This window comes from Adiantum capillus-veneris, chromosome 13 (genome assembly GCF_014529385.1).
Source record: "Adiantum capillus-veneris isolate H3 chromosome 13, ASM1452938v2, whole genome shotgun sequence".
NCBI classification, from domain to species: Eukaryota; Viridiplantae; Streptophyta; class Polypodiopsida; order Polypodiales; family Pteridaceae; genus Adiantum; species Adiantum capillus-veneris.
This window is the reverse complement of record NC_140943.1, coordinates 37,675,946-37,748,034: the sequence shown is the minus strand read 5'-3', so window position 1 is coordinate 37,748,034 and position 72,089 is coordinate 37,675,946.

The window sequence follows — 72,089 nt, the reverse complement described above, 5'->3', positions numbered from 1 at the left end:
CAAGTGATAGCTTTACCTTTCCAATTCTAGCTCATCTTTCCCTTGATGACACCACGGCTACCATGCCTACCCCAATGATGGGCATTCCAAGAAACATGCCATGGACCTCATTTGTTAGTAAAGCACCGCTACATGGTAGCTCAATACCTGCAACAGTAGTTATAAGTGTGTACCAATCGTATACACCCATGGGCCTTCGTACTCATGTAGTTCCTACCCCTCCCATTGTTTCAACAACCTATGCTCCACAACCACAACACCCAAGTTCTTATTTCCATGGGACTATACCGGCTAGCATTAGCATGTCACATACAACGTCTGCTATGCCTAGGGCCACACATATGAACTTTGGGCCGCCACATGGCACAACACCGTACCAAACATGGAACCCAAGGGCTTCCTATGCAGCAAGCCCAATGCCAATACCTACTCCACATGTAGTCTCTGGAGCACCTTCACCCACGGTTCCTGCTCACTTAGGTGACTTGGCAACATTTGCTCAAGCTATTGGTTGATCTATTGCTGAGAACAGTGCGTAACACGCCTGATAGAGAGCCTAGAAGTAAGGCAATACAAATAGCCAAGCTCACATAAAAATTTAGTGGAGACGGGGATGTGAGAAAGCATATCGAAGTGTTTGAAAAAATATGCGATTCTCTAGGAGAACACAATGACCTGAATAAGAGTAATGCTTTAAGCCTCACCTTAAGTGGGAAGGTTGGGGATTGGTATAGAACCCTAAGGGTGGAAGAAAAAACGATTTACCCTACTCTTAGGAGACTATTCTTGAAAGAATACATACGAGATGGAGTGCTTTGGGGAGTAGCCTCTCAACTCCAGAAAGCCCAACGAGAGGAAGGAGAGTCAGTGAGAGACTTTATTACTCGCTTGAAGCATTTGAATTCTCGTTGTAATCCAAATGAGTGCTTCAATAATAATCAATTGCTTGATAGATTCATTAGGGGGTTACGACATGAGGATATCTACAATGGCTTAGTCATTAGAGGTATCACCACTTGGGAAGCAGTCACCACCAATGCAATCCAATTGGAGGATAATTTAATGATTCAAGGAGAAAGAGTGTCCAAATAATCCAAATGCACCGAAGATCATGCCATTAAACTTGATTGAAGTTACCGAGGAGCCATCACAAAGTACACCTATGGTACCAGTAAACGTACTCACACGATCAATGCTCCAAAAACAAAATTATATTCTTGAGGAAAGAGACACGGCATCAATTGTCCAATCTTAGAAAAAGAAGAAAACACGAAGGAAGAGATCGCAAAAGGCAGTGAAGTCAGACCCCAGTTCAAAGACCAACATAGGGACTAGTGACGACCCCGTATATATGAACGACCCTGAAGAGGATTCTGATTCAGGTGAAACCATGGAGACCAAAATGACCACTAAGATAGAAACCAACAAGAAAGATCTTAATGAGCCACAATGGCCAAGATCCAAGAAGAAGATAGGAACTTATCCAAACCCTATAGAGGAGATTGAGCAAGTCAAGCAATTAAGGAGTTTGGTAGAAGATACCCAAAGGGATCTAGAACCAACACCTAGGCAGACCCAGATTACAGACATCGTGTTCCCTACGCAACAACAACCTCACCAAGTCCATAGACCCTTAGCCATACCTAGTGTCGTCCAAGAAGAAAGTGACTTAAAGTCATGGGAAAGTGGGCGTACTCACTTATGGATGGAAAGTATGTTTACAAAGGGACTACCTGATCCTATCAAAGAAATGGAGATCCCATCTTCCCCACGTCAAGGGATTGAAGTCCCAAGAGGTGTCGTTAAACATTGCCAAATTGATGGATTTCATGTCTTTAGAAGTTAGAACCACCATCATGTCCAAACTATATAAAGACCCTGAGCTAGTCTCAGCTCTTCGAGCCTTCCTCAATGGAGAACTGAAGTTTGGGCTACCACAATTTGCACAGATGGATGGAGCTGGGGAGATGCCAATAGAGGAGGAACACTTAGATCCACAACCCAACCTAGATGAGAACCTTGTTATAGAAATACCTGTTAACAAGTTGGAACAATACTTTGAGGGTGATGAATCCAATGCGACCATAACAATCACTACTAAAAGATTAATTGTGAAGGGAATCCTCGATGGTGGCGTTGGGGTTAGCATTGTGACTAAAAATTGATGGGAAACTATGGGAAGACCTCACCTTGCGACCACAACCATAGTGGTGAAGATGGCCAATGGGTCTATTGTTAAACCTATTGGGATGCTAGAAGCCCGCTAGAAGATCTCAAGATCAAGGTCTTTGGACATAAAATAAGAGTTACCTTCATTGTTATGTATTTCTCCAAGCACACTATGGCATCGGAGATGATCTTAGGACGTCCTTTCATGAGGGAAGCAAAAATGGTGCATGACTGGTCTAAAAACCATGTCTCCTTATAGTTCCAACATTCTATCATTCGGGTGGATATTGTGACTGGTCGAGCACATCCTCTAGGAAACAAGTTTATAATTGATCATAGATCTGACACCACAGTTCACTCGGCCCCATTGCAGTTTTGTTACACGTGTAAAGCGGACACTGATGTTGGGGAAGATTCTCCTTGTATGGATGTACTACCTGGGATGACTGAGTTGGACAATGTGGATTGAGTCCACCTAGCAGCAATCATAGACACTTGGGGAGACAGGGGGACGACCTGGGTAACACCTGAGGGGGATGAAATGCCCGTACCCTTAAATATGCTACAAGCAATACATATAGCTTCTGACAAGACTCATCCTAATATAACGAAGAAAACATACAAATGGGTCCCTAAAGCCTCTTTAAAGACCATAGCTAATGCTAAAAAACAAAAGCCTTGTAAGAAACGTCCCACTCGCTCCAAGAAATGTAAGGAAACGTGGTGGTGGATTTCTAAACGACTATTGGAAGCCCAAGGCTACTATCAAGGAAATGATCAAATCTGGGTGCCAAAATGTAGATTGTGTTCTTACCTATCACCTGACCCATGTGAGTCCAATCCCGTAACTCCAAAACGAATCAACGATCGCGGAAAGAAAAAAATCACAGAATGCTACACACCCGCTCTAGAGCTAGTTTGGGTACCGAAGAAAGAACAATTTGTTCCACCTAGCTCAGGAAGGGGGGAGTCACGTGAAGCTTCTAGCTCCTCATGTAATGCATCCATAGAGATAAAATCTCTCCACAGCCTCCACCTACAATAGTGGACCTGCATAAAGATACAAAGGAATCCACACCTCCTAGTGTTCAAGAATCACCTGATGAACCACTTCAATTTTGATCCTGGGAGAGTACCTTACCACCCTTGCAACTCGACAAGGCACCTAAGGTAATAGAAAACTACTGGCAAAAATCCTCACCTATTACCACAACTGGTTTCAAAGGGTGACGAGCACATTTCAAACGGTATGATCTACCCAAGGAAGGGGGGAGTGTTTGCTAACATTCATCATTCACTCACTCCCCTCTCAACCTCTCAATCTCCCAATCTTAGGGAATGTATACATAAAGCCTTATACTCACAAAAGAAAAAAATAATAACGAGCAAGAGCAATTAGAAAACGAGTATGCACAATAAAAGTCAAAACATTGACCCAGACCTACACATTCACATCCGGTACACTGAAACATAAACCTATGTCATAAAACACCTTTGATCCTCATCACTCAAGTGATGGAGGGTAGGTAGGATTAGTACGATAGGAGTGTTTTTGTTTTAGAGTTTAGTGATTAGCAAAGTTCTTTCTTCCCACTGATGTGCCTCCTAGAGGTATTCTTTGTGTTTCTGCGTGTGTACAGGAACGTTTTGTTGTGGTTAGGATTTGGACCTTCATGAAATCTTTGTCTCGTTCACTCTTCAAACCAAGTGCGATCATCAACACAAATAGGTGTTTCTTGTCCATTAGCATTGCCCCTTATCTTTTTGCATCCATTTTTATCTGATTTAATTGTGATTGGTATCATAATATCCATGACATTTGCTTAGTATAAAACATTAAATTCAATGTAATGTTTTGTCATAATCACTTGTCTAGGTTTAAAAATCAAGCAGTCCGACTAAGCTAGTTTGACCAAGCTAGGTGTTAGAGATCTTCTCTTTATACCATGGGGAATGCCTTCCTAATTATCAATGGTTACTTAGGTTCTTAATCCGATTTAGGCAGCATTGTGTGAAATGTACTAGGACTTTCTAGTGGGCTTAGTTCCTATTGACCTTTAGCTTAATTATTATAAAGGGAGTTTACTAGTGTGATGAGCCTGGGGAGGGTAACAGTGTTATATGACCCCCCAAAGTTACAAAATTAAAATGATGAAAACGAACAAACAAAATTCAAAGTGCCACAATGTAAAATCTTAAGCTAGAAGAGAAACCTCAGCTTGATTTGGTACTACACTCACATGTATCGCCTATGGTACTAGAGCCCTAGAGGTTCCCAGTGTGGTGGCGCTTTTCCTTGAAAATCAAAAACCCAAGGCATACAAAATAAGCACACACATCAAAATTGAAACAATGTGAAAAGCCTTTCGGGGGTCAAAGAAAAGGTAATCAGTGAGGCGATGATTTCATGAGAAATTCCTTTTATCATAGCTTAACTACAAGGTCTTCTAGGTATAGCCTCTAGGCAGCCCTCGGACATGAAATACTTGGCTCTCGTGATTAAACAACTTAATTGACCAGAGAAAATTGAGAAGATTGCCCATGGTATTAATAGTCGATCTTTAGTGCCTTTCGATCGTTGAATTAGCGACCCCGAACTTGTTTAGTTTTTTACCTTCCCAGCTGTTTATGCGTTTGATTATATTGCAATTTAATGTTTATTGTTGACAAATGGTTTAGAATTATTCTACCAATCAATTTGTCTACCTAAAACTGCATATGCTTTTTAATTGTATATGAGAATGCATTTACTGTGCCCATGTTGTTTGATTTTGTAGTGACTGAAGAAGGCTAGGGAAATTCATCTCAAATGCCCTTCCACCTCAACGAATGAGCTTCAACTCAATAGCTTCCGAGGATGGAATCTAAATTAAGAAGGGGGGCATGTAAACCCTCACGCTATCACCTACAACGGACGCTGTATTATTTATTTGGTAGAGTCAGGTACCGGGCTTGTCGGTCCAATAGGAAAAGGATAAGAGTGATCGCCGATGAGAGGCGCACTCTAACTGGAACATTCAAGGGATTAGTTGGCTAAGCATGGGTGCCCAAGTGTGAATGGGTCGAGCTCATATAAAAGTCAACTAAACCTAAATTCACTGATTCTTTCATTTGTGCAATAGAAGAGTGCTCTTGCTCCATCTCCATCTTCTTCTTCTTCATCTCCTTGTGTGTGTGTGTGTGTGTGTGTGTGTGTGTGTGTGTGTGTGTGTGTGTGTGTGTGTGTGTGTGTGTGTGTGTGTGTGTGTGTGTGTGTGTGTGTGTGTGTGTGCGTGTGTGCGTGAGAGAGAGAGAGAGAGAGTGTGTGTGATCGAGCATTTCGACGGCACGAGGCGGCGAGGCGGTTGAGCACGGCGTAGCGGCGTCTCCCTCTTCTTCGCGGCATGGAATCCTCCACGACAGCAAGCGTAGAGCGGTGAGTGACATACCATCGTCTTCTTTGAGCTTACTAGTTTAGGCTAGTTGCATGCTTGGAGCCATCTGTGGCTCGCACACAGTGTATCGGCAAGTTCCTTGCATTGACACATGCGACATATGCGCACAGGCCAGAGACACATGCAAAACACTTGCAAGTTGAAATCCATCTTTAAACATCTCTAACTCATGAGGCTCTTGACCCTCATGCCCTTGAGACTCAATTATGAATCCTCATGAGAGCTCTAGGAGGAAGAACTTGCTTGCCTGATACCTATTGCGGAGGCGATTAAGAAGCTTCCATTCATGGAATATGTATGGTATGTGCCTGAATGCAGGTACATCATATGGAAAAGAGTTCCTCTTAGGAAGTAGGTGGCAAGGATACTGCATGGACAACAAAAGATAAATATTGAGCAAGAGCATGCATGCATTCCTGCAACTGTCATCCACACTTGCCACATCCCCCATGACCACTCTAGTAGAACAATTTTTTTCTAGAAACTATCCTAAAGGGTTTGCATCTCACAAGATTTGAATTGAGTCTTCATGCGGTCCAAACTTTTTTTTGAGTCTCATCATCTAAAGACTCAATTTATAAGAATCATGAACACTCTAGTAGGACTTTTCCAAGCTAGAATCCATCTACAAGAGTCCTATCTCATGAGGTTGGAACTGAGGTTTGAGTCTCATGGGCCAGAGACACGTGCAAAACTCTTTCAAGTTGAAATCCATTTTTAAGCATCTCTGACTTATGAGGCTCTTGACCCTCATGCCCTTGAGATGCAATTATTAATTGTCATGAGAACTCTAGGAGGACTCTTCCTATTTGCAAGACTATCTACAACACTAAGCATGAGAGTCTCACAAGCTAGATACTCTTGGAGAAGTCTTTCCAATTGAAATAAATCTTCAAAAGAGTGCCATATAAACTCTTTTTAACTAGAAGCCATCCCCAAGTGTCTCTATCACATGAGACTCAAACTTTAGTTTGAGCCTCATGATCCAAAAATTCTTGTAAAACAACAAAATTTTATTTACATCAACTATAGACCTCAAACTTCAACCTTGCACCTCATTATTCTTTAAATTTTTTTGATCGCTTGACTCGAGATTATGTACCTATTCAATATATTAACGCCAATTTCGGGGGATTATCCCTCGCTCATCCTTCAACAATCTTGTGAGATATATATTACTCTCATGAGAAGGATATGGACATGTGAAGACTCACTAATTACCCTAAAACCTCTTTGTATTAGTTTGGAAGACTGAGGAATGAAAATATTTGGAAATTTTGGTTTACCAATATGACTAGAATAGGTAGAATTGGTATTTTATTTTTGAGATATGGTTTGAATAGAGAGAGGGACATAAATAATTCTATTTGGTATAATTTTATGAAAAGAACTTATTAAGTGCATCAGTATGGTATTCTTACATCATAGCCTAGATTTAAATGAAGTCATAAATGTCTTTTTATGTGATGTTTGAGTTTTTTCTTAATAGCCAAGCATATCTTATAGATAGATGCTAACTTTGTGAAGATAAGCCACGGCTAAAAGCATGCTTTGGTAGTACAAAAAGGACTATCCTTGACAGCACCTTTGACAAATCTTTGAGCTACAATTTCTACATGTCACATGAAAAACTACCTATCATACTATATATCAGTGGATAGATCTTCAAAAGGAGAATCTAAAAACATAAGGTCCGAAAAGTTTTGACCTAAACTATAAAAATTTTACGAGTCCCCACTTTTTCATTGGTAGAAGTAAAATAGGTCCTTTTTTTGTACCACCAAACCACGCTTTCACCCCCACCTAAGTAGAAAACAAGATAAGGTTCATTGCGAACAATATAAGCAAATTATGTAGATGCATTCAAGTGTCACATTATCAAGATCTTATAAGGGACACATTAAGTAGCTTTATTTTTGGCTTTAGAGATTTCCTTATTGCAACTGTCCAATTAAAAAAACCTTGTTAACAAGAGGTACCTTGAAGGAAAAACACCTTATTCAAAAGAATAAACTTTGGATTTCTAATCCATGCTATGTCATCTTATCACTAAGGTATATTCCCAAGTATTCATGTACTCAAGTACAAAAATGAAATTTGCACAACTAAGTTATATCATCTTATCACTAAGGTATATGACCAAGGATTCATGTCCTCAAGTATGAATGAAATTTGCACAATTATGTCTACCACTAAAAAATGAGTCAAACATAAAAGGAGTATTAATGATGCTTTTAGAAGTTGCACTACTTGAATAAGTGCCAATATATCTATAGATAATATTTATGTATCTTCGAGTAAATTTTTTCATATTTTTATGATTTTTCATCATAACAAAGTCTGTTTTATTTTGGTTTTTGAGTATATGTTGTGTTTGTAAAGACCACATTTGAAGTTTCATCAATTTCTCAAAAATTGCTCTTATGTTATATTCAAGTGATCAATACAAACAAATAGAGGCCACTCCATGCTCGGGGGATGTACTATGTACTCATGTTACCTCGTGAGTTCAGCCTGAGGATTTTTAAAGGCAAACACTTTAGGCATTTAACAAAGATACATTAAAATAAGAGGGTTTTATATTCAAATTTGAAAAAAAATCAATCCTAAAATAAAGAGTCATTTTATTCATATAAACAGGTTAAAATATATAGGGATTTTTTAATTATCCCATGAATGCACATTATATAGGGGGTTACTAAATAGTGAACCCCTTGAGGCTCCATGGAACTATCTCATGAAATTAGATCCCATAATACATACTACTCTCTTCCAAAAGCAAGCATGCTTATACTCATCATTAAGAGACAATTCTAGCATCCGTGCTCAAGGAGATGTCCTCCTCCAGTCAAGCATGTGATATAAGGTTGTGCATTTGAATGATGAACCACACTCCTCTCCTCTTTGATGCTAGTTGATAAGGATGCTTTTGGTTTGTTTAGCTACTCTTAACCTATTGAAGATAAGAAAATGATATCATTTCCCTGTAATTGTCTCATGGACATATCCTTCATATATGTGTTATTTAGTTGCAAAAGCAGGCAGGCTTGTTCTCTTGATTAGAGAAACTTCCTCCCTTAGCTCTCAAAGAGATGCCCTCCACAATCTAGCATGTGACAGGTAGTGGTTTATTTGGACTCGAGAACTCGAGGGGTTCACCTCTTATGAATGTAAGTTACCACGTGAGTTCAAATGAATGGGTTTCTTTATTGCCAAAATTTCAAAATTTTAATAGGATTATATTAACAGAAGGGAATTTTTTAATTGATTTGAGAGAAAAACCCGTAAGTTTTTTAAGAAAAAGGGGTCATTTTATTACCTTAATCATGTAAGTAAAGGGGTTTTTTTAATACCCTTTGAACGCACATTATATGAATAGTTTCTTAACAATGCACCCCGTGAGCTCGAGAACTATACCCCTATCCTCTTTGATTTGCTAGATAGTGATGTGTTTAGATTTATCTATTAATATTTAAGATATACAATGTAATGAAAGGGTACCGAATTTATAAAAATAATCTCATGGAAGTAGCCTATATTTACATATTATTTAGTTGGAATAGTAAGCATGATCATGCTCTTCATAAGAGAGAGTCCCCACCTTTTTTATTAAAGAGACGCCCTCCCCCCTCATGTAAGTAGAATATGCACAAACATCTTGCAAAATTGTGGAACCTATCAAGTGAAGAGATTAAAATTTTTTGAGGGGAACAGCAATTGCATGGCTAACTAGAATGATATATGCAAAGACAAGCCGGGATATACTTGTAGCACTCTAGTAAATGAATTGACTTGCAATAGAGAAACACATTATGTACAAGAGGAAACACAATTTTTAAGGATATATATGCATTAGGTTAGCCGATTGATATTTCTTAGAAACTCACGTTTATCTTATTGTAAATATGAATTGCCTACATAACTAAGAGTACAAGTGTTAATATCTTTTTTTCCTTCATTTGTTATCTTGATGTTTGAGCCTCATGTCCACTTGCTAGTTTAAGTGAGGCATGTGATGCTTTAATTAGCTTCAAACCTCCTCCTAATATCCTATAGAGCAACAATAAGTGAGGACTGAATTTAGGTTTGAGTATTACATCCATCTGCTAGTGCCTTGAACGAAGTTTGAGTGTGTCCACTTGTTAGTTTAAGCGAGCCATATGAGGCTCAAAATCAAATAAAAAACTCTTCTTAATATCCCACATAGTCGCAACAAGTGAGGCTTGAACTTAAGTTTCAACCCCCGGTTCATGTTCTAGTGCTTCAATTTATATAGCACAAAGGGTCCCACAAACAACCATGAGGTCAAACTTAACAAAAAAATACTACAATTTCAAGACTCATTTTAAAAAATGCGACTTTAATAATTCCTAAATATGCCTTCTTTTAGGTATTTATTTTACTTATTTGTCAAAGTCTTGGGTAGGGAAATTTACTAGGCTTGCTATATAAGCAACCCCTAGCCTCCATTGTATACATTTTTAGTTAATTGCCAAGGTTGATTGGTTCAGGAGACTTTCTCTCTCTCCCTCTCTCTCTCTCTCTCTCTCTCTCTCTCTCTCTCTCTCTCTCTCTCTCTTGCTCACTCCCCTTGGTCTCTACGCTTTCGCATCGTCAACTTTGACAAAGTGATCTTTCAAAAAGCCTTTCTTGATACTGGTTCAAATTTGTATGCAAACTTGTCTAAGATCAAGAAATTATCTATAACTGTTGAAGCAGAAAAATATAGGATCTTGTCTTTCGTGTGACCGCCTCATATGCAATGGACTTACCGTTGTTGTTGTAAATGTTTATATCTTCTACTATGGATGTCCAATAGAGAGCTATGGATGTATTATCTGTCAAGGTTTGTTTTGTTTTCAAGGAAAGGATCTGCATGAGATGTTCTGAAGATGGCAATGGCCATGATTCAGGCACTGCATCTCTTTGGTTTTCAGGTACCACTCATCCTAGGTTGTCTACTAGGTCTAGACCTTCTACCACTTTATAAGTTACAGCAGTGCAATCCACATATCTATCATTTAGATACTTCCTTGATACCTCATAGCTGGATTTTCAATGAATTTTGTAACATTTAATGGCCTAGTAACTCGTGTGTAGCGGACAATAGCATGAACACAGTGAGCATTTCATTAGAATAGATTCCTACTGAGAAAAACAAGAGTGCTTGGGTGGAGAGAGAAACAAAAATCATAAAATCTAGTTAGATAGCATCAACAATACTTCAAAAGAGAGAGAAATTAAGCAATTGACAATAGTTGAGAACCGGATTTGCATGGAGCCGGTCCCCCCTCCAAAAGGCTTTGTATTATGGTTTCTCCCATCAAGAGAGACATTTTACAATACAATCCTTTCTGTTCCTTCAACACTAGCTAGTGCAATGAAGATGGAAACTTCAAGCACTAAGAAAAACACTTATCAAACCCAACATCAATTCCCTCATGGTCTCAGACCCAAGACCTCACACACCTTCGAAGATGGTGAGAGCTAGCGGGGTATGAGAGTAGATTGAGAGAAAGAAGGAGTATTCTTACGAGAAAGATGTACATCTCCTCACATAATCACTCATATTAGCATAGCTTAGCTTAGTAATTAGCATGGTAGAGGAGATGATAATGCACTGAAGCTTGGCTCTTGGTTGGATTTGCATCACAAAGCCAAGAGTTGTTGGTGTAGGCCTCCCTTCTCACAAGCTTGGAGTAGGTGATAAGCTTTCCATTAAAGCTTGAGCAAGAGAGAGAGATTCTTCTTGCTTCACACAAGTGTTTGTGTGAGTGTGTGTGGATAATGCCTTCAGAAAATCAGTTCCATCTCTCTCTTGGTCGACCCCTCTTTCTATTTGCTCATGTTTCAACCCTATTGGACCTCCCCAGGCCTAGCCAATGGAATTTCAAGAGCATAAGTGATATCCTTCTGACATGTGTCCCCCTTTCCCCTTTTGTCAGAGCATTAGGTAATTAATTAATGCAAATAAACTCTCATTGGACCCCTTTGTCTCCTGGCCAATAGGAATCAGGCAAGCCATTGGACTACTGAATGCTCATTGGACCCCTTGGGAGACTATCCAATAGTCTTCTAGAGAGCTTAAATCTTATTGATTCTTTTATTAAGTGTTTTTAAATTAATTAAACTAGATTTACTATGGCCTAATTCTCATTGGTCCACCTCCAAGGCCATCCAATAGGATTTGAGTACACCTTGTGGGCATCTAGGCTAGGGAGCTAACATGTGTCCCTCATTTCCTTTGTGTAAAGGTAGCTTGTGTGTGTGTGTGTGTGTGTGTGTGTGTGTGTGTGTGTGTGTGTGTGTGTGTGTGTGTGTGTGTGTGTGTGTGTGAGTTTCTCTCTCATCCCCTACTTCTTGGGCTCTCCCCCTCCTATGTAGGACTTGAGAAGACTTTTTGGGACACACACAAAGCATCCAATTTCCCTAGAGTGTGACCTTTGGACACAACCTTTGAATTTTGGAACCTTAGCATTTTGGAAGTCTTAATGGGTTGAACCTTAGGGTCTTTTAAGCCCGTTGTTGCACATTGCTCTTTTGCAGATGGCCCCCCCTTTCTCTTTTGGATCCCTATTTCCCCTACTTTGGATCCCTACTGTGGCCGGTCTGCCAGCTTAACCAATATTCTAGCTTTTCCTCCCCTGGTATATCCCCATATTAAATGATCACTTTAACATGAGAAAATCATTTAGGAGAATTAGATATTAGTTATTATGACAATTTTGTTGATGGACAATCATCAATTTGACAAACAAAGTGATTATAGGGATCTGCATAGATCCTTGCTCTAGATTGGTTGTCAAATTGGTACACTAAGTTCATGTTGTAATCCATTTTAGTGGCACTGAGCTAGAACTAGCTATCCCATGTCTTTTCTAGCGTAGATCAGAAGCCATTTTGTAGATGTGAGGTCCCCACCCCGCCGTATCAACCAGCGGATTTGATGGTGAACCTGGTGGCCACTAGATCTATTGCGGAAGCAAACAAAATGGTTCAGGGTTCGACTAGCGGACGATCTCTCATCACAAGGTGAGTCGAGTTCGAGCCTACTAGCAAGGAGATCTAGCTCCACCTCGCAGGGGAATCGTACTTAAACTATCTAGCGATCCTAAGACCCACCTTCCAAGAGGAGAGAAACCCCGAGTGCCTTTTTCCCCATGTTTCAGAGGCACGTACCCTCGAGATTTCACCGCTCTAGGGCAATGAGTATTACTAATATCGAAGTAAGCACTATGGGGACAGAGAGTTCCCAACCAATCGGGACCACCCATCTCGTAGGCATTGGCAACCTAAGCCAAGCTCCCACTTTCCAACCCCATACTCACACTTCCTTGTGTAACCAAATTACTACCACAAAGGTTGTTCAACATAAACATTCCTTGTTTTAATTCCGAAGCACATTGTTCGTTAAGACAGCCCTTCAACCAGTATTGCAAACAACACCAAGACAGTATTCTAGTAAGAATTCTACTCAAACTTATTCATTAAAATTCCAATGTTATGGAGGTACAACATCCCCCCTCCAGCGAGAGTTCACTCCTCCCGTTGTCGCCTAGCTGCCCATACAACTAGGTATGTCCACCGCATAGAAAGCATGTCATGGACACTCCCACCGCATAGAAAGCAAGACGTGGGTTCCCACCATATAGAAAGCAAGTCGTGGGTATCCACCGCATAAAAAGCAAGTCGTGGATTCAAGAGCCCTTCAACGAGGAACTCTGTCCCCTGTGATCAGTAGGGGGGTCAGGACTGATTCAACATTGGAAATAAAATGAACATGTCGAGCTAAATTTTCCCTAGCAGACATTCTTTCCTATTGTAACCAGCATACCCATCAATCATTTCTTTCCTACTTTAGAGCTTAATATACAACGAATTCAATGCCGAGGTTTCCGTCGGATTTCTCCAACATGTTTGGGGATATGTTCATTCCCAACTAAACGTGTGCAATGTTAAATTAAACAGCTTGAATGAAATTATGACCTACCTTTTCCATTTCTTCGTCGATGGCCCGTGAAATGGCCGGTATTTGTTCCTCCATGGGAGCTTTTCCCTTTCCGTTCACCTTGCTCGTTCCTGCCTCGTGGTCGTGGGCTCCACCAAAGCGAGTCCTCTTAACCAGGGCCATTTTAAACTCACTACTTTAAATAATTAACTTGGAGAAAAGAGCTAATGTCCGCAAGCATCATAACAAGCCAAATGATAGCTTAGCAACATCAAACAATGCCTGCTACATGAGAGGTTTAGATTTTTCCATATAGCAATCATTATGGATGATGCATATTCCTATGGGAACCTGCTCTAAAGATAATTACTCGACTTACGTGATTAAGAATAGTAGGATTTGACTAATGGAATTATCAGAGAGATGAATTAAGTATAATTAATCTCTTCCTAGCAACTAGATGATGCAGATTTATCTTATGCATATGTGTGAGGAAAGTCAACTCGTAGAGACTTAATAACATATTAATTTTTCCTTAATTACACCTTAATGCATAAAAGAAATGAATTTAATTTAGTTACAGTATTAATGGGTGATAGAAAAAGTGATTCTCTTAAATCTACACAATTACTAGCTTATCGACTAATTACTATGCCGCCTAGAGAGAGAAAATTCTGATAATTATACACTAATCATTAATTGAGAATGATGAATGGCTGATAATTCAGCTATGGAATGATGATTACATAATAGAATATGGTTAAAGAGAATTTAGAGAGTAATTATAGAGAATTACGACTAGGAATAAGCATAATAGACGAGGAATTTAGATGGTAGAGAAAGGAATTTACAGATAGCATTAATTAAACCGTGGTTATCGTGATTAAGGGCTGATAATCTTATCGATTTTCTGATCTAATCGAGCTTCTTGAGATGAGAATTCGGCAGCACCTTCCTCCTTGCTTCTCCTTCAAAAGGTGTGTGAACCGGCAGCACCTTCCCAGCGTGTGTAGGTGTGTGTGTGTATGAGCATAAGTGTGTGTGTGTGTGTGTGTGTGTGTGTGTGTGTGTGTGTGTGTGTGTGTGTGTGTGTGTGTGTGTGTGTGTGTGTGTAGGTCTTTAAATAGGCTCCTACAGGCTGAAAATCGACCTGGGTTGCTAAATGCATCTGGGAGCTTCTCCAGTTAAGCATGGCAAGTCTAGTTCCCTACTCACCAAGTGTCAGGTTGGCTAGTTTAACTGACTCTGAGACTTAGTTACTGGCTTGGCAGCTTTCCCAGGACTCCCACAAGGCAAGAGGGCTCCCCCTAGCTGCTAAAGCTGTTATGGAGTGGCCTGGGACCTGTTCCCACACAGTCCCGGGCTCCTGTGCCTCCCCGCTCAATTTTTGGAAAAATTGATTTTTGGCTAAAACGGGTCATACGAGTCGGATTTTGATGCCGTAAATTGCTATAGGGAGCTCTAACTAAGATGTACTGGACCGAGTACCTGCCATATTTAGTAGCCCCCGGGATTCGAAAATGATTTTTTTTGAAATTCGGGGTACGGGTGCAATTTTTCGAGACGATCAAAACTGGACGGGTCGGGTGACCAAAAACTTGCTATTTTTGGAATTTTTTTACAAAAATTATTTTAATTCACATTTCGAAGCTTTAAAACATTCTGAACATCATGGCACTGACAGAATTTGGAAAACTCCTAAAAATAGTAACTTTTTCCATTATGTTCGTTTCAAGGTACAATGGTGCTCTTTTGATCGGGGTCAGAGACCTTAGAGTAGAAACCAAAAGACTCTAAAGTTGTATTAGACACATAGTCCTCAGTCTCTCTCTCTAACCTAGCCTTCAAGTTATAAAAGCTACCAAACCTTAAAAGCATGAATTCAAAAGCAAATTGAGTGTTTGCACAAACCAACCTTGTTACATGTTAACACTCTCTCAAAATCTGTAAAAACGCTTTTCAATTGTTTAGAAGTTGTTGAACTCCTTTGAATCTTGTGTTCTTATTTAGAACCTATGTGAAATCTATGTATACTCTCAAACAATCGAAAATGTTAAGCCAATCCACAAAATCAACTCTTCTTTCAATTTGCAGTTGTCAGCTCTAGAATGGTATGATTCTAGGAAGGTGTTATGTTGGAAACCCCAACTCTGGTTTGTTCCTCAATTCTTTCTTTCAATGTTCCAAGTGGCCAGGATTGATAAAATTCAAAACTATGTCCTAAATTTTGATCGTTTTCTCTGTAACTGCCAAAAAGCTAGTTTCAGATACCCCTGAATGAAAATGGAATTTTGAGGCCTTAAATGATGATTTTCAAACCCTTGAACTAGAGGGTTGCCACATGCCTACGTTTAGGTCAAGTGTTGATTTGTAGAGTTGCTTCCAAGCTACATTTTGATGGTAAAAAAAAGTTTTGGAATCGAAGTCTGTATGTGGAAATTATGATCTTTTTAGTGAGTACTAGTTTTCACTTGCAACATAAACTGCTTGTAACTTTAGCTCTACTGGGTATTTTTGGCCCAAAATTTGTCACTACAATGTGTTGGACATGCACAACAAGGTCACTAAATCTTGTTGAGTTCTGACCCTTGTAGCAGATGGTCAAGAAAAAAATGTAATTTTTTCATCAAAGTATTTTTTTGCAACTTTTTTCAGTTTTGCTAAGTTCACTGGGTTCCCCACTCTCAATAGACCCTGTTTGTTAAGTTTTGTCAAGTTTTGATCTTTTTCTCTCAAGGAAAACACAAGAAATTACTATTCTGGTAGATCATTTTGCTTGTATCTTGCACTTCCAATGTCCAAATGACACCAAATTCTGAATGTGCACTTAACACATCATGTACGACAAGCACACCAAATTTGAGCCCAATCTAACAACCTTCAGGAGTATTTGGGAAAAGTAAACGCAATTTTATCCCTCAAGATGCTTTCTTGACTTTTTTAAACTTTTTCACTTTGGCTGGGTTTCTCACTTTATGAATAGTCTGCCCACCAATTTTGGTTTGAAGTGGAGTTTCAAAAGGTCCCCTAAACCGTGTTTTTGTAGTTTCAGAGTCCCTTTCTGACTGTTTTGAGCCTAGCCTATAATCTGAGTGTCCTAATTTTTTGCCATTTTTTCAATTCCATAGTGTTTTACCTTCGTTCAAGAGTACACTCACCAAATTTCATAGTGTTTGGTCAACTAGTTTGAGTTTAATCCCAATTTTAGCAATTTCTCAAGTTGAGAGCTAGGATTTGATCTCACACTCATGCTATGAGTCCAAATTCAATTTTGATTTGATGGCTTGCTTTTTTACCCCAAGTAGAACCCTTGTCCCATGTGTTGTCAAGTTTTGACTCCTATAACTGATAGCTGGGGGGGAATGCAATTTTCTCCTCTACTTGTGCTTCTGGAAATGTTTTTTCAATTTTGACTTGATAGGGGTGATCTTTTCATCAAGGCCTCCCACTGAAACAAATCTCGGCCAGAAATTCTTTTTGTATCATGTAACTTGAAGAAAAACACAATTTTTTCATGTCAATGGGCAAAATCATAGTTTTTTTCAAATTTCACTTTTTCATAGGTTTTGCTATCACTTTAGGTCCAACATGTCACAAGAATCAAAATTTCCACAAAAATTGAACTCCTTGGGTGAATTTTCCTCTTTTCTCACATCAAAAACTCAACCTCTCAAGTAACCTTTTGTTTGCTCCTTTTTGCTAATTTTCACACGAAGCACATGCTAACACAAGTCTCAACCGAAATGCGGATAAAACCTCATCCAAAGATGCATCTACTTACCCTACTCCTAAAACAAAAGAAAACAGCTCTCAAAATAAAAACCTACTGCAAAATCTTTGAAATTTTCATTTTTCTTGCGTTTTTTCTCATTGCTATAATAGCAAACAAAGCCACACACCAAGCTCTAAACCTACTCAATCTTCTAACTACTCTTATGGCGAGAAACTCACCACTAAAAACACAAAGACCAAGAATGCCTCAATCTTTGCTTGTATCCTACTCTATCTAACTAGTGTATCTAAGGTAGCTCTGATGGTTTTTGTATGTATTCATACTAGTTTAGGTACTTGTTCCCCAGCAATGGCACCAATGTCTTGAGGGGGATTTTACAGCATCTATCACATCTCACAAAAGGATGGTCCCAATAGTAAAATGTCAATCTTAGGGAACAAGCGGCTTGGCTTGGGCATGGAGGTATGCCAAGAGGCAATCTCTTGTCTAAACACAACACAACACACTCCGTGGAAACAATCTATGAACTCTCTAGCTGCGAAAAACCTGAGTTCTACCTCTCTGATCCAATCACACATCCACATGCAAAACCAGTAGCAAATCAATTGCAATCAACACCAAATTTGGCCGGCACATTCCTTACTAGGTCAAAAACACTTCTAGACTAGAAAACCTCAAATTTGCACATTGGGAAAAATTGAAATTTTCTCCAATAGCAAAATTACAGGTTATAAAATCTGATGTTGGACACACCTACTAGGTGGTCTTGAGCACAAGGAAGCTGATGCAACTGAAAGAATCTCAAAATGACGCTCAGATAGTGAGATATGTCACCTCAAAGTTCATGGGAGTTGATGCTCAGATCTCACAAAACGCTTGCAATGTAGATATCAATGTGAAGAGCTCCTTAAGGCTAACATGTTGAGGCTCTCAACTTTCAGTATGATAACCATGCGATGTGGTGCAAAGAGATGTAAACTTGATAGCAAGAGAGTGCTCACAACGTACACATAAATCTTATCTATTTATTAATGATAATAGAATTGTCTCCTTCAAAACCTTAGAAAGTTGCCTTTTATACCCTGGATAAGGGTCTTATATGTCCAAATGCTAAAACTGCTTCAAAAATAAGTGGCCTATCCGAGAAACATGTCTAACTTATGATATAGCTTGGAAAGTCATAGCCCCAAATTCCACATAAATAAAAGGTGAACATAGATCTAATGGTTTTTTGGTAGGAAAATTACAATCACTTTCTATTACAATGCTACAAACGGGAGCAGGGAGAGCTCAGTAAATACCGAGAATAGTGCACTACAAACCATAAAACGATAAATACGCATACCTGGCACATCCACGAGCACGAAATAGAAGTTGTACGCGAACATAGAGAGATAGAGATCGATAGAGAGTAACCGAGAACGTGCATGCACACCTCCTAGAGTGGAGTGCTACACCGGCACGGCGAGAGAGGAGGGACGAGAGGAGAGAAGAAGACACAAGAACTAGGTGGAATCTCTTCCCGTGCAAGAGTGACCATTTCCCTCTTGCATGTATTTGATTTATAGATTTCTTGAATGGTCAAAGTGAGTACAAACTGGCCAGCCGGTCATAAAATGGCCAAAGCTCATAAAAGAGCACTTGAGTAATAAAATGTACAAAATATATATTTGTTTGCATAGGCCTAGATCGATCAAGCCTTTTCCACCTATCAGCTGCAATAAATAGTAGAATATCAATTCCATAACATACCTCTCCGTTGGAAAGCAACTGCCCTCAGTTGCAAAGATAAGAAATCTGCAAACAATACTTGTCAAAAACACTGATTAGAAATCTGTGTCAAAAATATCACATAGTAAAAGAAAAATTTATTAAACTAAACACGTTGTTTATGCCTGCCGAAATCCATATACTACCTATTCTAGTGTCTTGTACCACTAGAATAAGCAGTATATGTCATACCTTGATGAATCAGGACATCATTGGCCACACTCATCATCGATCTCATAAATGTCAAGTCCAATCACATAAACACTATTGTGACAAAAATTCATTATATACCAAATGCCAATCCAATTCCAATTCCACAATATAAGTCCAAATCCAAACTACTTTCATTATGTACCCAGGTAACAAAGTCATACCAGTTACAGTGATGGCCAGCCACTACAGCATGATTGTGTGATTGGTGTTGGCTCAATCAGTGAGTCTACACCCATAAGACGTGCTGCCTAAATCGGCATATATGTATTAATGATGCCTAAATCGGCGAATCTGCATTTGATCATGTTTAAAAATCGTGAATTATCAATTTATGAATGTGCTGCCTAAACGGCAAATGTGCACTGATATTATGTAAACTTTTGAATCTGTTGTGTGTTGTGTGGTGCCTAAATCAACAAATTGGCACAGGATGAATGTTTACACACTGCCTAAAGCGAAAAATCTATGTGCTTGTGACCAATGGACCAAGCAAGGCATAAAAGGAAAACATTTGCCATCTATTTGACAACAATTTAGAGTATGTTCCAGTAGCAAAGCACTTACAAACTTTGGCTCGATATCCCGGAGCACCCTAGCTCATATGAGGAGCTGCATAGCTTATTGACAAACCATCTCAATAAAAATTCCTTTCGATACAATCAGAAGCCATGACCTTAGCAGTGTTTCAGTATTCAATATAGAACACAATGTAGAGAAATGAAATATGAAAAGAGGAATGACGTATTTGATGTACATACCATGAGGGTGTATTGTATTTGAAAGTATATATACCATTGTTGGCAGATGGGAAGAGGTACAGTGCTGCAACTAGTGTTTTATACCAAAGTATAGTTAACAAATCCAAAATGTGGTAATTTGGTGTTAGTAATTTTCAATGAAAGAAAAGAATATCTTGCCTATCTAGAATTTGATTCAATATTAGGGTTTGATTACACTTTTAAAATGTACAGTGTTGGCAGCTTGACTCGACAATAGAAAAGTTAAAATTAAATTGGAACACAAATAAAAAGTTACACATAACCTTGCTCAAATTGAAATATGAGACAGCTTAACGAGAAGAAGAACTCTGCAGTTCAACTTAATAGCATAGATGAACTTGAGTCCCAAATCAAGAGAGAAACTCATAAGAAAGCAAAGTTAATGGAGCATTTATCAAACGAGAATATTAGATCAGGGGATTGTGTTATAGAAATTTGAAATACTCTTCTTAGATATGTATATCCAAATATTCATGCATGATATATATATACCTTGAAAATACACCTAGTAATCAAACTGATAAGGAATTTATGAAAGCAAAGTTTGTGTATGAATGGAGTGCGAGGAGGGGAAGTAAACTTTTGTACAAAGGTAGGTAACCCAAGTGTACATTCGCAACAAGGTTTAAAATGCTCACTTAATGTCAAGTCCCTAGATAAATGGAGGCCTTGGATCCCATCTCCCATGTCCATGGGAGATATCACGTACTACTACATGAGTGCTACAGTAGCTTTCAGGATAGTATTTAATACATTTGGCATAGCTACTAAAAAGCATTTAAAATTCATAATACAATGCTACTTTCTTGTAGATATCCTCCTATGGAAAATAATGTCATGGACTAGGATTCAACTTAGTAAGGGTTGGGGTTAAAATTTGAAGCCTCTATCGATATATATGCTCAAACTGGTAAAATTTCACCAGTGTTATCTAAACTAGCTAAAATAGAAAAACATCGGCTATATTCCAAGATTTCCTTCAAGTAAACAGGCAAAGTTTTACAAGTTTTAGTGTGAATACCTAAAAATGCTTTGACCTTAAAAAAACAAAAGAGCTTTATATGTGCCCTTATTTTCTTCAGTTAGGAAAATTGTTTTTGGCAAGCCCTAACTCGATCAACAAACATTGTTATGATTACTCTGATCCAAAGTTTGATTTCCACCATTGCACTCTCAAAGAGAATTTCACATGAAAATTTTTGTAGGAACTACTTTCGATGGTCATCTTTGACCAAACACAGAAATACTAAGAGACATAGTAGCGCTTATCTCCACCTTAAAGATAGACACAAAAATCTCAAAGCCAAAAAGGCACACACCGGCAAGGCTTAAAACTACAACCCTTCCCCCCTAGGGAAAGTGTGTCTCAACTTACAATCATGCTGCTTGGAAGGACAAGAATGCCCCTTAGGAGCAGGAGGAAAAGGAATCGTTCTGCTTGAAATTTAAGAGAAATAGTGGAAAAAGAAGAAAAAATGCAAGTCATTTGTCAAAAATTTCCTCTTTCTGTATATGGTTAGGAAAATGATTTGTCTCGAACACTGCTTCCTACCACAAGCATAGCAAAATCTTGTAGCTCCCCACCACTGACACGCAAGGTGCTTAGCAAGCAATTTCTCGAGGAAAAGAACCATGCACAATGAAGGGCAACCGCTAGTGCCATGCAGGCATTAGTGCTCAAAAAATATCATCTACCCAAGCACAATTGTTGATCTAATAGACATAATGTATGCACATCCGATCATGGGAGTATCATTAATGACTACTATTATTGCATAATTAGCACTATGCATGAGATTAATCATGCCAAGATGGAAGAAATAAGAAAAATGTGGCATGGAGCCAAGTGGAGTCCAATTCTCCTTTAGAAATTCCTATTTAATATAATAATATTAAACCACAAATTATTGCACTCTGACAGTGGATGATTTTAGTGGAACAACTCACCAAAACAAAACAACAATAGAATTAATGAATGGACCATAAAAGGCGTGGCCGCATTGAGAAAAAATTTGGCAATCAAAGGCAAATCACTACTAGCATTAATCAAGAGCACGTGCATCGACGAACTTGGAGATCTTGATGATGAGTCCCAAGGAAGAAAGAGTATAAGAAGAATAACCAGCACCAACGACAACATGTAGATAGCCAATTGTAGGCCTAGCAACAAGCATAGATAATGGATGGTGGGCTATTCCAAAAAGTATCGTAGTCGGTGTTGCTGCAGAGCATCGCCCATGTCCACCACTATAAGCAGTCCACCTGGGGGGGGGGGGAGAGAGAGAGAGAGAGAGAGAGAGAGAGAGAGAGAGAGAGAGAGAGAGAGAGAGAGAGAGAGAGAGAGAGAGAGAGAGAGAGAGAGAGAGAGAGAGAGAGGGAGTCTGAAGGTGGTTTGCTAGTGATCAGAGAAAGGGTTTCATGAGAGAGCACAGCGAGGGGAGGTTTGCAGCGTAAAGGGGAAGGTTACCAAGGCCGGCAAGGCTGCCTGTACATAGAGGAGGGCCAAAAGTGGCATGCAGGGCTCTCAGTTGTAGGACCTGCCATTGGTGAGGGGTTGGGAGTTGTAAGTTGTGTGATGTGTTTTCTGGCATGCAACAATCGACTGCCTGTTGACGAGGGATAAAGAGAGAGAGAAAGATGATTGGAGTTTGTCGTTGGGACGAGGTAATTGATAGCTGCATGGGGATGCTAGGTCAAAAATTTGGATGCCACCAATTATTAATGAAAGAAAAACTAGCATCTCGACGTATGAGAAATTGTCAGCCACAAGCAAAGGGGGGTAGAGAGAGAGAGAGAGAGAGAGAGAGAGAGAGAGAGAGAGAGAGAGAGAGAGAGAGAGAGTGGCACTTTGGCATGCAAAGTATGCAAGGCTTCCCATCCGTCTGTAGTACAACCGTATGCAGATGGTGGTTGGTTAGAGAGAGAGGATAAGTTGGTGGGTGGTCTATCACCAAAGAGAGAGTGAGAGTCGGCAGGCAAGTCAAGTAAGGGGTGGCTTCCAACAATTGAGAAAGATAGTGATAACTGCTCATGTTTCTCTTGCATCATCGTTCGGTCAAGTTGTTCCACTGCTGATGAACAACCAGAAGGTGCTAGCTGATGTCGAGCAATTGTCTACAACTGAGGTGTTGGCTTAGCTAGGCAAGTGGAGCTCTGCTAGGTCACATCAGGTGATGTTGCTACGATGAGAGCAATGTCTTTGCTACTCATCAAGGCTGTTGTAGTGCTGATGATGATGATTACTAGTTTTTCCATAGATAAAAATTACCCAAGGCATGTGGCACGAACCGGTGTGGTCACGGCAAGTATACGCATGTGTACACATGGTTTTCAGGCACAATTCTTTGAATCAAATCCCTAGGGTCTATGCACGTTCACATGCTCTTGAAGATCTCTTCGGGCCTTTTTTTTCAACACCTTACAATGGTACCTTCTTAAATAAGAATTCTTGAGTACAAGACTCGTTAGATATATTTGTGGAGTTTTCTTGAATAAAAGATCTCTTATCTCCTGAACTTCATTCTTCATCTTATACTAATCTACTCGTGAAACAAAAAGATTCTCTACCCCTCTTCCTCAATTTAAACAATTCTATCGAATACCAATTGTTTTTTTTTCAATATAAGTATAACTACTTTGTTAATTTAGGTATGTCTCTTTGAAGCTCACACATCCCAATCAACTGTATGCACAAGCCATAAACTCTTTCAGTTCATGCATTGAAACATGCATCGATGGGAAAAAACACACCCTGCATCTTCATATTATTCGTATTGCACAAATTATCATGATTCTACTATCTTACTTATCACTTACAATCATCACAATTTGATGAGGTGTTATTCTTAATTATCCCAAGATTTTAAAAGATTACAAAAAAATATACTCTTCAAGGGAAAAAAGCAGAAAAATTTAATGAAGTAAGATGGAATTATGTATCTGTACTTAGCTTTTGATTATCAAAATCTTTCATCTTTGGAGCGTAGCCTACGCTCTAATACCATTGCGACAAACGAGAGTGCAGAGAGCCCTGCAAACATCAAGAATAGTGCACTACAAACCATAAAACAATAAATACGCATACCTGGCACATCCATGAGCACGGAATAGAAGCTGTATGAGAACATAGAGAGGTAGAGATCGAGAGAGAGTAAGTGAGAATTTGCAGGCGCACCTCTTAAAGTGGAGTGCTACACCGGCGAGAGAGGAGGGAGGAGAGGAGAGAAGAAGACACAAGCACTGGGTGCAATCTCTCCCCGTGCAAGAGTGACCATTTCCCTCTTGCACGTATTTGATTTATAGATTTCTTGAATGGTCAAAGTGAGTGGAAAGTGGCTGGCCGATCATAAATGGCCAAAGCTCATAAAAGAGCACTTGAATAATAAAATGTACAAAATATATACTTGTTGGCATAGGCCTAGATGAATCAAGCCTTTTCCACCTGTCAAATGCAATAAATAGTAGAATATCAATTCCATAACATACAAGGCTCAAAAATTCTCTTGAGCATCTCCTTCTCTTGAATAAGCATTAGTTGTTCTTCCAGCTCTTATGAATCTTGTAACTTACATAGTCATGAGTTAAATTACCCTATGCGTGATTTGGAAGCCATTGTACATGTTCTTAAAGTATGGAGGCATTATTTTCATGGAAGGCGATTTGAATTACATACAGATCATAAGAGCCTCAAGTGGATTACACTCAACCTAATCTTAATATGCAAACAAAGGTGGATGGAAATATTATGCGAATATTATTTTGGGATTGAATATAAACATGGGAAGAAAAACCTAGTGGCTAACGCTTTAAGCAATAAAGATACAGTCGCGGCTATTACAACTACTACCTCTTTGATTGATCTTATTCGTGAGGGTATACCCCAAGATCCATCTTACAAAAAGATTCAATATTTAATGAACTTGGATAATTTTACAGACAAGTAAGAGAGGGACATCATAGGGTTTTATGTTGAAGATAATGATCTTTATTACAATAGCCGTCTTTGTATTCCAAATGACAGTGGGATCAAACTTTAAATATTATAGGAAGCTCACAATATACCTATTGCACGACATCCAAGTTATATTACAACTTATGCTACTGTAAGAAAAAAATTTCTTTTGGCTAGGATTAAAGTGCTATATGCTAAGCTATGCTACAAGATGCTTGACATATCAGTATATTAAAGCTGAATGAATTCAATACCCTGGTAAGCTTCATCCAATTGATGCATCGCAAATGAAAATGAAAATATGTATCCATGGATTTGATCACATGACTTCCTACATTTCTACATTTCCTACATTCCTACACTGATATGTTACAAGATGCTTGACATATCAGCGTATTAAAGCTGAGCAAATTCAATATCCTGTTAAGCTTCATGTAATTGATACATTGGAAATGAAACTGAAAATGTGTATCCATGGATTTCATCACATGACTTCCTACATTTCTAGGATATAATTATATATTTGCGGTTGTTGATATGCTTACAAAAACAACTTATTTGTTCCCCATCAAGATAACATTTATTGCTAAAGATATAGCTCAAGTTTTCATGAAATATGTCTTTACGTATCACAGTTTACCTCGTCATATAATCTTGGATCGTGATTCAAAGTTCACTTCAATTTTTTGAAAAGCCTTATTCTCAACCACAGAAACCGGACTGGCCTTTAAGACTGCTTGTCATCCTCAAACAAATCGTCAAACAAAGAGACTAAACCAAATCATTGAGGATATGTTACGATCTTATTGTATGCATGAGCAAAGTAAGTGGACTAGATATGTATAGTTGGTTGAATGTATGTATAAATCTTCATTCCAACATACAATTGGAATGTCTCCTCTTCAATCTTTCATTAGGAAAATTTTGGACTCAAATTTGGGATTGGTAAGAAATGCCATGTTAGTGTAGAGAGAGATAATGAAAAATTCATTTTTTTCAAACATGTTTTCTAAAAATCCAAATATCTTTTTCATAACAAGGTACATTTATTAAAAAAACTCAAAAAGTGATCTAGTTATGATAACACTTAACTGTCTTTGGCTGCTAAGAATTCAATGTCGAATATCTCAATCTTTTTCACCCCCCCCCCCCCCCCCCCCCCCCCCCCCCCCCCATTCCCCCCTACGTGCTCTCGTGCGTGAATACCTTTGCCATCTTCATCACTGAACTTGGATCTAGCTGGTAAGGGTGGCAACTCTTGCAGCTTTTCTTTCTGGGACACCCTTTTCTTTGCCTTCTCCGCAGCTTGCATTGCTCTTGTTAAGTGAATATAGTGTCAAATTTAGAAAATTATGTGAATTCCGCTCTGAAATGCTCTAAATCTGAATTGCTGACAAATGATGTCCATTTTGCTTCAAATCAATTTTGGAGCATGCATAGATGTATAAAAAACATGTAGAGATCAAAATTATGTAGTTCAGGCAAAAATTGCAACAAAAGTAAATAATCATGATTATTTATAGCTGGGGATTTTTTTCAACTTTTTTCATTTTTGACATCATAGGCTTGAAACATATGGCATTTAGGGACTTTGAGTGAAATGTGGGCTCATTTGAGTGCATTGGGTGGAAATGGTGCCACATTTAGGCTTTCAAGCTCTGAAACAATAGATATAAAGAGATTTTGAGTTTTTGAGATCCAAACTTGCTCAAACTTGATCAGTGGACTTGGGACATCATGTTCTTTGGTCCCATAAGTTCAAAGTTGTAGATTGCACCCTTTTTGGCAAAAAAATAAATCATCTCAATTATTAATTTTTTCATCAAAATGTACATTTTTTGTTGCAACTTGGTTCTAGGCATGATGTAGACTCTGTGTATGAGATATGGGGTGATTTGGATCAAACATGTGACAGTTAACTCAAAATTGGATTGGAAAGACTTTGGTGCCTTTTTTTTTTTACAAATTCAGAGTTTTTCTTGATCATTTTGGCTCATACTTAACATGTGGCATGTAATAGATGTGTACAAGTGGTAGATGAAGTGAAGAGATCAAAAGCAAGCCAAACAAGCACAAAAGTAAATATTCGTGATTATTTACTGCAGTCACTTTTTTTGCACGAATTGACAATTTGATGACCCAAACATATTTAATACATCTAAAACAAGTCCTAAAATGAATTTGGTAAAGTTCTATCGTGTCGACATCACTTCGTGCTCTTGTTGACTCTGAAATCACCAATTTTTGTGACTAGATGGCTTGTAGAGTTGGTTAGTCACTTTTGAAGCTATGGACTTGTCTGCTACATAGTCGGTTTTGGCCTATTTGGAGTCAGTTTGACTTCATATGTCAAATTTGACGCTTTGTAGCCTTCGAGTTGTTTTCTGCTTCTTGAGAGCTTGCCTTGACTGTTTTCATGAAACCATCCAGGTACATTGTGTAGAGACCTAGTCTATAAGCTGTTTATGGAATCAGAATCCAATTCTGGCATATGGAAAAAACCTAAATTATCTACTTGGGACCCTCCTCGGCCCCTACCAAATGTTCATTTCGGGATATAGAAGTGTTCTTTTCTATAGGGGCATGCTACAGTTCAAGTCTCATGCAAATTGGTTGAACTGACAGGCCGCTATGGTCAATTTTGTGTCGTAGGACTTTGTGAAATCCCCACCCCGTCGTCTCAAACGACGGATCTGATGGTAAACCTGGTGGCCACTAGATCTACAGCGGAAGAAAACAAAGTGGTTTATGGTTCATCTAGCGGACGATCTCTCATCACAAAGTGAGTCGAGTTCGAGCCTACTAGCATCGAGATGTAGTTCCAACCCGCAGGGGAAGCGTGATTAACTTATCTAGCGATCTTAAGACCAACCTTCCAAGAGGAGAGAAGTCCCGAGTGCCTTTTTCCCCATATTCAGAGGCACGTACACTTGAGGCTTCGTCGCTCTTGGGGCAATGAGTAATACTAGCATCGATTTATAACATTATGGGGATGGAGAGTTCCCGACCAATCAGGACCACCCTTCTCATAGGCATTGGAAACCTGAGCCAAGCCCCTACTTTCCACCCCATACTCATACTTCCTTTGTTACCTAATTACTACCACAATGGTTGTTCAACATATAAGTTCTTTGTTTATTTTTCCGATTCACAAGTTCTTTAATACAGCCCTTCAAGCAGTATTGCAAAGCGGCACCAAGATAGTAGTTCTAGCAAAATTCACTCAAAAACTCATTCATTTAAAGTTCCAATGCTCTGGAGGCACAAAATCCTCCAGCGAGTGTTTACTCCACCCGTTGTCGCCTAGTTGCCCATACAACTAGGTTGTCCACCGCTTAATCAACAGTCGTGGACTTCCACCGCTTAACCAGCAGTCGTGGATTCAAGAGCCCATAACCAGGAACTCTAGCTCCTGCGAATAACTTCGTGAGCTGCCCCCTGTGATCAAGAGGGGGTTCGGACAAGATCGGCATTGGAATTGAAAACGAACTAGCTGAGCTAAATTTTCCCTAGCAACCAATCTTTCCTACTTCAGACAGTATATTCCGAAAGCATTCTTTCCTACTTGAATATAAAATACAATTAATTTAAATGCCGTGGTTTCCGTTGATTTCCAACATGTTGGGAAATGTGTTTTTCATCCTACCTTATCAAATGCAATGTTGCTTTAACAAACTTGAATTAAAACTTGACCTACCTCCACAATTTGCTATGTGAGATGGCCGGTACTTGGTCGACCATGGGAGCTTTTCCCTTTCCATTAGTGTTGCTTGTCTCCGCCTCGCGGTCGTGGGAACCACCAAAACGAGTTCTCTTTACCAGGGCCATTTTACACTCTCTACTTAATTGACAACTTGGAAAAAGAGAGCTAACATTTGGGAGTAACATACAACCATGATGACGGATTAGTTTCAATAAGCAAATCCCCTTGTACGAGAGGTTAGATTTACTTCAAGACATATAGAATCCCGATAGCACCATACTTGTTCTATGGGAATAGGCCCTAAGGTTAATTATTTGGCCTAGATAGTTAAGAATTTCAGGTTTCTTCTCAATCTATTTACTAGAGATGAATTCGGCATGCTTAATCACTTCCTAATGCAAGTAGAGGTTTGCAGATTTACCGTATGCATAGGTGAGAGGGTTTCTCCCTTCCTAGTGATTAATGATGGATTAATTTCACTAATTACATCCTAATCTATGAGCTAATTGATTCTAATTTAGTTGTTTAAACATTGTGTGGCAATAGAAAGCAGTTGACCATCTCTACCTCAATGCCGACTTGTTCTTAATTACAATGGTGACTAACGGTTGATTCCTTAATCATGCATTAATCTATGATTAAGAGAGACTAACTGCTTGCATAATTACTAATTAGATTAATATTTATGCAATAGATCATGGATACGGAGAATTAGAGAGTATCTAATGAGTATTTTGACTATGATTATGCATACTAGATGCGAAATTAAGAGGATATTAGAGAGGGAATTACAACAAGCATGAATTAAATCAAAAATTACCGAGGTTACGGTTGAATTCCTCTCAAAATTCTGATGCAAGGGCCTCCTTGAGACAAGAAATGGGCAACACCTTCCCTCCTAGCTCCTCTTCCAAAGACTATGTCTGTCGGCAGCACCTCCTCAAGGTGTATGTGTGTGTGTAGGAGAGAGTGTGTGTGTGTGTGTGTACTTAGTGTGTGTGTGAGCATATATCTGTGCTTGTGTGTGTGTGAGCATGCTCTTATATAGGATCACAAGCTGAAAAATTCAAATTTGCCTGCTATATGCATCTGGAGGAGTACTCACTTCATGCATGGCAGCTCTAGTTGCATACTTACCAAGTGTCCCAACCTGCTCAAGAGCTCGCTTAGTCTCTCTCTCTCTCTTGCATGGAAAGTAGCCCACGAGCCCTATGAGTGTGTGAGGGCACCCTCTTACTGCCAAACTCAGTCTGCAGTGGCCTGGAGCCAATTCCCACACAGGCCCCGAGTCCCGGTGCCTCCCCGCACAACTTTAGGAAAATTTAATTTTAACCTAAGACGGGCAATACGAATCAGAATTTAGTGCAACTTGCTATACTAAGCTTTAACTAGGTGTATTAACCTAGGTACCTGCCATATATAGCAGCCCCCGGTGTCCAATATGCATTTTTTTCAAATTTGGGATACGAGTGCAGTTTTTCGAGACGGTCAAAACTGACGGGTCGGGTGACCAAAAACTTACTATTTTTGGAAAATTTTCACAAAAATTATTTTAATTCACTTTTGGAAGCTTTATGACATTCTAAACATCATGGCATCAACAGATTTTGGAAAACTACTGAAAATAGTAACTTTTTTCATTATAATTGTTTCATGGTACGATGGTGTTCTTTTAGCTCGGGGTCGGAGACCTTATAGACTTCGTGCACTGCTGGGTTTCTAGGGTTTTTTTCTGATCCTAGACTTGCTACCCGGCCATATAGAATTATAAATTGATAAGCTTAGAACTGACCCCTCATGTCTTATGTGAGACGGCGCTGTAAATGGACGACTGTGGACTCCGAAAATCGCGTGCGAAGAAGGTCGAGAGCTCTCTCCTCCAAGAGTGACTAGTGGAAATGAGGTTATTTTGGGCTACCTTGGATATCTATACTCGGACTTCCCAAACTATTTTTCCCCAAATTCCCCTGTTAGTCCTAATAGGCCTTGAAATCTATGTTAGACTCAAAAATTTCTTCAATCAGATTCCGTTAGCTCATTTTGCAAGAATTTGCGAAAGTAGGCCTTAGAAGCCTAATTTAGGCTTCCTGCTTCCACCTGTCCATTCGATTGAAATCTTTTGTGTATGTCTGCCTTGTCCTTATGATCATCAGTGTTTCTTCAGTTGCTCCATTTGAGCTCATTTTCTATTTATTATTAAATTTTGACCTGTTTATTGAAAAAATCAAAGAAAATAATAAAATGCGCTAAAAAAGCAAAGTGAAAAATCAATAATTAAGAAAATCCATTGAGAAACACTGCTTTATTATTTTTTGGTGGATTTCTCCATTTTTAAGTTCCAATATCAAGAAAAATGATAAAAATAACCAAAAAAAACCATTTTTTGATTATTTTTTTATAGTATTTACACTCATCAGGGAGATGTTATCATTTATATTTTCTCTGTTGATGATTTGTAAGGGCATTATTAGGTAATTTTGCAAAAAATTACACGTTAACATTAAACTTTTTCCTCCCTCTTTAAACATTGCCCTCAATTACTCAGTTTCCTTCCACCCCTCCTAGATGGCGTACTCCGAGACGATTGTGTGCGTGGGTTGGACAATTGTGTCTATGCATAGTCTTGGTTGGCTCTATCATGCTTTGAAGATCAATGCAATTTAAACCATTATGATGTGCAAGAGTTGGGTCTTGAGTAATTAACTCAAGGGTTTCTGAGGTCGAGGTTTTCTTTTGTTGTTTCCCAAAGAGAAAATTTTGTAGCTTGTGTGCTCTTTGCTTTATTATACCGTCAGGATGCTTTGGCATGCTAATTTCTTGAGCTGTCGGTATCAATGATGACAGTTGTTGAGCTTTAACTGGCCATTGGTATCTTGGTTTTTCTTCAATGAAATGTTATGGTTGAGTGTTTTGAGATTTAACTCCCATAAATTCATTAAGCAGATACTCGATTACCTCAAGTTCCCCTATCACTGATAATTTCTATTGGTAGTCCATATCTTGTGAACACATACTCATACAAGAATGTGGTTGTGGTTCTGGCATGATTTTTTTGGGTTGCCTTAGCCTCGCCCACTTGGTCAAATAGTCCATAGCTACAATGATATATTGAGCTTAGGTTTTATAATCAGGTGGTTGTATTGGCCCGACAAAGTCTATACCCCATTTTGCAAAAGCTCTAGCCCCCATCATTGGTCTTAAAGGCATGCTATCTACACGAGTTGGCATTTTAGCTCGTTGACATGCATCACATCTTCGAACATATTCTTTGGTATCTGCAAAAAGTGTTGGCCACCATATGCATGACATTAAGATTGAACTTGCGGTGGTTTCACTAGAAAAGTGACCTCTAGCTAATCCAACATGTGCTTGTTCTATAATCGGAATATATTCGTCTTCATTTGCACAAAGACGCAAATGTTGATCCTTTCCTCTTTGATACAACTGGTTTCCAATAAGAGTATAGTCTCTTGCTTCAGTTTCAATTGCTCTTTGGCGGCGTTTGCTCATATCCTCAGAAAATGTTCGACTTGACAAGTAAGTAACTAGATAGTTACTCCACTTAGAAACAAGTGATATTTGGAACAATGTCACATGAGGTATGGGTGCGTGTTTCTGGCATTGAGGACATTCTGTTACAAATGAGTGAACATCACTCCTCATAGTTGGCCAAAGCTCTATGCATGGCAATTCCTACATTACTGGCTAATACTCCAAGTCTCAAGATCCGTTGCATGGTTTGGTCTTCTGCAAAGTGAAGTCCCACTATCGTAATATGTGCTTGACTTAAGTATTGGATTTTCTCTTCACGATTAATACACAAAAGCAATATTCCATCTCGATTTCTTTTGTATAGACTTTGAGCTAGTAATTGATACATAGCCGATTGCTCAATTAATCCAATTGTAATAGGAAGTGGTGTTTGCAAATCCACTTGAGCTATGGTCATCAATGATACCATATTTTTCAACCATCGGGGTATCATTTCTACAGAGAACAAGTATGCATCTGGTAGATCATTGTCTACTCCCTTTGATGGTTCACCTGAAATAATCCTTGATAAATGATCTGCTCTTTGGTGAGTGGTGCCCATTTTCACAACTACAATGAAATCGAATTCCAAAAGAATGATGAACCATATCACTATTCTTCCTGTGTTGCATGGCTTGTTGACCAAGTACAATAAGACTTGGTGGTCCACAAAGAACACAAACTTTTTAGCTAATAGGTAATGTCTATACTTTTTTACGGCATAGATCATTCCTAATCCTTTTGGTGGTTGTGTAGTTTTTCTCTGCCATAATCAATTGTCTACTAGCATAAGAAATAGGAAAATCAATTTTTTCGTCTCCTGGTTGAGCTAGTATACACCCAATGGCAAAATTGGAAGCATCTACATGTATGTGGAATATCTTATTCCAATCTGGTGCTTTCAATATTGGGGCTGAAGTGAGAGCTTGTTTAAGCTTCATGAAGGATTCTTCGCACTCATTAGCCCATTCAAAGAATGTAATCAAGATGTACATGGGTTTTGCAATTATAGCGTACATGTAAATGAATCGTCAATAATATCCACAATGTCCCATGAAAGCTTGAACCCCTTTCATTTTTTGATCTACGCAATTCAGCAATAACATGAATTTTATCCATATCATTAGCTATGCCATTTACAGACACTATATGTCCAAGAAATTTTCCTTGTCTGCCCATAAATGTGCACTTTTTAGGATTTAAGAAAATCCTATAAAGTCTACATTTTTCAAAGACCTTTTTGAGGTGTTCAAAATGATCAGCCCGGATTGATGAATGTACACATAGATCATCCATATATACTTCCAAAGGTATTCCTTAAATTCATGGCTCATCAATCTTTGAAAGGTGGCAAGAGCATTAGTTAACCCAAAAGGCATAATCCGATAGGCAAAAGTACCCCATTCAGTTGCAAAGGCAATTTTATGCTTATCTTTGGGGTCAATCAAAAGTTGATTGTATCCAGAAGAGCCATCTAAAAAGTTGTAAGCTTCTTTTCCTACAACTCGTTCTAAAACATGCTCAGTGATTGGAAGAGAAAAGTTGTCTCTAATAGTAGTTGCATTCACTTTCTTGAGATTGACGCACACCCTTAATTGTCCATTTTTCTTGGGTACTACCACAATTGGAGACACCCAATCTGTGTGTTCAATTTATTAAATTAAGTTGGCTTCCTTAAGCTTTTCTATCTCTTCCTTGATCTTTCTAGAAAATGTTTCATTATATGTATATGGTCTTTGTCTGCTTGGTTTTGCATCATCTCTCATAGGTATGGTATGTTGACAGATTTTTGGATCAACACCCTTGAGATCCTTATAAAACCAAGCAAAGATATCTTGGTATTCTTTTAGTAAGCTTAACAAAAGATCTTCTTCTTCTTCCGTTAGATCATTTGCAATGTAGGCAGGTCTAGGCTCTTCTCCTGGTTCGGCCAGATATATCTTTTTTGCGTTTTTAGGTCCTTCGTAGGGCTCGCCTTGTTTTCTTAGTTCCCTAATAGGTTGTTCAACTATGATCTTTCAGTCTTGAAGAGTATATTTCTTGTGATGATATGGAACACTCAATACATCTTTACCTTCCTCCTCGGTGGTTTCCATTTCAATTGTATATATCTCCTTTAGAGCTTTCTTCAACTCTTCATACTTCTTTCTTCGTTCAACTCGTGTCATGGTTGAATCCTTGTCCTGGTATTTAGGTTTTGCTTGAGTTTCCTTTCTCGTTTTTCTCATTGTTTTTAATATTTTCTGCTTTTGGTTTAAAGGATATCTACCAGTGATTTTGTCTTTGACACAATCATGTACATCTATCTACATTAGAAACTGTATTCTACTGAAGACTGATGGCATAGGTCTAGATTTCAAGTTTTTTGTGTCTCTTTTTCTTTTATACCATTTCTGTCTTCTTAGTTTTTGGTTTGGAAAGTCAAAAAACTTTTCCTCCCTCCTTTTCTGAGTAGTTTAGCTCTTACATGTTCTTTTTTCGACCCCGAATCATTTGAGGTAGCTGCGTGTTCTTCTAACTCATGTGTTGCATCAGAGTAGACATCTGAAAAGACTTGTTGAGCCTTCATCAAGTCCTTGGATTCTTGAATTTCGTCTTCAATGTGAAGGGTTGAGATCATTTGTATGGGAATTATGTCATAGCCGTGCACATTGCAAAATTGAGTAGACATAGACGTATTCACACATACACCCATTGTTGCCAAAATTTGGGTCCACTCAAATGGCTCAAACAATTGCTATGTACATAAGCTTCATCTATGAAATCCCTTTCCAAGATACATTCTTCCCGTTTTAAGCTCCCATTTTTTGAAGCCCCGCACATCCAAATAGGTGTGTCTTTGTTCAACCCAGATGGAAGCTTAGTTTCAGCCAAAGAGACTGAGTCAAATTCTTGTATGGGTGTTTTCATGACATCTCTATAAGTGTGACTTTTAGATTAAACCTTGTTAGTGATCCCACTTGCTTCAAGTACAAATAATTGTTTCCCCAATCCTGGATGATTTGTACTTGTCGCATGAAAGGTCTTCCCAAGATGATTTCATAATTGAGTTTCTTTCCAAAGTCCACTATCGCAAAAGTGTGTTGATAATCAATTCCACAGGAATTAACTATCACTTTTTCCAACAGTCCTAAGGGTCTTTGGATGTGTCCATCAGACAATTGCAATTTCGTTCGAGTTTGTCTAATGGCTGGTTTTCCCCATGATTCTCATACTGCTTTCGTGGCTATGGCTATGCCTGGGCCTACTATCCAGTATTGCCATGGTTTCTATATCATTATATCTAGCTGGAAGGGTTATGTTTCCTTCTTCTCCTTCATAATATTCTCCAACTTTGTTCATTGGAATGGATCTAATCTCTTTGTTATCCAATTCGTGTTTCAAATTTTCCAAAATTTTCACGATTAGCCCTGTTATTCCCACCTTCTCTAAAGTTTTGTGAAGATCATTCCATAAATATGGTCTGATTTTTAACAGTTTCCCTAAAGTAAGAGTACATTAAATGGGTGTAGACATGATTGAATAGATGTTTTCTACCTCTAGGGTCTATTCTGCTCTTTTTATTTGAGTGGTTTTACACACTATGGATTCATCTTCCTTATCTCCCAAATACGAGGGTAATGTTTTCAGAGTCATTGGTTTAGACATTCCTGAAGCTTCAGATCCGCAATCCCCATACAAGGATTGTACTGCCATATCCATATCAGGAGGTAGATTGTCTAACCAAACTTACTCTATAGGAGCTGACTTCAGAGTTAGGCTCCCATCATTAATCTCGCTAACTTTTTCCCATAAGTGTCCTGGCCAATCTTCTTCTATGAATGGAATTCCATCTAAGGCATCTTCACTGTCAGGCACTATGAGTTTTGGCTCTTTAATTTCAAGGTGGGGTTCTACCACCACGTTAGATTTCTCTTCACTGGTTCCTACCACAAGCTCCTCAGGTTTTTCCATACTCTCGAGCTTGGGTTTTTGTTTTTTCAACATCTCTTGAGTAATTCTTACCAAATTTTGATAAGCTTTAAGCTTAGCTACTTCTATATTTGGAGAAGGATAGTTTTTCCATTTGTTTTCCATGTTTTTGCCTGCTTTAAGTCCCGCTTGGTAAGCTTCCAAGGCTTCATTGATTGGCTCAAAAATTTTGTCTACCAAAATTGATCCTCCAGATTTCACGGTGGTTTCCTTGATTTCATTTCTAGTTTCTTTCACTTTTCCCTGGAATAGTTTCTTTGCTTTCTCCTCAATTTGAGCCCTTTATTTTTGTTTTCTCATCTCATAACTTTTGCTTCTGCTTCTCTTGGTTTTTTGGGAGGAAATTTAGTATTCTCCGAATCATCAAAGGAGTTATGTTTCTTTTTCTTAGCCTGGGCTCTGGTGATTACCTTGATTGGAACAATAGATTCACTCTCTAATGAGATACTAGGTATCACTTGGACTATGTTCACTGCTGTTTTACCCTTGTTTAAAGGATTTTTTGGACAATCTTCAGGGAAGTGTCTCCCTTTTTGCAACATTGCATACAAAAAGCTTCAACTGGCTTAATGTTCTTGTCAGGCTCTGGACATTCATTTTTCCAATGATCATCCGCACCACAGTTATGACAGTTTCCAGTTCTTGGCTTAATCATCGGTCTTACCATCGGAGGTCTAACACCTTGACCAGATAGTACATCGGTGCAAGTTCTGGTGTAGTATAAGTCACAGGTTCTTCCATTGGTGGTGGATGTGAATTATACCAATCTCCTTCTATCATTATTGTAGATGGACTAAGCTCAACATACGGTGTAACAGGCACTAGTGCTTGTTCATCTATGACTCCCTCTGAATGCATGTACTTTACAGGTACTGCATTATGTCCACGATATGGAGGTTGTTGACCCAACATAGGTTGAGGTCTTTCCATACCCATTGATGGTCTTTGACCTGGGGCCATATTAGGCTCATATCTATACGAGGGTTGTCCTTGTGGCCTCATAGGAACATATTGAACATTTCCATCATACTTTGGTCGGTAATAGCACTCATTGGTCTCATGGTTGGTCCATTTATCCTCGATTTCAGACCATTTTTGCGGCTTAATTGGTTGTCCTTGTTGAGTTATCCCTTGCCCTGGTCCCCGCATAGGTGTTTCATTCATCCTTTTGAGCATGTCTTATATGGCTGTAAGCGGTGCTGCTGCAGAAGTTTCCACTTGTGCTGGTTTGATGGATGTTGTTTTCTCACTTAGATTATCCTTAGGGACATCTTCTTCGTTGAAAATATCACAATTGTCTCCTAAGTTGATAGCATTTGACACACACTCTTCTAGGGTCATATGTTTCTTGCTATACAATATAGCATGAAGTTCTTTGTTTAGTAGTCCCTCTAAAAACAATGATACTAATCTTTCTTCTACAGATATTTCTAGTTCTAGGCATCTTGCAATGTATTGTTTCATTCTAGTTGCACAATCCCTAATAGACTCACCTTGTTTCAATTTGAGGCAATAGATTTGAGATGAAGTATTATGTTTGATCCCCGTTCTAGAACATGCAGCTACAAATCCTTGAGCTAATGTGTTTAAGTCCATGATTGACCTTGGTGAAATATTTTGGAACCAAGTCAGTGCTTTTCCTTCTAATGTTATTCCAAATCCCTCAAGTTGAGTATGGAAATCAAATATGTGTTGTGCTCTAAGCACTTGCTTAAAGCTTGCTAAGTGGTCATATGGATCCCCAGATCCACTGTATTTTCTGACCCATGTTTGAAAATCAATTGGTCTGGCACATTTATTTGGTTCAACTCCCGATCTCCTGGGCAGTTGGTCATGTTCCGAGTCCTTCAAACCAGTCTGTTGGTAATAGTGACTCATGTAGCCCTGGTCTGGCTTTAGTGTCGCCCAGTTTTCTTTGTGATGAGGTAGTTTCTAGTTTTTTAACATTGCTCCCAAAAGATCTCTCACAGAGTTCCTCTCTTGGAATAGTTTCTGGTCCTTGGCCCAATATACAATCTCTTATAGAGTACCCTTGGTATTTGGTTTGCTCCACCTCCTCAAGACTCATCATAACAAAGTTATTGTTATAACAATACCTAAATAGGTAGGTTTGTAGATCTGTTGAACCCTTGTCTTTGATTTTGAAGATATAGATTATCTTCATGGGTGTTAACTATCCTGATTTGGCATGAGAAGTCCATAGAAGATCCTTGACATTTCTATCCTCCCAACAATAGACTCCGATCCGAGGATTATTCGTGCTAAGCCTTTTCAAAGGCTTCAAATAACCTTAATTGTATCCCTCAAATTCTAAAGTAGGTGGATCTTCTTTTGTTGCCATATCTGGAATTATGATATTTACTTATAATCCCCATTTGTCTATCACGTCAGGGTTTTCAACTTGTAAATACTGAGTTTCATTTTTATCCATATACATTTTTCCTTGTTTGTTCGCCCTGATTTCCTCTTCAAACTCTATGTCATCGTCATCAATCCGAATAGCATACTCTTCATTAGGATCCAAGTAAACCTGAGCTCCATGGCCATTAGTCTTATAAAAGGTGAGTATGTGCTTATAAAGCACTGTCGTTCCGGTTCCTGAATGAGACAATAGGAAGACATTTCAGATGTTGATTCTAAAAAAGTGTCTGAGACTTCTTCAAAGATAGTGTCCAAGTGATTGCCTTGATATACACTCTCTTCAGTGGATACTCTACTAGCGGTCTCTCCAAATATGCCTTGATTTGCTAGTATACGACCAGATCTAAGGTTCATGTAGACTTGTGAAGCCCTGGATAGAGTACTTATTGTTGGATTGACTTGTGAATCCTTAAATAGAGTACTTACCATTGGATTGACTTGTTGTCAACTTCTTCCACTTGACTTGATTGCAACTACTGTCAAGCTTTTAATTCCTTGTCTGCAACCTGATTCCTGTATCAATTTTAATCAAGCTATCTATTCTTTCACAAAGACTGCTATTGTTGGCTAGTCTATGTGTTTTACTTCAAGTTGAGATAAGTGAGTCAGCAATTGAGACTTTCAGATTCTATTTTTGCAAAAAACCAAAGGATTGATCTGCAACCTGCAAACTGAGTGAACATGTACTAATTTGGATTCGATTGAACCCAAAATTGCCCAATGGCCTTGTATCATGTTGTTCTAACATTGTACAAGCTCAAAAGTCAAAAAGTATGTCTCTGTGTATCGGAAGTAAATAATCATAATTATTTACTTTTCTTAATTTTTACACTTTTTGGCTTGCTTTGCCAAGTACTCAACTTGTTAGGGTCTCTGGACAAGTTTCACTTAGTTTGAACATAATTTGTTCAAGTTATCGACTGTTTAGTGTCCGCATACTCAATTTTCAAGAATCTGGCTTAAGTCTCAATTTTGTGATCCAAATTTCACCAAATTTGATTTGTGTGGTCTACTTGATATGCTTGACCTTGTGGTATACTCAAATGTGCAAAAATGTCCAGTTTTATAGCAGATATAAATAATCACGATTATTTACTCCTGTTATTTTTATACAATTTTTTGCCACAATCTTGACACAGATTTGCTAAGCATATCAACTTAGGCTCCCTAGCCAAGTTTAATCAATTTTGGATAGTCTCTTTTCAAATGGTCAACAATTTTGTGTCTCCAAACTGACTTTGCAAATTCGGCCACAATTTTCACTCCAATGATCCAAATCTTACCAAATTTGATTTGTGGGCTTAATAAACCAGTGGTATGTTGGGTTGGTCAAAAAAGTTGGAAAATGGGACAAAAGTAAATAATCGTGATTATTTACTTTTGGTAAATTTTTGCATCTATTTAGTCAATTGAGCATGTGCACTTGTTTAACACTTCAATATAAGCCTCTGAGTCAAGTTTCATTGAGTTTGAACAAAGTTTTTCCAATTTACACTCAAGCTCTGGACAATCAGTACAGAATTCAGTTTTTACCAAGTTTTTGGTCAGTTTGGTGATCCAAATTCTATGGGTCTTTACAAAAGATGTTTGTACACATGCATAGAGTCTCTGGTATCAACCTTGGTCACTTTTGAGTTGAAAGTAAATAATCATGATTATTTACTTTAAGCCTAAAATGAACATTTTTTTCAACTTTTTCACTGGACAGTCTTTTTATGATCTATTTTAATCCTCTGAGTCAAGTAACAACTTAATTTGGCCTAAGATATCAAGTAAGAGTGGAATTTCTGAGTTTTTGAAAACTCTTGAAATTTTACCTCAAATGTGTCCTTAAGCTTCCCCACTGGTTCATACAACTTTTAAAGCATAATCTCCGATCGGATTCAATGGTGGACAGTCTTCTGGTGCTATTTCTAGCCGTAGACTTGAAATTTTGCAACTTCACATAAACAACTCACAATTGATTCTTTTGAATAGAGCAATGTTCTAAGATTCCACCTCAGATTCTACTTACCCTACTCCTAGGTTCTACTGCAATGGGGTTGTGGAAAGTGTTCACAAACACTCGTTTTCTTGTTTTTTATGGTTTTTTGAGCCTTGATCTTAAGACTTGTCTCGTCCATTAATCATTCTCAAAATCCTAATCTAATTCTACAGATCTACAATCCTAGAAGGTATTTAGCAAGTACAACCTACTTCCAAGCTACCTCTACACAGCAAAAGACAACAATCTTAAGCTATGTGGTTTTAAAAAGAAAGTTTTGACTCTAGATGATCCTAGAGAAAGTTAAAGGATAACTTCACAAGACGCTCGTGATTCTTCCTAGTTTAGGTCTCTTCGTTCCCCAGTAACAGCACCAAATGTGGGACGGGTGTCTAACCTCACTCTCCTATCTTATTGCAGACATAGCAAGAACCACGAATATAATTGTCAATCCATGGGAAGACGCTGACTCGACTAGTGCATAGAGGCTACAAGAGGTTGTCAATCTCTTGGAAAACAACAAATAATATGCATCTAACTCAAGCTACACTCAAATGACAGAAATCACCAAAAGCTAATTGCTCATTGGCAAACAAATCACATTCGTTACAGCATCAAACGACATCCAAACGTTACGAAACTTCTAGGACATTTTTATAAGACCTAAGCACACATACTTATGGTCTCAAATCTCACTTTAGGTTAAGTGCAAACATTACGATTACTAACAGTCGTGAGTTTTTGACCTATCCATTTTTGACCCAGAATGCATCTAAACGCTTAGTAATGATGCCCCAATACCCCGTCTATACTTAGTTTATGATTTTGAAGCTTAAATTCCAACTTATGATGAACTTAGGCCGTGGGTCAACGACGCCAAAAGCTACGGATTACCATGAAATGCTTACGTCAATGCTTAGAGCTCTTACCTGCGATTGCAACGCAATAGACGGCACTGCAATGCGACAACCGGGAAGGGAGTAGGAAGCGCGAGAAAGAGAGAAGTGAGCACTGTTAGCTCACGTTGTGTTTCTATTATCCAAAACTTATCAAAAACTTACAAAAATTGGCTTTTATATCTTAGCCAAGGTTTTTGTGGTCAAAACTAATAATCCGGGTGTCATAATAACTAATATCTAATTCTCCTAAATGATTTTCTCATGTTAAACTGATCATTTAATATTGGGAAGTACCAAGGGAGAATAAGCTAAAATATTGGTTAAGCTGGCAGACCAGGGATCCAAAGGGGGGGCCATCTGCAAGAGAGCAATGTGCAACAATGGGCTTAAAAGACCCTAAGGTTCATCCCATTAAGACTTCCAAAATGCTAAGGTTCCAAAATTCAAAGGTTGTGTCCAAAGGTCACATTCTAGGGAAATTGGATGCTTTGTGTGTGTCCCAAAAAGTCTTTTCAAGTCCTACATAGGAGGGGGCGAGCCCAAGAAGTAGGGGATGAGAGAGAAACTCACACACACACACACACACACACAAGCTACCTTTACACAAAGGGAATGAGGGACACATGTTAGCTCCCGAGCCTAGATGTCACAAGGTGTACTCAAATCCTATTGGAGGTGGAGCGATGAGAATTAGGAAATAGTAAATTTAGTTTAATTAATTTAAAAACACTTAATAAAAGAATCAATAAGAATTAAGCTCTCTAGAAGACTATTGGACAGTCTCCCAAGGGATCCAATGAGCATTCAGCAGCCCAATGGCTTGCCTGATTCCTATTGGCCACGAAACAAAGGGGTCCAATGAGAGTTTAGTTGCATTAATCAATTACCTAAAGCTCTCACAAAAGGGCAAAGGGGGACACATGCCAGAAGGCTATCACTTATGCTCTTGAAATTCCATTGGCTAGGTCTGGGGAGGTCTGATAGGGTTGCAACATGAGCAAATAGCAAGAGGGGTTGATCAAGAGAGAGGGGGGGCTGATTTTTTAAAGGCATTATCCACACACACTCACACAAACTCAGGTGTGAAGCAAAGAAGACTCTCTCTCTCCTTCTCAAGCTTTAATGGAAAGCTAATCACCTACTCCAAGCTTGTGAGAAGGGAGGCCTACACCAACAACTCTTGGCTTTGTGATGCAAATCCAACCAAGAGCCAAGCTTCAATGCATGCTCATCTCCTCTACCATGCTAATTACCAAGCTCAGCTATGATAACATGAGTGATTATGTGAGGAGATGTACATCTTTCTCGTAAGACTACTCCTTCTTCTTCTCAATCTACTCTCATACCCGGTAGGTCTCACCATCTTCGAAGGTGTGTGAGGTCTTGGGTCTGAGACCGTGAGCCTAATTGATGTTGTGTTTGATAAGTGTTTTGCTTAGTGCTTGAAGTTTCCATCTTCATTGCACTAGCTAGTATTGAAGGAACACAAAGAATTGTATTGTAAAATGTCTCTCTTGATGGGAGAAACCATAATACAAGGCCTTTTGGAGGGGGGACCGGCTCCATGCAAATCCGGTCCTCAACTATTGTCAATTGCTTAATTTCTCTCTCTTTTGAAGTATTGTTCATGCTATCTAACTAGGTGTTATGCATTTTGTTGCTCTCTCCACCCAAGCACTCTTGTTATTCTCATTAGGAATCTATTCTAATGAGATGCTCACTATGTTCATGCTATTTTCCGCTACACACAAGTTACTAGGCCTTTAAATGTTACATTGGTATCAAAGCACAAGGTCTCTGTTTCCTTGCTCAAGAAGGGAGGTCCTCAAGCTAGCTATAAATGGTTGGTATTATTAATTGCATGTAAGTAAGTAGAATAGGTATTTTTCAGCCTTGCAGTGAGCCTACCTTCGTGCAGATAACGAGGCATCACCGTCAAGAGCTATGGTCTTAATAGTGGAGTTCTACGGGGCTTGCCTACGGCTTAACCACTATTGAGCTATTAGAAGCTTGACAGGAGCCAGAGCCGGTGCTGTTTTGGTGTTGAACGTCCCTCTCTTCTATTCCTTGCAATTAATAGTATTTGAGCCATGGGTACAGTAGCTTGAGTGCTTTTTCTAAAGGGGTAAAGAGGAGTAGCAACTAGGGCTTGAAGTGCCAAAGTACACCTAAAAATTTTACACCTAAAAGTTGTTAGAATGGCTGACAATAGTAAAGAGAGTGAAATTAATGTTGATAACTTTGATTTTGCTAATGAGCAGTCTACTAATGGTGCCCCGATGCTTGTTAACTATCTTGTTTCTAGGCTTCAACAAGCCATGGGCAATCCATCCCTCCAAAGTGAAGTGCAACGGCAGCTTCGTGCTCATGGGATTATCCAAGCTCCCCACCATGACGAGAGAGCACCTAGGAAGCCTCCTTGCAAGACTTCCAAAAGAGGCCTCTCTCCGATTCGGGAAGAAGAAGAGGATCCATACGAAGAGCTCAAAAATTTGCTTCTCGATGATGCATCTCCTTTCCAAAGGAGAATTCAAGAGCCTCCACCAAAGGAACGAGAAAGAAGTGAGTCTCCTGCCACCTCGGTAGAGATGGCTCCACGAAGATGGTGGGCTAAACGCTCTCAGTCACCTCCAAAATGGAGGAGACCATCACATGCTTCTCCAAACCATAATTCAAAGAGGGATGACACAAAGCAAGAGAATAAAAAGGCGGGAAAGAGGACACCCTCTTCTCCATCTTCTTCATCCTCTTCCTCTTTTGCAAAGACAAAGTACTCACCGAATGGCGAAGCTTGAAGCTCTCTCCCTACAAATCCATTCACAAATATGTAGACAAGTTTTGCGACTTACAACTCAAAGCCACTATCTTCAAAAAGCTGGATTTTGGAGAGCAAAAGCAACAATGGCCTTTGGGAGTTGACATACTCCGCCATTTCTTCAGTTAAGCCCGCACAAGATTGTTGCTTATGCTCTCCAAAATCCAAATTTTTGAAGACAGTGGCTTTGAGTTGTAAGTCCAAAACTTTTCTACATATTTGTGAATGGATTCGTAGGGAGAGAGCTTCAAGATTTGCCATTCAGTGAGTACTTTGTCTTTGCAAAGATGAAGTTTGATAGAGAGAAGCAACCTGGATTGCTTCAACCTTTGCCAATCCCTAATTCACCATGGGAGAGCATATCCATGGATTTTATCTTTGGATTGCCTAAGTCTATCCATGGGAATACGGGAATATGGACGATAGTAAACAGGTTCAGTAAACAAGCTCATTTTATACCTGTCAAAAAAATACTAAAGCCCATCAAATGGCAACCCTTTTCATTTCACAAATCTTCAAGTACCATGGCTTGCCAACGTCCATAGTGTCGGATAGAGATCCTAGAATGACCAATAATTTTTGGAAGGGTCTCTTTGAGAATTTAGGGACAAGGCTAAACTTCTCTTCGGCCTATCACCCACAAACGGATGGCCAAAGTGAAATAGCTAACCTAACAATTCTTGATCTACTAAAAGCCTATGTAACGGAAGTAGATCAAAGAATCCAATGGGAGAAGTACTTACCCTTAGTGGAGTATGCCTACAATAACACTATACATACTTCCACGAGAAAAGCATCTTTTGAGGTAATTGAGGGAAGATCAAAAAGTCCCCTGCTACTTAAGGCACACATGAAGATCTTCGTTGCAGATGAGTATAGCTGAGACCTACAAGAATCTTTCCAAAAGATTAAGGATGCTATCTCTATCTCACAGCAAAGGCAAAAGGTTGTTGCTGACAAGCACAAAAGAGCCCAAGCCTTTAAATAAAGTGATTGGGTCTTACTCAAATTTCCCAAGGCTCTACTAAGGCACACGACAAGCAAGAATCCTACGGGACACCAAAAGTACTATGCTAAGTTAGCAAAATGGGACTATAGTCCCTTCCAGATTCTTAGGCCAATCAATGAAATGGACTAACAACTCAAGTTGCCCAACCATTGGCTCATACACAATGCTTTCCATGTGAGCCTACTAAAGCCTTACAAAGGAGAGCCACCTCAAGAACCAACTATTGAAGACCCACCGGAGATCAAGGACCAGGAAGAGGTGCTACAGCCCGAGTCCATTCTCCGACATGAAGACAAGGTACTAAGAGGTGGTAAGGCTATCCGTGACGATATCTTATTAAGCATACAATTAAAGGATAAGCTAAACCTTGTCAATGCTTACAATGATTCCCTAGAGTAAGCAAATGTACAAATGTTAAAAATGAACAAAGTTTTTGTCTTATAAGACTCTCTTTTTCTTTATTGTGCACAAAAATGAAGTAGTATGCATGCTTAGATCAAGTTTGCGGAGATGACGTCTCCCGAATACCAAGTAGAACTTTTCACTCTACTATGGAAGATTAATAGGACTCATGTGGAGGCATGCTTGTGGCATTTTAGGCTCTCAAGCGACAAATGGACTAGTCATCCATTCTGGAACGATGTCGTAGGGTAACATAGGGATCCTCTACCCGCTAGAAAAAGGACTAATGAATATGCTTTATCTTCTCTACCCCATAATCGAGGACGACTATGATTTCAAGAGAGAGGTAATGTCATAATAATCAATATCTAATTCTCCTAAATGATTTTCTCATGTTAAACTGATCATTTAATATGGGGAAGTGCAAGGGGAGAAAAAGCTAGAATAATGGTTAAGCTGGCAGACCGACCACAGTAGGGATCCAAAGGAGGGAAAATAGGGCCCCAAAGGGGGGGGCATCTGCAAAAGAACAATGTGCAAAAATGGGCTTAAAAGACCCTAAGGTTCAGCCCATTAAGACTTCCAAAATGCTAAGGTTCCAAAATTCAAAGGTTCTGTCCAAAGGTCACACTCTAGGGAAATTGGATGCGTTGTGTGTGTCCCAAAAAGTCTTCTCAATTCCTACATAGGAGAAGGCGAGCCCAAGAAGTAGGGGACGAGAAAGAAACTCACACACACACACACACAAGCTACCTTTACACAAAGGGAATGAGGGACACATGTCAGCTCCCTAGCCCAGATGCCCACAAGGTGTACTCAAATCCTATTGGATTTCCTTGGAGGTGGACCAATGAGAATAAGGCTACATTAAATCTAATTTAATTAATTTCAAAACACTTAATAAAAGAACCAATAAGAATTAAGCTCTCTAGAAAACTATTGTAAATAGACTCCCAAGGGGTCCAATGAGCATTCAGTAGCCAATGGCTTGCCTGATTCCTATTGGCCACGAGACAAAGGGGTCCAATGAGAGTTTAGTTGCATTAATTAATTACCTAAAGCTCTCACAAAAGGGGAAAGGGGGACACATGTCAGAAGGCTATCACTTATGCTCTTGAAATTCCATTGGCTAGGCCTGGGGAGGTCCAATAGGGTTGCAGCATGAGCAAATAGCAAGAGGGGTCGACCAAGAGAGAGAGGGGGCTGATTTTTTCAAGGAATTATCCACACACACTCACACAAACTCATGTGTGATGCAAGAAGACTCTCTCTCTCTCCTTCTCAAGCTTTAATGGAAAGCTTATCACCTACTCCAAGCTTGTGAGAAGGGAGGCCCACACCAACAACTCTTGGCTTTGTGATGCAAATCCAACCAAGAGCCAAGCTTCAATGCATGCTCATCTCCTCTCCATGCTAATTACTAAGCTAAGCTATGCTAATATGAGTGATTATGTGAGGAGATGTACATCTTTCTCGTAAGACTACTCCTTCTTCCTCTCAATCTACTCTCATACCCCGCTAGGTCTCACCATCTTCAAAGGTGTGTGAGGTCTTGGGTCTGAGACCGTGAGGGAATTGATGTTGTGTTTGATAAGTGTTTTGCTTAGTGCTTGAAGTTTCCATCTTCATTGCACTAGCTAGTATTGAAGGAACACAAAGAATTGTATTGTAAAATGTCTCTCTTGATGGGAGAAACCATAATACAAAGCCTTTTGGAGGAGGGATCGGCTCCATGCAAATCCGGTCCTCAATTGTGGTCAATTGCTTAATTTCTCTCTCTTTTGAAGTATTGTTCATGCTATCTAACTAGGTGTTATGCTTTTTGTTGCTCTCTCCACCCAATCACTCTTGTTATCCTCATTAGGAATCTATTCTAATGAAATGCTCACTATGTTCATGCTATTTTCCACTACACACAAGTTACTAGGCCTTTAAATGCTACACCGAGAGCTCTATAGTATGCGCACATACCTATAAAGCTTCTTAATTCATGAAGATTCCTTGGTCTAGGCCATCCTTTTATTACCTCTAACTTTGATGGATCCATTTGGATGCCATCTTGAGAGATAATGTGACCTAAATACTGACATAAAGTTTATTCTCTCTTAGAACTTGAAATATTACTTGGAGGTGTTGCTTATGTTTGTCTAATGAATTAGAGTAGATGATGATATCATCAAAGAACACAAGCAACACCTCCAGTAAAGCTTCGGTGAGGCCTGAATAGCTTCTCCATCAAGCGGTTGAATGTGGTTGGTGCATTGGTCAAGCCAAAAGGCATGAGAATTTATTCGTAAAGACCAAATGTAGTGCGAAATAATGTGGTCTCTACAATGTCTTGATCAACTATCCTTATTTGATGATAGCCACTTTTTAGGTCAATCCTACTGAAGTAGGTGGACCCTTGTAGCTTATCACATAGGTCTTCTACCCGTGGAATGGGAAACTTATTCTTAATAGTGATCCTATTTAGTTCTCTATAGTCGACACACATACGATATGTGTCGTCTTTCTTTTGCACTAATAGCACAGGAGAACAAAATGGAGATTAGCTAGGCCTAACCATACCCTTCTCAACTAACTCATGCACTTTCCGCATAATCTCCTCTTGTTGAGCTTGAAAAACTCTATAAGGAGGTTTGTTAGGCGCAGTGAACTTCCTGGAAGAAGTTCAATTGCATGGTCATCATTACCTCGTTTAGGAGGTAGCTCACAAGGGATGTCGTCAATAAAGACATCTTGAAACCCCTTGAGAAATTTGGATAACTCTAATTCCTTTTGATTGTGTATATTTTATTTTGCTAAAACATTAGGTTCATTTTGAGAATCTTTAAAAAAATCATGTACACGGAAATAGAGCTCTTTATTGACTTGTTGAAAGCTTGTGTATGTACAATGGGTATAGTGTTACCCATTCCCTTAGCACCTATATACATATCTTTTTCCCTGAACTTAAGGAGATTCTCCTTTCAGGGAATTTAACATTGGCAGCCATGCAATCAAACCATGGTGCCCCTAGGATTACATCCTCATGCTTGAGAGGAGAGATAAAGAAGTCCTCTTTGTCCATATAGCTTTGGACGTGGAGCCTCAATTTCCCGATTAAGGGAGAAATTGAAGCTTCTTGCCCCTTAAAAGCGCCATTTGCAGGTAGGACATCTCCCATCTCATAGGCTTGTATGCCTAGTTTGGTGGCCAACTCTATAGATATAAAATTGTGAGTAGAACCAGGGTCAAAGAGAATAAAATCATCATGTTCTCTTACCTTTCCCCAAGCATGGAATAGAGGAGATCCTTTGTGGTGAATTTCCTCCTCTTAGATTTCGACCAAGGTAGCTCTAGGAGGTTCATGGCGGGTGTTCTTTTGGGGACAAGCGCGGTACACATGCCTTTGCTCGCCACACTTGAAACAGCGGTTATCCTTGCGAGTGATAACACTTAAGCTCTTCAGGAGCGAGTTTGTTTTTGCCTTTATAAACTCCCTTCTTATTAGCTTTGTTGGATTCTCCCTTAGGAGACTTTTGAACATTGTCCTTCCCCTTAGGCTCATTGGAACCCTTGTTTCCGTGGGCTTAGAATTTCTTTTAGCCCTTGTTTGGAAATTGATTCGAGAGGCCACCATAGTATGGTGTATAACTGCCGATATGGTGCGTGGCCTTTGGGAGTTGACATACTCCGCCATTTCTTCAGTTAAGCCCGCACAAAATTGTTTCTCTTTCTCTCCAAAATCCCACTTCTTGAAGATAGTGGCTTTGAGTTGTAAGTCCCAAAACTTGTCTACATATTTGTGAATGGATTCGTAGGGAGAGAGCTTCAAGCTTCACCATTTGGTGAGTACTTTGTCTTTGGCATTGGTGGCCAAAAATTGCTTCATAATGGAAGCTCTTAAAGCTTTCCATGTTTGTGGAGCTTCACCATTGGCCCGTAGGCTAGACCACCATTGCCTGGCGGACTTTTGAAAGTGCATAGCTACATGGCGTAGCTTAGAGGACTCCATGAAGCCCTCATCTCCAAACGCCGCATCGAATTGTTGGATAAAGGCCAAGACTTTGTCCGTAGCACCAAAAGTGCCATCATAGGTAAGGAAAGAGATGCTCTTCCCTCCCTCTTTCAATTTCTTGAGCTTGGAAAACCTCTTCCATGCGGCACACTATTTCCTATGGCCTCTTCTTTTTGATGGTTCAAAGATTGCACCATCCCTTTCTTCAGAAGATGAAGAATTTGAGGAAGATGGAGAAGAGGGTGACCTCTTTCTCGCCTTTTTCTTTCCTTGATCTTCTTTGTCTTCACCATCACTTTCATAAGAGGAAGAGGATGAATAAGATGGAGAAGAGGGTGTGCTCTTTCTTGTCTTTTTCTTCTCTTGCTTTTTGTCATCCCTCTTTGAAGTATGGTGTGGAGAAGTATACGATGGTCTTCTCCGTTTTGGAGGTGATGGAGAGCTTTTAGCCTGCCGTCTTCGTGGAGCCATATCGATCGAGGTGGCAGGAGACTCACTTCTTTCTCGTTCCTTCGGTGGAGGCTCTTGAATTCTCCTTTGAGAAGGAGATGTGTCATCAAGGAGAAAATTTATGAGCCCTTCATATGGATCCTCTTCTTCTTCCCAAATCGGAGAGAGGCCTCTTTTGGAAGTCTTGCAAGGAGGCTTCCTAGGTGCTCTCTCGTCATGGTGGGGAGCTTGGAGAATCCCATGAGCATGAAGTTGTCGTTGCACTTCACTTTGGAGGGATGGATTGCCCATGGCTTGTTGAATCCTAGAAACAAGATAGTTAACAAGCATTGGGGAATCATTAGTAGCTTGCTCATTAGCAAAATCAAAGTTATCAACATTAATTTCACTCTCTTTACTATTGTCAGCCATTCTAACAACTTTTAGGTGTACTTTGGCACTTCAAGCCCTAGTTGCTACTCCTCTTTACCCCTTTAGAAAAATCACTCAAGCTATTGTACCCGTGGCTCGAATACCATTAATTGCAAGGAATAGAAGAGAGGGTCATTCAACACCAAAACAGCACCGGCTCTGGCTCCTGTCAAGCTTCTAATAGCTCAATAGTGGTTAAGCCATAGGCAAGCCCCGCGTAGGACTCCACTATTAAGACCATAGCTCTCGACGGTGATGCCCCATTAACTGCACAAAGGCAGGCGCACTGCAAGGCTGAAAAAACCCTATTCTACTTACTCACATGCAATTAATAGTACCAACCATTTATAGCTAGCTTGAGGATCTCCCTTCTTGATCAAGAAAAGAGAAACCTTGTGCTAACATTTAATGGCCTAGTAACTTCTGTGTAGAAGAAAATAGCATGTATATAGTAAGCATTTCATTAGAATAGATTCCTAATGAGAATAACAAGAGTGCTTGGGTAGAGAGAGAAACAAAAAGCATAACACCTACTTAGATAGCATGAACAATACTTCAAAAGAGAGAGAAATTAAGCAATTGACAACAGTTGAGGACCGGATTTGCATGGATCCGGTCCCCCCTCCAAAAGGCTTTGCATTATGGTTTCTCCCATCAAGAGAGACATTTTACAATACAATTCTTTGTGTTCCTTCAATACTAGCTGGTGCAATGAACATGGAAACTTCATGCACTAAGCAAAACACTTATCAAACCCAACATCAATTCCCTCACGGTCTCAGACCCAAGACCTCACATACCTTTGAAGATGGTGAGAGCTAGCGGGGTATGACAGTAGATTGAGAGGAAGGAGTATTCTTACGAGAAAGATGTACATCACCTCACATAATCACTCATATTAGCATAGCTTAGCTTAGTAATTAGCATGGTAGAGGAGATGAGCATGCATTGAAGCTTGGCTCTTGGTTGGATTTGCATCACAAAGCCAAGAGTTGTTGGTGTAGGCCTCTCTTCTCACAAGCTTGGAGTAGCTGGTAAGCTTTCCATTAAAGCTTGAGAAGGAAAGAGAGTCTTCTTTGCTTCACACATGAGATTGTGTGAGTGTGTGTGTGATAATGCCTTCCAAAAATCAGCCCCCTCTCTCTCTTGGTCGACCCCTCCTGCTATTTTCTCATCCTCACACCTCATTGGACCTCCCCAGGCCAGCCTATGGAAATTAAGCAGCATAAGTGATAGTCTTTTGACATGTGTCTCCTTTCCCCTTTTGTGAGAGCTTTAGGTAATTACTTAATTCAACTAAACTCTCATTGGACCCCTTTGCCTCCTTGCCAATAGGAATCGGGCAAGCCATTGGGCTATTGAATGCTCATCGAACCCCTTGGGAGACTGTCCAATAGTCTTCTAGAGAGCTTAATTCTTTTTGGTTCTTTTATTAAGTGTTTTTAAATTAATTAAATTAGATTTATTGTAGCTTAATTCTCATTGGTCCACCTCCAAGGCCATCCAATAGGAACTGAGTACACCTTGTGGGCATCTGGGCTAGGAAGCTGACATATGTCCCTCATTCCCTTTGTGTAAAGGGAGCTTGTGTGTGTGTGTGAGTTTCTCTCTCATCTCCTACTTCTAGGGCTCGCTCCCTCCTATGTAGGGATGGTTGAAGACTTTTGGGACACACACAAAGCATCCAATTTCCCTGGGCTTTTGACCTTTGGACTGAACCTTTGAATTTTGGAACCTTAGCATTTTGGGAGTCTTAATGGGCTGAACCTTAGGGTCTTTTAAGCCCATTGGTGTACATTGCTCTTTTGCAGATGGCCCCACTTTTGGATTCCTATTTTCCCTCCTTTGGATCCCTACTGTGGTGGCTGATCTGCTAGCTTAACCAATATTCTAAGTTTTTCTCCCCTGGCACTTCCCCATATTAAATGATCAGTTTCACATGAGAAAATCATTTAGGAGAATTAGATATTGATTATTATGACACTTACCCATTGGTTCATACAACTTTTAAAGCGTAATCTCCAGTTGGATTCAATGGTGGACAGTCTTCTCGTGCTAGTTCTAGCCGTAGATCTGAAATTCTGCAGCTTCACATAAACAAATCACAATTGATTCTTTTGGAGTGAGCAATGTTCTGATATCCCACCTCGGATTCTACTTATCGTACTCTTAGGTTCTACTGCAATGGGGTTGTGAAAAGAGTCCACAAACACTCGTTTTCTTGTTTTTTATGGCTTTGTGAGCCTTCATCTTAAGACTTGTCTCGTCCACCAATCATTCTCAAAATCCTAATCTAATCCTACAATCCTTAAAGGTACTTAGCAAGTACGTTTACTTCCAAGCTACCTTGGATTTTATACCTTAGCCAAGGTTTTTGTGGTCAAAACTAATAATCTCGGAGCTCTAACTAAAGATAGCTTGATACAATCTGGAAGCTTGTAGTCCCAACTCATCAATTACACCTTTTATCTGGAAAGTAGGAGTTGCATCATTCCCTATTCATCAAAATAATAAGTGTCTTTACAATAAAGAAGCTCCAAAAAATGTTATCCAAGTTAGCTTGCTGCTAACACTACACCAAGCTATTGGCCACAAGAAATGATTTTTTGTAACAAGAGATAGGCATTTCATGCAAGGAAAGTGTGTGCTTACACCAGAAAGTTATGCAATGTGTTCAGCAAGTTGAAGGCAACAAGGAGACCATTAAGGAGCTTACTCAAGAACTCAGAGAAAAGAAAAAATAGCTCTAGGTCTTCGTCAAAGAGAAAGAAGACTACAAGACATCCTCGGGGGTTCACCGCTTAGACATGTAAGCTACCACATGAGTTCAAATGAATGGGTTTTTTTATTGCCAAATTTTCAAAATTTTAACAGAAACATATTACCGGAAGGGGTTTTTAATTGATTTTAGAGAAGAACCCGTAAGTTTTGAAGAAAAAGAAGTCATTTTATTATCTTAAGCATGTAAGTAAAGGGTTTTTTTATTCCCTTTGAATGCACGTTATATGAATAGTTTTTTAAAGGTGCACCCCTCGAGAGGACATCAAGGACTTGAAGGTTGGCTCGATGTTTGATGTGCAATTGTTTGATGTTACTCCCGAAGAGTGCAATGGTGTCTTGAAGTTTTTCATCAAGCTAGAGGAGTGCAAGATAGTAAATGAGATGAAGGTTGAGCGAGTCACAATCACACTCATGAACGGAGCTCTGGATGCAACCATTGGACTAGATGATCCCAAAAACTTTAGTGTGCAATCTGAGAACAATATTTTGCTTCTTGCAACCTTCAAGCTGAGCTAATGTTATGTTGAATCTCAATTAACGTTGCGTTTTACTTGTATGCTTCAAAATGTGCATTCCAAAAGGCTTAAAATTATCTTTCCAAGTGTCAATTGAGAACTTCGATATATTGAGTTGGGTTTTCCATCAAACTAGCATCTCAGAAATAATAAGCAAACAAAGAAATGAAAAGAAGTTGGATGTCGAGGGCATGGGCTCCTACACAGTGGAGTGGCAGATGGCGAGAGACCTAGAGACCTTGAAATGCATGTATAATGTTTCCAAAGGAGCAACAAGCAAAAGCCCTTGCTTATATTGCATGGGAGGGATTCACATCTTGGACAAACCATATTAGAGAAGAGCGTCGGCGGATAGGAATCTTTGTGACCCCAAATTTTGACCCATTTTGGATATCCCACTTTCCAGAGTGCACATATGCACAATGCATGCACTTTGTAGGATAACAGAAAAATTAATGTTTATATTTGTTTAGCTTGGACCAGTTGACCTCTCCCTCCAAAGCAAAGGGATGGGTTTGTATGGAGGACATGTTAAGATAGAGCAGGATGAAAATAGGTTTAAGAATGGTTGGGATGTTCCAAAGAAGTTGTATATTGGTGGTGTGAAAGCCCGACTCTTCCTATCAATGCCTTTGACTAGAAGACAATGTAAAAGTTATAGTGCACAAGAAAGACAAGCATTGAGATACAACAAGTGGAAAAATTCACACAATGTTGTAGGAGTTGATCATGCAGACAATGGTGCAACACATTATCAGTAATGACATGCCTTGGTTTATAAGGGAATATGGCAGCTTGGGTATCTGGTCTACATAAGGCATGGAGAAAACCCACTACCAAGCTCGTATTGGATATTTTAGCCATATTCAGCATGGAGGTTATGTAGACAAAGCCAATAGCTTAGAGGAGCTACATCAATGGACATATCAAAATCTTATGCACATGTCACATTGCAAGGAACAAGTCAAAGATAGTCAGATTGGCCATGCATTGAAATTAGATTAAAAAATGATGAAAGAGGAGAGAAAGATGACATGCAGATTGGCGACTACGAAAACAACACAAGGGAAGGATTTGGACAACACTATTGCAGGTTGTGCCATAAATCCATACACAAATCTTAATGTATCTAGAAGAATTTATGTAATTTCAGCTTTTCATAATGTGATGATGGTTACAACAAAATAAAATACTTTGTGCAAGATTTTGGTACAAAATCAATTTGACTTTGATAAATTAAAAAAATACATTTTGATTGTTTTCAGTCATCGAGAAACGATACAAATACTCTAGCCTTGCCTTTATCCAAAGGGCCCTCCTTTTTCTTTTTGATCAACATGTTACGTCATCAGCATCTATCTCATGAGCATGTTGAGGTCAGGCAATTTGGTCGCCTCATTTATTGCAAACTGCGGGGCCTCTTCTATAAGTTGAAGGGCTGGCCGCTTGCATTTGAGCAGAGTGTGTTTTTTAAATTATTGTGCCAATTGGCATGGGTCTATAATTCCACAAGCTAGACCATATGCAACATGTGTCAAAAGGTAGCAAAAGCTAGACCATACGCAACATCTATTAGACAGTAGTGATTACATAGGCCATAGATGCCAGACTCAACACCAAACATTGAAACCGTTGTTTCCTTTTCTAAGAGCATGACCTTGTCTACGTTGTATTTGATAGCCGTACCTCCTAAATATTTTGAGAGTGTCTTCAATAAATAAAAAAGAGGAAATTCAGCCTTGTCCTTGGAGAAGCTGAAATGAAAGCAGAGGAAAATTGGAGCACTCAAATTCTCTAAGTAATGTCCAAGGGAGGAATTCTTTCCCAAATGTCCCTTGCCTCATCCCCGGGGATGAGAAATGAACCTATCATCATAGACTACGAGCTATGACAAATTAAATCCACGTGTTGGTACATACACATGAAATTCATCCTTTACGCACTATCAACATGAAGCAGTAAAATTATTTACATAGAAGTATACCTTTTGATTTTCATCTTCTTTGAGTAATGTAGTGTTCCATAGGTCAAGTGTTTTCTTGGTTGCAGAGAATGAGGATAACACAAACATTGTTAATGAAGGATTTCTCCCCAACTCTGTGATTCCAAGCCTTTCATGTATCACCTTGAACTCTGACTCCGTTGGGAATGTTGTGCACATGCGGCTACATCCTTTTAAACCATTACCAGTGCCTCTGGTGGTTCAACAAACTCACAGGTTGTTACAAGAGCATCCATGATAGAGTACTTGTCATCAATAGTTTAAGACCACAAGAAGGACTGGCATAACGTTCTCCTCCCAACCTCTCCTCCCAACCTCCCTACTTATAGCCCTTGGCCCTTACAAGTAGGACCCCTTAACTTATGCCTGGCCCTTGGCTCCTAACTGCACTGAGCCACTCAGTCCCTGGCCCTTGACCTACTACCCGGTCCTACCCTTAGCCTGACATTACTCCCCCCTTGGAGAAGCCTTTTCGTCCTCAAAAAAAAAAGTAGTAGGATCTTCATAAGAACGCTAATATTTTCCATTGTGGTATCCCACATGGATCCAGGTTTTTTTTTTTTCCAAAACATGGTGTAGTAGGAGGTCCAATATAATCAAGAATAACATCTTGATTTTGCACATTGTTGTCCATTTTCAACCATCTTGTGTTACCGGTTCCAATCCAATCATAGTGTGTAGACTCCATTTAGAACGCACATGAGCATGCTAAATGAGTTATCACAACAAAGATGTACCTAAAAGAGTACCACGTCTTTTCACTTTCCATGAAGGTAACTTGCTGACATAACTCATCAGCCAAGTGTAAGTCCTTGAGTTGTTCTCAAATTTCATCAGTAAACAACCCCACCATAACTAGTGTTCAAGGTTGAGAATCTGTTATACATGAAGAGACTAACCCTAGTCGCAAACATGCTTTATTTGATGGTAAGCAAACTCCAAGTAGAGCAATAAATGATTATTAGTTGGATTGATTGGTGCTAATGTACGCACTTTGCATATCCTTTAGCACAAGATTACACTTTGTAATCTGCCTCTCTCCTTGGATAACTGACAGTACTGAGGTGTGTTTCCCCCACAACTTAGAGACAATCTTCCCAGATGACTGGTAAACGTGGATCACAATATTGTACGACATTGCTAAGGAATCAAAAATGTCCTAAATAACTATCGTGGTTAACTTGAAAAATCCACAAGCACCCAAACCGAGTCATGACCTCTATTGATGATTGGTAGACCCAAAAGTAATCTCATAGAGATACTGCACATAGAGTGCAAAATGCTTGATAAGCAACAACTTGATGAATACGCATGCCGTTCCAAGTCAGCTTTTTCTAAACACTAGGACCCATACATCTAGTGTGCATGCATCTAGCAAAAAACAGATCCAAACTTGTATATCCATAATCGTCCTTGCCAATACTTTTGGCGAATGTGATGCTCCTAGCACACATTGAAGAGGAGTGTAAATAGTTGCAAAAAGAAACTATATACTTTCTATTGTAATCATTTGCAAGCCTTGCTGAAACGTTTGAACCATAATAGAAGGTGAAACAAAAGTCACTTCTCGGTGCAAACAATGAAACTTTTTCATTAACAACTCATAGCTTTGTTATATGTATAAACAACCATCTGTAATTTTGTTTAGCAACATTTGTACCTTAACAAGTCATTCTAAGTATCCGCCAATTTCTGACCACTGAAATTCTAAGTATCCGACAATTTCTGACCACTCCTTGAGTTCCTAGACCATGTTGTATCCCATGTGACAATCATGTGCCAAATCAAGCCCTACAAGTGGGTCTATAACTGCGGAATGCAGAAATTTATTGTGGACTTAGCTCTTATGTGACCTCGTCATCTTGCTGAAGAGCAAAAATGGATGAAAACATAGAAGTTTATTTCATCCAAGTTGAAAAATCAAGCAAAACACATGCAAAAATGGAAAGAAACCAAATCATATGCATACCTAGAGGTTGAACATAGTGCTCACTTACCTGTAGTCAAAGGCACTCGCCTAAATTTCCCACCTCCAAAGGTTGAGAAACCTTGGTGTTGCCTTTGCAATCCAAACCCCTTGGTTAAAATTGACATTGTCAAACCCCTTGATTAAAGTGTGCAGAAAAACTGCTTAACTAGTAGCCGGTCCTTAACCTGTGTCTGTGACCCCCTTTGGGTTTGCCCTTATGACTTCGGTAGGTGAAAATGATCCACTACCCCTTGGCAGTAGGGGGACTTCTTTCCTTGAAAGTGTGAGTGTGAAGGTTCCAAGAATTGACCAACACTTAATAAGTGATTGAGTAGTTACGAGCTGGATCTTACCCAAAAACTGTACTCATATAGACACTCTTAGTGCTATAGGAGATCCACGAAATTGATCGTAATCTTGGGGTTTTGTGAACAGCCGTGCTGTCAAAAATGCTGGCTTCATCTGTACACCTTGGTAGAGATAAGCCCTTACCAGTTTAAGACATTCAAACACTCAAAGTGTGTAGTGTTAAAATAACACCCAAAAAATTAGTAGTGGCAAGACTCTTGCTTGTCCATTAAAATTGATGGGTATACTCAACTGGATAGAATTGTTCGATCTTGAACGCAATCACTGATGGACGACAAACGGAGTCTCTTAGCCATGCCAAAATAGGTGGTAATAGATGGCTCTTAGCCCTTCCTATTGGCTTGTAGTCCTTCATGTTACCATATTGACATAGAAAGACTTCAATAAAATCATTCCTAGTTTCACCTTTCCCGCATAGAAGTTGGGTAGAGAGAGAGAGAGAGAGAGAATGTTGGGCTGAGGAAAACCCCTTATTTGAATGTGTTGTATGCCTCTTGCATATGATCCCGTACAGACCATGTATGTGTCTTAGCTTATCCTATAAGCATACAATTGTGTACGTGTACCATGCCCTTGTAGAGAGAGGTACCATAAGTAACATCTGGACTCACTATCCTTGTATGTGACCGTGACTGTATCAAGGTAACTTGAAATGTGGCACTTTGCTTGTGAGTAACATTAAAAAAAAATTAAGATACCAGCTACTTACCTTGTCCTTGATAGAGTATTTAGTGTTATAGTGGAAGCGAATACAATGATGGAGGTCATACGTCCAGCGGACTAATATGCTATGCATACATAGCAAAAAACAGAATAGTAAGCCCTTGGCTTCAATGACAATCTCAACCATGTGAGCCTCTGGTATACGTGCCTTGCACGATTACACTGGCATGGATACATCACAGTGCATCGTTGCATAAAATGTGAGCTTATATCCACGTAGTGCTAAAGATGTGTGTCATTATCGTTGATCGAAAGTCAATCGCTAATACCTCTGCACATAAGAGAAGCCTTGCTTTGCATGAAATCTAGAAAAGCACTTTGCGTTGTATAGCAGCTTCGTATGGAGTCTGCCCAAGCACTTTGCTTTGTAGAGCAGAGAGATCGTTTGCAAAGTGAAAATTAAAAAATGGACAAAACAAACATAACTTGAAAGTTAGTAACCTTGTCGCCCACTTGTGGCCAGTTTTTTGGTAATTCGCTCGAATCTGGCTCATAGCTAAGATCATATTCCAAACTGTGGAAATTGCGATGCCAAATATCAAAAGGGAAGCCTTGCTTCACATAAGTACTCGTGTAGTTCTTGTCTGCATAGCTACTAGATACTCTGCTTGGCTTGATTACTGTTGTCCTATGGATTTGTAGATGAAGCCTTACTCTCGTGATGTCTTAGAAAATTCCTTGAATCATGCTTGTGGACAATGGGTGGATCATGTCTTAGCAAATTTACAGGTCACAGGCTATTCCTGCACTTTTCTTTGCATGTCAAAGGGCAGAATAAGCCCTTGACTTTGTAGGTCAACCACATGCCGGTGGTTATAGAAGCTTTCCACATGAGCACCCTGGTACAGAGCCTTGCTCCCTTAGAATACAAGCCACATGCCACCCGTATCTGGCCTAGATTCCATTCTTTTGGATTCCATTAATGCCAAGAGGAGGGAGCTATGGAGGAAGGGGGGAAGTATTGCATGGCGGATGCATGGCATTGCATGTGTATTGTCTCTCTCTCTCTCTCTCTCTCTCTCTCTCTCTCTCTCTCTCTCTCTCTCTCTCTCTCTCTCTCTCTCTCTCTCTCTCTCTCTCTCTCTCTCTCTCTCTCTCTCTTGTCATGGACAGGCCAACAAGGCAAAGGCATGGCCATGCAAAGAACCGCTCCATAGGCGTGGAAAGACAAGCCGCTTGCGGGTAAGGTCATGGGTAAGGCCGCTTGCAGCAGGGAGGGAGCAAAGCTCAACCTCCACCAAACTGCTCACACGTGGATTCAATGGGAGCAGCAAATTTTAACAAAGGGTCGAGCCCCAGTTCGTAGCAGAAGTCCTTGTGAGACCCGTTTTTCTCTCTCATGCAGGTTCGTTTCCGCCATCGCTACAGAACAACTTTTGTTTATTTATTTATTTTTTTAAATTCCCTTGGACATGGGCGCCCTAGTCTTGGGTACCCCCCAATTAAGTGCTTTGGCCCGTAGCTCCAGCCTGTAAGTTTTAGCAGTTTCGACATTTCGACATGGTTGCAAGCCTCGAGCTATTCAAGGAACACGGCCTTAAACACGAGCACAATCGCTAGCCTTTTCACGCATAGATTGGAGTTGGGACTCAACAAGCAATCACCGATGGCATGCAAGGTGCATGTGCTGACGGCCAAAGTGAAAGCTCCAAGGTGTTCAAGGTAGAAGCATGGCCACGGTTAGAATCGGCAAATTTGGAATCTTTTCTTGACAACAAAAAGTGGAACTCTCCATGAGGCAAGGCCCTCGACGACAAGAAGTAGGACATCTCTTGACAAACAATACATGTATTGGTAGGACACCATGTATTGGTATGACAGCAAGGCTAGTCATAAAAACTTTGGAAAAGTTGAGGCAAGTACCAAGCTCCATCAAGATACTTGCAAATGATTACAATAGAAAGTATTTAGTTTCTTTTTGCAACTATTTACATTCCTCTTTAATGTGTGCTAGGAGCATCACATTCGCCGAAAGTATTGGCAAGGACAATTATGGATATACAGGTTCAGATCTCGTTTTTGCTAAATGCATGCACACTAGGTGTTATGGGCCCTAGTGTTTAGAAAAATTTGATTTGGAACGGCATGTGTATTCATCAAATTGTTGCTTATGAAGCATTTGCACTCTATGTGCAGTATCTCTATGAGATTACTTTTGGGTCTACCAATCACCAATAGAGGTCATGGCTTGGTTTGGGTGCTTGTGGATTTTTCAAGTTAACCACGATGGTTATTCAGGACATTGTTGATTCCTCAGCAATGTTGTACGATATTGTGATCCGCGTTTACCAATCATCTAGGAAGACTGTCTATAAACCGTGGGGGAAACACACCTCAGTACTATCAGTTATCCAAGGGGAGAGGCAGATTACAAAATGTAATCTTGTGCTAAAGGATATGAAAAGTGCATACACTAGCACCAATCAATCCAATTAATAAGCATTTATTGCTCTACTTGGAGTTTACTTACCATCATATAAAGCATGTTTGCAACTAGGTTTAGTCTCTTCATATATAAGTCAGGTACTCAACCTTGAACACTAGTTACGGTGGGTTGTTTACTTATGAAATTTGAGAGCAAGTCAAGGACTTACACTTAGTTGATGAGTTATGTCAGCAAGTTACCTTCATGGAAAGTGAAAAGTGGTACTCTTTCAGGTACATCTTTGTTGTGATACCTCGTTTAGCATGCTCATGTGCGTTCTAAATGGAGTCTACACACTATGATTGGATTGGAACCGGTAACACAAGATGGTTGCAAATGGACAACAATGTGCAAAATCAAGATGTTATTCTTGATTATATTGGACCTCCTACTACACCATGTTTTGGTCAAAAAAACAGTTGGATCCATGAGGGATACCATAGTGGAAAACATTAGTGTTCTTATGAAGATCCTACCACTTTTGTTTTCGAGGAAAAAAACGCTTCTCCAAGGGGGGAGCAAGGGTAGGACCGGGTAGTAGGTCAAGGGCCAAGGACTGGTCCCTGGCCCTTGACCTACTACCCGGTCCTACCCTTGGTCTGACAAGTAGGTTATATTGTACTACCATCCTCTTGTAGATTTTGAGCAACTATAGCAAGGCACTAGTCCTCTCTCAAGTCAAATAGCTCCATGATGTCATTAAGGATTACATAATGATGATCATCAATGGGGGCGATAGGGAGCATATTTATTGGCAAAGCTCCCTCTATAAGATGAACACCTTTTGATATACGTAAAGCACCACTTGGTGGCTTCACTAACTCATCACCAGTGATTGAAGGTTGACTACTCTCTGCCTCCTCTGCTATCTCCCGGTGGTAACCGAGATTGACATTCAAATATAGTATGAACCCAGAATATTATTTTGCCTCACTCTCTCAAAGCCAATGCATGATGTTGTAAGGCTCTAGCAATGTATGGAAGCGTATATCCCTACAAGAATCAGCATGCATACCTTTCACGTAACCTGCAATGACCTGCACCGCTCCATGATGCATCATGCTAGTGTCAATCGTTGCATGACAAACAGCCCCATTTGCAAATCATCCCATTGTAGCTACTATGTTGAGTCTCAACACTAAGAGGTCGTACATGAGAGTTCCAAAGGCGAATGACAAACACGTAATCTATGCCAACATATCCATGCCAATTGCATCAACATCATGTGCATTGACCTTGCCAACCTATCCATAATAAGTATCGCAACCCTCACTGCATCACCTCTAGAACTAGTTGCGTATGGACGTTCAATCCTGACTCCAAGGTAGTCATCACTCCCTCATCATCCACAGGGATTGTATCCACATGTCTTGGCATTACCATATCAGCCTTTAGCATGAGCATGTCAAAGAGCTCCATATCACTCATCTTTGGTAGAAGGAATCTTTGTCCTAAGAGGATCAATCTACTCTATCTTGCTAAAGGATGGCTACTCTAACTCTACATCTACAGACATGTCATGCCCCAGCACTCTGGAGCTCATCCGCAAAAGTACATACCATATAAATTCACTAAGACTACACTGTCTCACACATACAACTCACAGCTTTGCTCTATGACTAGCAACGCCTCACCGTCACCACCACCAGTGAATGCTCTAGTCGTACACTCTAAAAGTTGTCATGCTCTACATGTTTGTCCTCAGACCTGGCATGCACAATGAGCAAAGTGTCACGCTACTCATCAGCAAAGTGTACTCGTTTAGACTGCGAGCAACTAAATGGCAATGGAATCACAGAGACTATGGCATCTCTGACAGCAAGAACATAGAGAATAGTCAAATGGGAATCATGATTGCCTTGCACTATCACAAGAAAACCTATCCTCATCAAGTAAATACTCTCCAATCAACTGAACATGACACTTGTGATCTCTAAGCTACGAGATGGAGATCAAACTCTTATGAGCATCAGGCACATACTGAACATCAAGCATACTCCCACTAGATAAGTGCAAATGAATGTCACCCACACCATGAACAATATCTTGTCTCAGAGTAGAAAAGGTGCTAAACTACTCCTTGCAAGGAGTAACATGACATAAAGCACTATTGTCCAACTGCCAATTGTGAGACAAATTCCATGCATGTATAGGTGAACCTGTGGAGTAGGAGTGTCTACCACACTCGTACTCTCACCAAAAACCAATGGAAACCTCCACTTCCTCCAATGCCTGAAACATCATCTCCTCATGTGCCCTGGTCTGCCACAATGCCAGCAAACCACATGTCTGCACCTCTAAGATCTGCCTGATGCACCAACCTGTGTATCCAATGACAAACTGTCACTGCAAGATGCCATAATTGAGCACAAAATGATTCTATAGATCAGCCCACAAAAAGTGTAAATGCATTGTCCACAAGAGCACAACCCCTCAACACAATGCAAAAGAAAACCATCTAATCAAACACCTGCCACCACAACTATGGCAAAGATTGCATAAAGCACATAACCCTCTGCCAAAACCAAGAACGAATCATGCATAAAGCATGACCTTATGCAATGAGAGCGCAAGCAAAATGATCATCCACATAGGCACAAGTCAAAACTTGGCTAAAACAAATCTATAGTCACACACACACACACACACACACACACATATATATATATATATATATATATATATATATATATATATATATATATATATATATATAGAGAGAGAGAGAGAGAGAGAGAGAGAGAGAGAGAGAGAGAGAGAGAGAGGAGTAGAGGGTGAAATAGAGTGCATAGAGACACAGAAGAATGACAAAAAGAGGATTTAAATGGCCCATCTAAATGAAAGAGGCAACCATGAATTAATGCAAGTACAAAATTTGGGTATACCATAACTTCAAAATATAAATGACTAGTAGAAGCACTGAACCCTATGTAGGGATCAACCGGTCTACCCATCCACTTCTGCACCTACTACAGATAGAGAGAATTTCACTTTGTATAGAGTGAGCCAGAATACCTCCAACTTATCAAGCCAAACATAAGCTGAGACCACTTCACCTCCCTCCATGAACCCAAGCTCTAAAAGGCTTCCAAATACCAACAGCACGTGGTAGGAACACACGAGTAGGGGATTGGAGGAAGATTTATAAGGGAGCTTTTGAGGAAGCTTTTCTCAAAAAACTCAGCAAATGATTATATTTTTGAAAAAGCTTTCTCTATGCTTGTTTTAGTGTGTCAAGGCAAAAAGACCAAAAAGCTCTCTCTCTCTCTCTCTCTCTCTCTCTCTCTCTCTCTCTCTCTCTCTCTCTCTCTCTCTCCTACGTAGGACAACCATAATGATTATTTATGCTCACAAAAAAGGCAAAATTACCATCTGCCACACAAGAAACAAAAAACAGACAAGTTTCTACCCCCTCTTCACTATATATGATTTGTTCTATGACAACAAGCAAACAATACACATTTATTTATTTATAGACTTTCCATAGGTGTGCAGAGAGTGGATGACCACTAACAACATTGTCTACAAAACGTCTCACTGTGTTGAGGCAAAAAGACGGAAAAGCTCTCTTTTTGCTCTACGTAGCACCTACTTAGAACGACCATAGTTATTTATTTATGGTCACAAAACAGTCAAAATCGGCAACATATACCCAAGGAAAAAAAATAGACAAGTTTGTATACCCTCTTTCACTTCACATGATCTGTGTTGCGACAAGCAAAAAGCATTCTTTACAAGTATTTGCGAGCAAACATAACACATTGCATAATTCTTAGACTATTCAAAGCATGCAAATACAGTGGCTGACCACAAACAATATTTGCTGCATAATGTGGTATCTTATTGCTAGGCTACTATATGGGATGGGCTGACGGATCCAGTTCCACAATGTTTGGATGCGGATCCAGAAGAGATGCTGCCTTCAGGGAACGCTCGACTTCATCTGCTACTCTCTTATCTCGCTCTTGAATCTCTCTCACGCGATGTGCTTGCATCTCCAATACATTGTTCAGTCTGTTGGAGACATCCTCATTGCTCTCAAACACTGTCATCATGCGGCCCATCTGGCTATCCATTAAAGCTAGTGCGCCACAATCACCCCCGCATTGAACAACAATGTCGTTCTCATTGGTGTATTGTGCAATCAACTGCCAAAGGAACCAATGCCCACGTTCCATACCCCCCACCACAACAATTTTAGGTCAAAGGATTCAGTAACCTGAAACACAAAAACTATACTTAGAGCCAAAAAGAGACAGATTGTACCTCGCATTGGTGTCCCATCCTCCTCTCGTGTCCAATCATCTTCCTGTAGAGAATTGTACCAAGCATCATCTAACAGAATGTCAATGGCCTCTGTAGTCCAAGTCTGCTCTTTTCTCATAGCTAACACCAACAATGTGCTCACGGTTCTACTCTTTGTATTGCAAACAGGTGTCTTACACACAACCACATTCAAGTGATCTTCTCACCATCCACATCTGATGCCATTTCATGCACCATTCCATAATTATCTGACGTACAAACAACCACGAAAACACCTCTATCATCAGTTGTTGCCAATGCAAAACGTGCGAGCTATCCAAAATGGCATGCTTCCATCGTTCCAATCCGGGACTTCTGTTTCAGACAACCCATACACTGGCACGTTTGATGGTAGGAAAAGAATAGATGCGTTCATCGATGAATCAGCGCATGACCCATCTTGCAATGGCATCGAGGCCTGACATTTCTTAACATTGCATTTTTCAAGTCATCGTTTGTCTTGTCCCATCCGAGATGCAGAATTTGAACACAATCGCCACCACCAGCTGCAAACAAAAACATGAACTCACCAACAGGCTCTTGAATCATACTAGAACAACCATGTAACCTGGATCATAAATTACCAGTAGAAGGTATCATAACTAGTGGCAAGTCCGAGACATGCAATATTTCTGTTTCTAAACTCGTGGCAAAATCTACCACCTCCTCTGCAAACATCTCACTTATTTTTCCTGAACAACAAGACCATATTAACAAGTCGAACAATCAAGACTATGATTGTTGCGAACATCAATAGAACACGCGTTTTTCTTTCATTCTAGCCTCTCGTTCGGAAAGCCAAAGGAGCAAACGGACTGTTCTATCTGCATAACAAAGAAAAATTGTTTAGTGAAATTGCACTGACACCACGGTGACGGCGCTTATAAATAGAGTGTTTTCAAATCATGGAATGGTAGTACCTATGAAGTCGTATCAAACTCCTCCCCGTGCAATTGAGCACTAGACTCTATTGCTGTGGACACTTCTACACCTACGCGTGCTCTTTCTTCTCTTTCTTGCACTGCATCATTGTGTGCTTTTTCCTCGCTTATTGGGAAACATCCCTCATCATACTCCAAGTACCAAGGCAGCTCTTGGTAGACTCTTCCCTTGAAGTTGCGAGCAACTTGCAAAGGGTTGAACACGTGCTCTGGTTTAGTGATCTCCAGCAATTTTTGCAAGCTGGAAACACCTCTGATGTTGAATTTACGCTTTCGCAACCATCTAGTACATTTTACAAAATCACAAGTACTTAACAATAAGTTCTTTTAAAAGCATCCGTATATATTAGGCATCTTTTTTCTGCATCCACAAATGCTTTGACCACCTTTGATTGAGTTCCCTTGTTCATTAGAGCCAGCTCGTAAGCGAAGGTCTTTCCTCTATGAGTAAGCTTGGCATCATCAATGAACGAATCAAGGTCTAGACCAGGCATAGAGCTCAAATGTATACTCTGAATGCTGCTTTTTACGTTCCACGCTTCTCTTGCAATTGATGCCCAAAAAACCTCAATCCGCAACCACTCCCTAAACACACCTGCCTCTCCTGGGTTGTGAAAACATATATCATTACAATTTAACCCCATGCAAATCCAAATAGGTAGATTGTTGAGGTGATGTTCAAATGTGTTCACCTGTCTGTGGTATGTCCAAACTCTTGAGGTCTGTTTGGTCTGTTGAAGCCCTTGCACAAAGAATGAATGTTTTCTTCACAAGTAGAAGATCTACAGATGACAGCCCATACAATCTTTCCTCCGTTAGCCACATTGGGCGACTGGTCCACTTGATTGTTCGCAATGTCCTGCATTGAGACCAACAAGGATCAATTCCATACTTTAGTGCATGATAGATCAAAACAATATACCTCCACTAATCATCTCCTAATGCTAGATCAATAATGGCCAACGCATGTTTTGTTATTTTTCTGGACAGTGCATCTGTTTCAAAGAATGCCTTTTTGTAAATGCTTTGAAACTCTAAAGGAAGCATTCTATCCTTCTCAACAATGATCTTTTTCAATGCAAGAGTGTACTTTTCCTTCATGTATTGCATTACTGATTAAAAAAACTTTGCAATATGCAATATCTAACGTAAACTTGTGTAAAAAAACCACAGTGGCACTCACAGGATGTATGTAAGGTCTCTGACCCCGAGCACCATTGTACATTGAAATGAACATAATGGAAAAAGTTACTATTTTTAGCAGTTTTCCAAATTTTGTCAGTGCCATGATGTTTAGAATGTTTTAAAGCTTCTAAATGTGAATTAAAATAATTAAAATTCCAAAAATAGTAAGTTTTTTGTCACTCGACCCGTCCAGTTTCCAAATTCTGTGAGTGCCATGATGTTTAGAATGTTTTAAAGCTTCTAAATGTGAATTAAAATAATTTTTGTAAAAAAATTCCAAAAATAGTAAGTTTTTGGTCACCCGACCCATCCAGTTTTGACCGTCTCGAAAAACTGAACCCATACCCCAAAGTTGAAAAAAATGCATTTTCGGACCCCGGGGGCTGCTAAATATGGCAGGTACGCGGACCAATATGCCTTAGTTAGGGTTTGGTATAGCAATTTTCGGCATCAAATTCCGACTCGTATGACCCGTTTTAGCCTAAAATCAATTTTTCCAAAAATTGAACGGAGAGGCACCGGAGCCCCCGAGGCTGTGTGGGAACAGGCTCCAGGCCACTCGAGGTCAGCTTTAGCAGCTAGAGGGCGCCTTTTGTCCTTGTGGGAGTCTTGGGAGAGTTTCCAAGCTTGCAACTAAGTGTGAAAACCAGTTAACCAAGCCAATTGGACACTTGGTGGGTAGGAGACTGGACTTGCCATGCTTAACTGGAGTGGCTCCCAGATGCAAATAGCAAGCAGGGTCGATTTTCAGCTTGAGGAGGCCTATTTAAAGGTTTTCTCTCTCTCTCTCTCTCTCACACACACACACACATGCTCACACACACACCCAGTACACACACACATACATACACACACCTTGGGGAGGTGCAGCCGGAATACACACAGCTTTTGAAGGAGAAGCAAGGAGGGAGGTGCTGCCGAAATTCTCATCTCAAGGATTCATTGGATCAGAAAATCAAGAGGATTCTCAGCCCCTAATCACGGTAATTATAGTTTAATTCCGGTTCTTCTTAATTCTCATCATTATTTTCTCAAATTCCTCGTCTACTATGCTTAATCTTAGCTATAATTTCCAATAGCTGCTCTCTAAGTTTTCATAGCTATACTCCATCACATAATCATCATTCAATTAGCTAATTTATGCAGCCATTCATCATTCTTAATCGATGATTAATACATGATTAGGAAAGATTTCTCTCTCTAGGCAGCATAGTTAATAAATTGTCAGCCCGGTAATAATGTAGATTTGATGAAATTGATTCTTTTACCATTCAATAGTATTGTAATTAAATTTAGACTCAATCTTCTCTCACATTAAGATGTGATTAAGGCTAAAATTAAACCGTCATTAGGCCAACAAGAAGAGAATTTTCTATCACACATGCTTGTGGTAATTTTGCATCTTCAAATTGCACTAGGAGAGTGATTGAGCTTGCTTACTTCATCTTTCTTGTAAATCAATTAGTAAAATTCTGAATTTCCTAATCATCTAAGCCAAGTGATTAACTTTAGAGTCAGTTCCCATAGGGTAAGCAAAGTATTAACCATAAGATTGCTAGGTCTCGAAGGAAAAATCTAGTCTCTTGCATAAGTAGGATTCTTTAATGATTCTAATCTGCCAATTGATTTGTTATGATGCTCTCGGACTTTAGCTCTTTTCTTCAAGTTTATCATTTAAAGTAGTGAGTAAAATGGCCCCGGTTAAGAGAACTCGCTTCGGTGGTGCCCACGACCGCGAGGCGGGAACGAGCAGTGTGAATGGAAAGGAAAAAGCTCCCATGGACGAACAAGCACCGGCCATCTCACGGGGCATTGACGAAGAAATGAAAGAGGTAGGTCATAATTTCATTCAAGTTGTTTAATTTCAACATTGCACACGTTTAGCTAGGAAAGAACATATCCCCAAACATGTTGGAGAAATCCGACGGAAACCTCGGCATTGAATTCATTTGTACATTAAAGTCTAAAGTAGGAAAGAAATGATTGATGGGTATGCTGTTTGCAATAGGAAAGAATGTCTGCTATGAAAATTTTAGCTCGACATGTTCATTCTATTTCCAATGTTGAATCAGTCTTGACCCCCCTACTGATCACAGGGGACAGAGTTCCTCGTTAAGGGCTCTTGAATCCACGACTTGCTTTCTATGCAGTGGATACCCACGACTTGCTTTCTATGCGGTGGGAACCCACGTCTTGCTTTCTATGCGGTGGGAGTGTCCATGTCGTGCTTTCTATGCGGTGGACATACCTTGTTGTATGGGCAGCTAGGCGACAACGGGAGGAGTAAACTCTCGCTGGAGGGGGGATGTTGTACCTCCAGAACATTGGCATTTTAATGAATAAGTTTGAGTAGAATTTTTACTAGAATACTGTCTTGGTGCCGCTTTGTAATACTGATTGAAGGGCTGTCTTAACGAACATTGTGATTCGGAATCTAATCAAGGAATGTTTATGTTGAACAATCATTGTGGTAGTAATTAGGATACACAAGGAAGTGTGAGTGTGGGGGTGGAAAGTGGGGGCTTAGCTCAGGTTGCCAATGCTTATGAGAAGGGTGGTCCCGATTGGTCGGGAACTCTCTGTCCCCATAGTGTTTAAATCGATACTAGTAATACTCATTGCCCCTAGAGCGGCGAAGTCTCAAGTGTATGTGCCTCTAAAACATGGGAAAAAAGGCACTCGAGGTTTCTCTCCTCCTGGAAGGTGGGTCTTAGGATCGCTAGATAGTTTAAGTACGCTTCCCCTGCGAGGTGGAGCTAGATCTCATTGCTAGTAGGCTCAAACTCGACTCACTTTGTGATGAGAGATCATCCGCTAGTGGAACTCTGAACCACTTTGTTTGCTTCCGCTATAGATCTAGTGGCCACCAGGTTCACCATCAGACCCGTCGTTTGATACGGCGGGGTGGGGACCTCACACCTGGTATCAGAGCCTAGGTTAGCCTGAGAAATAAAGTCGTATTGTTTGAATATATAAAAGGAACTGAAAGTATATAGGTAGCTGATCCGAATTTCTTGCATTGGTGTTGCAGGAAGACCCCGTGCTAGAATATCGAAAGTTCCAAGTGTTTGAGCTTATTTACGAGCAAGCTCGACGATCCTCAGTTTACCAATTCAGGCGAGATGTCATGGAGATACTGATGAAGGCTCATACGCCACACTCCACTCGCATCGATAGAGGATGGGGACTTGATTGGACACTTGCAGGTCGGGTTTACTACATCAACGCTCGGAAGCTAGGATGCCTGGCTTCCGATTTGAAGAAGATACGTTGGGGAGAAGAGTTAAGGGTGGTAGAGTTATTCTACTTGCTGCCTACCCGATTGGACTTGATTGTTTCAGGCGACTCCAATCAAACCACCATCAACGACTGGCTCTTGGAAAAGGTCACCGAGGTGATCCGAGCAAACAGAGTCAGAACTTTTGGAGTACCAAAAGAGGAATCTCGGCTTGATATCTTAGTTTGTTATCCACTCAAAGATGAGTACAGGAACTACTTCACGAACAAAGTAGCGCATCATGTGAACACCATCTCCTAGGCATATCTTATACGCAATCCAAAAAGCCATGTAATAAGTTGATCATCACTTATCATAAACCTTGAGGGGTTTCGATTGTAATAAATTTTCATCAATAAAGTGCTTTTTGTCTCTTAATCTCTGTCTCTTGATAAAGTGGGATCTTGAGTTTTATTTAAAGTCTTGTGTCTATTCTGAAAATCTAATTAATGGTATCAAGGATCTCGTATAACCCATGTAGGCACCGCCTGTTGCTCTATACTCGGCAGCGCAAGAGAAGAAGCTCCTCCTTAAGCAAGCCCAACCTCCGATCTTTAAGGGCGAGGGGGAAAATGTGGAGAGAGATGCGGAAGTGTGGATGGAAGCCATGGACGATTACTTTGAAGCTGCGGGAACCCAACCCGTAAATCAGACCATGCTTGCGATGTTCCGCTTGACTAGCGATGCCAAGATATGGTGGAAGCAACATTGCAAGGACTTGGATATTAAGGGATCTTCCCAATCCTGGGAAGACATCAAAGCTGCGATAATGGGGCATTATTTACCACCTGCCTATAGAACCTTGAGGATGAATGAATTCTTTTCACTTCGTCAGCTGACTTCATCTGTCGAAGAATATTATGCAAAGTTTGTCACTCTTCGGAGATATGCTCCTAAGATGACCTTGGAACAACAGGTGGCGAGGTTCTTCCAAGGGCTAATCGATCCTTGGAATACTCGGTTGGAAGCTCTCAGGCCAACGACACTACAGGATGCCTTGTTG